At 40.3% G+C, this 71,274-nt stretch overlaps 3 protein-coding genes and 1 long non-coding RNA gene across 10 annotated transcripts; 2 read left to right on the top strand and 2 right to left on the bottom strand.

Moving 5' to 3' along the window:
* Positions 1-15,183: 15,183 nt before the first annotated feature.
* On the bottom strand, positions 15,184-19,220 carry LOC122721890. Of its 4 annotated transcripts, none has more exons than XM_043950910.1 (11): positions 18,771-19,220; positions 18,311-18,656; positions 17,441-17,512; positions 17,241-17,308; positions 17,008-17,155; positions 16,769-16,846; positions 16,595-16,684; positions 16,337-16,444; positions 16,003-16,243; positions 15,868-15,911; positions 15,184-15,718 (listed from the first exon to the last, which is right to left on the bottom strand). In XM_043950910.1, the coding sequence occupies exons 2-11, from the start codon at positions 18,554-18,556 to the stop codon at positions 15,479-15,481; spliced, it is 1,335 nt and encodes a 444-aa protein (XP_043806845.1). In that variant the 5' UTR covers positions 18,557-18,656; positions 18,771-19,220; the 3' UTR covers positions 15,184-15,478. The 4 variants fall into 4 exon arrangements, with proteins under 4 accessions (XP_043806845.1, XP_043806848.1, XP_043806847.1 ...); XM_043950913.1 differs by having other exon boundaries at positions 18,311-18,549; XM_043950912.1 differs by having other exon boundaries at positions 15,505-15,783.
* Positions 19,221-20,914: 1,694 nt separating this feature from the next.
* LOC110601170 (FACT complex subunit SSRP1) lies at positions 20,915-56,520 on the top strand. 4 transcript variants are annotated; one of them, XM_043951221.1, is made up of 17 exons: positions 20,915-21,315; positions 21,436-21,491; positions 22,602-22,787; positions 23,283-23,388; positions 23,580-23,716; positions 25,632-25,715; positions 25,917-26,011; positions 26,183-26,291; positions 26,499-26,585; positions 26,739-26,831; positions 26,982-27,179; positions 27,302-27,447; positions 27,564-27,708; positions 28,060-28,158; positions 28,255-28,434; positions 28,534-28,612; positions 29,869-30,080. In XM_043951221.1, the coding sequence occupies exons 2-17, from the start codon at positions 21,438-21,440 to the stop codon at positions 29,967-29,969; spliced, it is 1,899 nt and encodes a 632-aa protein (XP_043807156.1). In that variant the 5' UTR covers positions 20,915-21,315; positions 21,436-21,437; the 3' UTR covers positions 29,970-30,080. The 4 variants fall into 4 exon arrangements, with proteins under 4 accessions (XP_043807156.1, XP_043807158.1, XP_043807157.1 ...); XM_043951223.1 differs by lacking the exon at positions 29,869-30,080 and adding an exon at positions 56,291-56,520 and having other exon boundaries at positions 20,916-21,315; XM_043951222.1 differs by having other exon boundaries at positions 20,916-21,315; positions 22,602-22,712; positions 30,023-30,332.
* Positions 50,095-55,195, top strand: LOC122721934. The gene is made up of 2 exons (XR_006348761.1): positions 50,095-54,292; positions 54,476-55,195. It is a non-coding gene; the product is annotated as an uncharacterized LOC122721934 (long non-coding RNA).
* LOC110601172 (pectate lyase) lies at positions 56,139-58,264 on the bottom strand. The gene is made up of 4 exons (XM_021738214.2): positions 58,004-58,264; positions 57,022-57,832; positions 56,578-56,820; positions 56,139-56,482 (listed from the first exon to the last, which is right to left on the bottom strand). The coding sequence occupies exons 1-4, from the start codon at positions 58,198-58,200 to the stop codon at positions 56,261-56,263; spliced, it is 1,473 nt and encodes a 490-aa protein (XP_021593906.1). The 5' UTR covers positions 58,201-58,264; the 3' UTR covers positions 56,139-56,260.
* Between the last annotated feature and the right edge of the window lie 13,010 nt (positions 58,265-71,274).

The following is a 71,274-nucleotide window of genomic DNA, read 5'->3' as shown; positions in this document are numbered from 1 at the left end:
GGATCCTAGACACTCAGATAAAAAAGCTGAGGAACAAGGAAATCCCGATGGTGAAAGTCCTTTGGAACCACCACAATATTGAAGAATGCACCTGGGAGACACGGGAGTCCATGCTCCAGCAATACCCCCATCTGTTTTGAGGTGAGTGTTAGTTGTTCCATGTGTTGCATGTATGATATATTGTATGCTATGTTGTATGTTATGATTGATGCCATGCTTTGTATGTTAGTTGAGGAACATTCGGGGATAAATGTTCTTAAGGGGGGGAGAATGTAATACCCGGCTAGACTCCGGTATCGGAATCCCTACCGTTCGGTGGGACCTCGGATGTCGGAAACCTCTAGAAGGGTAAAACTATGATTTTATGAAATGTTTCCATGTATTTCATGTTTTTAAGTAAGAAATTAAATGAGTTTTTGCATGAAAAATCTTTGGAGGAAAACCCAGGTTCGGCCGCCGAACTCCGAAGTTCGGCCGCCGAACATGCATGCTTTCGGAGGGACTTTAGGCGCCCGAAAATTTTGAGTGAGGGAAATGCAGGTTCGGCCGCCGAACTCCAAGTTCGGCCGCCGAACCTTGCATGCATGCGGAGGCACTTTCGGCCCCCGAACGTGGCCTGGCCAGCCACCTATAAAAGGGGCACTTAGCCGAAATGGGAGAGTTTTCTCCCATTTTCAGCCACAGCAAGCTTCCGACCTCCCTCTCCCAAATCTTGTGTTTTTCCTTCAATCCCCACCATTTTCTTTGAGTTTTAAGGTTCCACAAAAGTTTTTGAGTGTTTTTAAGCAAGTTTGGAGCTTGGAAGTCTTGGAGCTAAATCCCTCCATTTTCCGAGCTAGGGTCGTTCTTCCTCTCGATCTTCAAGAGGTAAGCTTCGATCTATGCTTCTTTTATGTTTTATGAAAGTTTTATGCAAGTTGATGGGGTAGAATGCATGTTTAGGCTTGTTGTTAGGTTTATGGGTTTATGTTGTGATTTGAACAATGTATGTTGGAAATGTGTTGTTTGAAGTGTTGTAGTTGGGGTATATTATAGTTTGAGACCCCTAGGTGTGATGTATGATGTGTATGCATGTGTAGAAACAAGTTTATGCATGTTTTGAGGCGTTTTGGAGGCTGTGGACACAAGGGAGCCAAGTTTCTGTCCTTCGACAGAAACTCAGGTTCGGCCGCCGAAGTGACTTTCGGCTGCCGAACCCCCTTGTGGAGGCAGTTTCGGCTGCCGAAGCCTGCCCCCGAAACTCAAGTTTCGTTTCTGTCTGGGAGGTTCGGCCGCCGAAAGTGCCGCCGAACCTGCATGACTTTCGGCTGCAGAGGGACTTTCGGCCGCCGAACCTGCCGCCGAAAGTGCCCTGTTCAGCCATTTCTTGCATGTTTTCATGTGATGTTTTCAGGATGTTTTAGGGGGTTTTTGGGGAGTATTTTAGAGTCATGTTCATGTATGTTTGGTCCCTCATTTGAGTCCACCTGTGTAGGTTCGGACCCGAGGAACCGAGACCCCCAGCAGTGAGCCAGCTGCTTCAGAGTCTCTTCAGAGCTAGCCAGAGGTGAGTGGAATAAACTTTAAGTTTTAAAGCAAATTAATGAAATGTTTTAGCATGATTCACGCATCATGAATGCCATGAGATATATTAGGTTGTTTGCATTAGAATTCACGAATATGTTGCATTGCATACTTTGTTGTTGATGTGGATGAACGTTGAATGATCCATTAGCCCTTGTATGTCATGATAGCCTATGTGAGTCCAGGTGTGCCTGCTACGGCTCTACGCCCCCGGCATGTATAAGTAAGAAAGATAGGGGCTAAATGGTGACAATTTCATCCTTGTTGTGAAATGTTTGTGTTATGGCGCATACATGAAAGCATGATTTAAATTGATGTTTTATTATTCTGCTCACTGGGCTCTAGTAGCTCACCCCACTCCCTTTATCCCCAGAGTTGCAGGTACAGGATAGATCAGGAAGTCGGCTAGAGTGAAGTTAAGTCATGTATGTTGTAATAGATAGTAGTGGACATGAACATGATGTAATGAGTATTTATGGCCATGTAATGTAATGAATGATTTGATGATGTATTGAGGATTATAGTAGTGCTTGACCTAGAGGTGTGTGAATCCCCATTATGTACAGAGTGTTTAATGAGTAATGATGTTAATGACCATGATTATCCAAGCTGTTATGTATGATGATGATACCCCATTGGAGTATTTGATGAGGACTCCAGTGTGGGGTTTATGTATGATTTTGTGCATGCACAGGTTTTGCTTGGATAAGAGAAAAGAAAAATTTTTACAGATCATGTATATGTTGTTATGTATGGGATTCCACAGGTTTACAGGAGGTATGTAGGCTTGCTACGGGTCCCGGCGGCCTTAAGCCGATCTGGATCCTAGCGCCGGTAACGGGTCGGATTTCCGGGTCGTTACACTAGCCCTACAACGTTGAATAACCAAACGCCTATTCCTCTTAATCCCTCGCCAAGCTTGGCAGGGAATACTCCCACCATGACTCTGTCTAACCAGGACATTCAAACTATGGCTCTCCAGCTACAGACTACTGCTCACTGGTTGGGGCAGATAATGCAACAGAGGGGCCTTAGCACCCCAGTAAATGCACTCCCAGTAGTGGAGGAACCCAGAACCAATGAACCCTGACCTACCTCTGACCGCCTCCAAACTAACAGCCACGATGCCGAGGAAAAGGAAGAACCGGAGGCCCGAATCCATGGGAGAAGGGCAAGAGAGTTGATAGAAAATGAGGAGGCGGACAACTATTCTGCCGGAACAACCAGGGAAACGAGAATTGAAACAGAGGAGGAGGAATACAGCTGGGGCAAAGGATCCAGCCCGGAAGACGAGAAAATGGACCACAAGCTGAAAAGGTTGAAAGAGCAGCTCTTAGCCGAGCTAGGTAAGAAAGATCAGAGCCAAACCTCTTTGCCCACCTCTTCTCCTTTCTCAAAAATAGTGCAGCAGGAGACCGTTCCCAAGAAGTTTATGATGCCGCCAATGGCGGCCTATAATGGAGCTGGTAACCCGAGAGAGCATGTCATGAACTATAAGACCTTTATAGAGTTGCAAACCCTGTCAGATGCCTTAATGTGTAAGGTGTTCCCAACAACGCTCTCGGGATCGGCGCGGGCGTGGTTCAACAGCCTGGAGGCCGGAAGCATTAGAAGTTTTGGAGATCTTGCCACCCGCTTCATCAGCCGGTTCATAGCCGGGGTGCCAGCTGATAGGAAGACGAGCTATCTAGAAACAGTGAAACAGAAAGAAGGTGAATCACTCAGAGAGTATGTCTCCCGCTTCAATACGGAGGCCCTGCAGATTCCCGAGCTGGATGAAGGAAGGGCGGTGGAGGCCATGCAGAAGGGAACAACCTCTGCCGAGTTCTTTGGTTCTTTGAGCAGGAAACCTCCGACCTCACTGGCTGAGTTGATGAAGAGGGCGGAGAAGTATATAAGGCAGGATGATGCCTTGGTGACGAGTAGATTTGCTAAAGGGATGGCCGGAAAAGAAAAAGCCCCGGAGGAGAGAAGGCCGGAGAGACACGAGAAGAAACATGGAAAGAGGCCTGAGCCGTACAAACAGGCCTGGGAGAGAAGGGATCAAAGGCCTCCACCTCCTCCTCGTGCTCTTGAACCAAGAGTGCTCCCTCCTTGGGTTCCCGAGAAACCAACCCCCCTCAACGCTTCCAGAGCCGAAGTGCTCATGGCAGTCCAGGATAAGGAGTTCCTCCAGTGGCCCAAACCCATGAAGTCGGAAGCAGATCAAAGAAATCCTGACAAGTATTGTCAGTACCACTGGAGCCATGGGCACGATACGAATAACTATTTTCAGTTGATCGCGGAGATTGAGAGGCTAATAAAAAGGGGGCACCTCAAAAATTTTGTGAAGAAACCAGAGGGACAGAGGCCTCAGTCTGGTCCGAAAACTCAGACGCCTAGGAGAATAGGACCTGGACCAGTGAATGATGGGTCCAGTGGGACCATCCACATGATCGTTGGAGGAACGGGAGGACGGATGAGCCGTCGAGGAAAGAAGAGAAACCGGGAAGGAGAGACCAGCAATAGTGAAGTCATGCAGATCGTTGACCACTCTCCCATGATCATCACTTTCTCCTCAGAAGATGCTCAGGGTATTCAGATGCCCCATGATGACGCGCTTGTCATTGAAGCCGTCATTCATAATTATCGGGTAAAGAAGGTCTTAGTGGATGATGGGAGTAAAGTCAACTTGCTACCATACCGAGTGTTTCAGCAGATGGGAATTCCAGAGGAACAGCTGGTTCGGGACCAGTCACCAATCAAGGGGATCGGAGGAGCACCGGTACTTGTAGAGGGAAAGGTGAAGCTGGCTCTTACCTTGGGAGAAGCACCCAGAGCTCGCACCCATCATGAGGTGTTTTTGGTGATAAAACTCCCACTGAGCTACAATGCGATTTTGGGGAGACCGACGTTGTTTGACTTTGAAGCTGTCACTAGCATCAGGTATTTGGCACTCAAGTTCCCAACGGAAGAAGGAGTGGGAATGGTCCGGGGCAGCCAGGAAGAAGCAAGGGCGGTATACTTGGCCACAGTAACAGAGCCGAGCTCAGTTGGAGAAGGACTCGACTCGGAAGTTCTGGAGGTCAGGGATGAAACAAAAGAAGCCCGGACAGAGCCAGTTGAAGAGTTGGAAACCTTCCCCTTATCAGGAGCAGATGCAAACAAGGTCTTCAGTCTTAATGCCAGCCTCACCAAAGAACAAAAAGGTGAAGTCATGGCCCTGATCCGAAGTCACGCGCCGACCTTCGCATGGAAGCCTTCAGACATGCCGGGAATTGACCCCAAAGTGATGACACACCGATTGAATGTCCTCCCCGAGGCCAGACCAGTAAAGCAAAAGAAGAGAGTAGTGGGAAAAGAGAAGCAACAGGCCACCCGGGAAGAAGTGCAGAAGCTAGAAGAGGCAGGCTTTATTAGAAAAGTCATGTACCCACAGTGGTTGGCAAATCCTGTGTTAGTCAAAAAAGCCAATGGCAAATACAGGATGTGTATAGATTTTACCGACCTAAATAAGGCCTGCCCTAAAGATTGTTATCCCTTACCCGATATTAATAAAATGGTCGACTCAACGGCCGGTTTTGATTATATGTCTTCTTTGGATGCTATGTCGGGTTATCATCAAATCCCAATGGAAAGGTCGGATGAGGAAAAGACCTCATTTATAACTGAAGATGGAACTTATTGTTATAGGGCTATGCCCTTTGGATTTAGAAATGCCAGGGCAACGTATCAGAGGTTGATGAATAAAATCTTCAAAAACCAGATCGGTAGAAATCTGGAAGTGTATGTAGACGATATGGTGGTCAAAAGTCCCACTTTCCAACAACACATAGCAGATCTGAGGGAGGTATTTGGAGTGTTAGATCAATACAGAATGAAGTTGAACCCAGCAAAATGTGCCTTTTTCATTAGGGGAGGAAAATTTTTGGGGTACATGGTGAGTGGTAAAGGCATTGAGCCTAATCCGGAGAAAGTGGAAGCCATACTGAATATGCCAGAACTACCTGTGTAAGAGATGTTCAGAGACTAACCGGGAGAGTAGTAGCGCTTAACCGATTCATGTCGAGGTCGGCAGAGAAGTGCTTGCCATTCTTCAAAAAGTTGAGAAAAGTACCGAATTTCGAATGGACAGAAGATTGCCAAAAGGCCTTCATAGAGCTTAAAAAGTATCTTAGCTCGCCTCACGTGCTCAGCAGTCCCATAAAAGGAGAAGAACTTCTGATATATCTGGCGGCCTCAGAACAAGCAATCAGTGCAGTGCTAGTAAGGGTGGAAGAAGAAGAACAGAAGCCTGTTTTCTACGTTAGCAAGGTACTCAGAGACACTGAGGTCAGATATTCGAACATTGAAAAATTGGCTTACGCCTTATTGCTAGCAGTCCGGAAATTCAGAGTTTATCTAGAAGGCCACCAAGGAGTCGTGATGACAGACCAACCCTTAAAGAAAATTCTACATAGGCCGGAAACTTCAGGGCGGATGTTGGCATGGTCTGTAGAGATTAGCCCTTACTGTCTAGAGTACCGACCTCGAACAGCTATAAAATCCCAAGCTCTGGCTGACTTCATAGCAGAATGCGCATTCAATAAGGAGAAAGGAGGATCATCCTCAGAGTTATCAAGAACGGAGGAAGAGAGAGAGCTCCCCCAAGAATTTAGTTGGAAGCTGTACGTAGATGGAGCATCAGGTGCTGAGGGCAGTGGCGCTGGGATAATGCTTAAGGGGCCAGAAGGTTTTAAAGTATGTTATGCCTTGCGTCTAGAATTCACGGCTTCTAACAATATGGCCGAATATGAAGCCCTGGTAAATGGAATGTTGGTAGCTTCGGAGGTCGGGGTAACAGACCTCGAGGTGAATAGCGACTCTCAGTTGGTGATCAACCAGGTGACGGGAGTATATCAGGCTAGGGACCCCATCATGCAGAACTATCTTGATAAAGTAAAAACTATAGAAGCCGAACTCACGGGTCGGGGAGTTATCGTCAGATTTCAAAGAATACCTCGGGATGAAAATGAGGAAGCAGACCTGCTTAGTCGATTGACCAAAGAGGAGTTAGAACAGCTTCCCGACGAAGTATATATACAGCATGTCCGCACACCTGCTTTTAAAAAGACAAACACGGTACTACAGGTAGAACAGAGCCCAACTTGGATGACCCCATACCTGAGATACTTGGAGGAGGGTGAGCTCCCCGAAGATAAAGATGAAGCCAGAAAGATAGCAGCTCGTGCTGCCAACTACCAAGCAATAAGGGGAACCTTATACAGAAAAGGGAAGTCCAGCCCATGGCTTCGGTGTGTGAGTCCGGAAGAAGCTGCAAAGGTAATGGAGGAAATACATAGAGGCCTATGTGGGGCTCACGAGGGAGCAGGGACATTAGCCAACAAAATATTCAGGCAAGGGTACTACTGGCCCACTGTTAAAAAAGAAGCAGAAGAGTTTGTCCGGAGGTGCGACGTATGTCAGCGATTTGCTAATGCCATCAGAACCCCCGCCACTCCTCAAGCAAGCATATCCAGTCCATGGCCTTTCTCACAATGGGGAATCGACATCCTGGGACCTTTCCCCAAGACTACGGGCAAAGGAAATTTGTAGTGGTGGCTGTGGAATACTTCTCGAAATGGCCAGAGGCAGAAGCAATAGCCACAATCACAGCTCGCAAGATGATAGATTTCGTATGGGGGCATATCATCTGCAGATTTGGCATACCTAGAGTACTTATCTCAGACAACGGTAGACAATTTGACTGCAGTGTTTTCAGAGCCTTCACGACGAACATGGGCATATGGCATAAGTTCTCCTCCGTGGCTCATCCTCAGACTAATGGCCAAACAAAAGTCACCAACAGAGCTATCCTTCAAGGATTAAAGAAACGGCTGGATGGTGCAAAGGAGAATTGGGCAGAAGAACTCAATAGCATACTATGGGCACTCCGAACCACTCCCAGAGCGCCCACTAAAGAAATACCGTTTGCACTTGCTTATGGCACAGAAGCCGTAGTCCCAGTTGAACTGCAGATCCCCACTCATCGAGTCCAATTCGTTAATGAGAATACCAATGAGGATAAGTTAAGAAGCAACCTGGATGCTCTTGAGGAAGTCAGGGAAGAAGCCCAAGTCCGAACTGCCGCTTATCAACAACGAGCAACAAGATATTACAACCAAAAGGTCAGAGAAAGAAGCTTAAAAGTGGGAGACCTGACCCTAAGAAACCTGGAAGCTACAGGAAAAAAAGTGGCCGCGGGCAAGTTAGCACCGACCTGGGAAGGTCCTTTCAAGGTGACAAAAGTGGTCAAGCCAGGGGTATACCGAATCGAAGATATGCAAGGAAACCCCGAGCCCCACGCTTGGAACATCCAGCACCTAAAGAGGTATTTCTCTTGAAGTATTTGTAAAGAAAAACATTGTATTTTGATGAATATGAGTAAATAAAATTGTCTACACAACATGATTGTCTTTATGAATAATATTCTTCCATGAAAAAGAAAGAACAGGGCTCAGAGAGATCCCTTGAAAAAACAAGACCTCAGTTAGGTCCAAAACCAGCTGAGATGACGAAGCGACAGTAAGGCCAATGAGCCTGAATCTTGTGCAAAACCTCAAAGAGGTACAAAAAACATCCGGCGGGGCCCTGAGGTCACCCCGGAACAAAAGCAAACAGGATCCCGTAAGATCTCCTAAAAACAAAACAAAAAACAGCCGGCGGGGCCCCGAGGTCACTCCGGAACGGCCGGTGAGGATCATAAAGATGCCTCCCGGAGCATGAAGACCGGGATCCCTTAGAACTCCCGGGTAAACAAAGAAGACCGGGATCCCCCAGAACTCCCGGGAAAACAAAACAAAACAAAAAACAGCCGGCGGGGCCCCGAGGTCACCCCGGAACGGCCGGTGAGGATCATAAAGATGCCTCCCGGAGCATGAAGACCGGGATCCCCTAGAACTCCCGGGTAAACAAAGAAGACCGGGATCCCCCAGAACTCCCGGAAAAACAAAAAACTGCCGGAAGGGCCCTAAGGTCACCCCGGAACAAAAACAGCCAGGATCTCGTAAGATCTCCTGAAAACAAAAATGGTCGGTGAAGGGCTTAAAAGCCTCCCAAAATGAAAATTTTCCATGCAGGGACAAACTCATAAAAACACAGTTCCGACCTCAAAAAAGAAAGGAGCCCAGAGCTACCAAAGAAGAACCAGGTTCCGACCTCCTGAAGAGGCACGATTGCTAAAGAAGCGCCGACCTCAAAACAGATGCTAACGTTAAAAGTATGGCTATAAAACAAAAAGCCGAGCTCCTAGCTCGGACGGACCTGTATTCTCAAAAGCTCAAAGCCGGGCTCCCAGCTCGGATAGACTTATATCCTCAAAAGCTCAAAGATATGAAGGCCAAAGAAAAAGGCCGAGCTCCCTCTCTAAAAGGGCTCATAAATGAAGAAATCTTCAGAAGCATAAATAAGGGAGAAAAAGGGGCTATACTCAAAGCCCATATCAGTTTATCCGAAACAAACATCCAAATTTACAACCAAGAAGAAGGGGCTAAAAGCAAAAAGCAGACATGCTAGTCACCATTAAAAGGTATGAGATTTGATCTCTCAGACTATTAGCTGAGCTTACAACTCAAGAGCAATTCAGAGCTTATGAATGAAAATACATAGTGTACAAATATGAGAAAAAAGATATTAGAGTATTTTGAGGAAAAAGAAAACTGATATTTTATTACAAATAACTATTACAAATTATCCTTCTGACGCGGTGGGGGGATAAATAGTCCTTAAAGGACTTACATCAGTAAGAACACCCTCGCCTACATTATTTATACTTGCAGTCACATCTGAAGGAAGCTCGGAATCCCTTGGATCAGAGCCCTCAACGTTTACAACAGGAGCTATCTCTGACTCAAGGTGGAGATCCTCCTTCTCAGAGTTAGGGTCATCCTTCCCTGACTCAAGGACTTCCACGTCCTCCCCCTCTAGCTCGGACTCTTCCGAAGAAGACTCAGCTGGCCGGCATATGTTCCTCCGGCAATCTCCTCGGGGCATAGGAAAATCATCCTCCCCATACAACACTAGCTCGCCATCTGAGTCCGCTTCGTACTTGCGAAGCTCGGCCAAAGGAGTATCAGGAGCGTGTCTGGCTTCTCTTAAACCACGATTATAGCCGGTCACATACATGCGGAAGGCTTTCTTAAGAATAGCCGCTCCCATTTCACCAGAAGCTTTATACTCATTAAGATGTGCTTCGCAGGCCTCAGCCACAAATTCCTTAAGCTCGGAAGAGTCCTTATAGTCCTGGAGGTGAGCCTCACAGGCCTGCTCGATCTTCCTTTTCAGCTCATCAGACTCCTGATATTCCGCTATGCATTGCTCACGCACCAGCTGAGATTTGTCTTCAAAATGCTTTACTACCTTAAGCAGGGCTGAACACTTACGCTCCAAGATCCTGACTTCATGGTTGAGCTGCTGATGGCGAAGGTTGAACTCTTCAGCCGAAGAAGCCAGGTCTCTGATACGATCAGAGCTCGTACTCAACTCTTGCTCAAGGACCTCCATCCGAGCTAGGGCCTTTTCTTTCTGAGTTTTCACTTCATTGAGATGAGCCTGAAGTCCTTCAAAATCGGCCTTTAAAGCATCATATTGACGCTGGACCTCAGCTTTCTGGCTCACAGCCTCATTTCTTTCTTGAAGAGCCTGCGTCATAGAGGACAGTTGCTTCAAAACTTCTTCACAACGAACCTCCATCGCAGCTGCCCTCTCATCAGACACTTTGAGAACCTTACGAGTCTGAGACAGCTCTGCTTCTAAAGACTCGGTATGCTTTGCTGTCTCAGCCGCCTTCTCATCAGCCTTTTTAAGGGCCTCTAGCGCAGAGTGCAACTTCACCTGGAGGGACTGGATTTGCTCCCGAGCAGCTACCAGATTACCCCTCGCATCACTGGTTGCAGACAGATTTTCCTCCAGACGTGCCTCTTCAATCCGGCGGTCTATGGACTCCTGGAGGGAGCGATCACGAGCATCCACCTCCATAAAGAGGCCCGTCACCTAAAAAGGCAGAACAACTGTCAAGAAAAAGAAACGAAGCAAACCTAAAGAGAGGTGAAAAAAAAAAAACTTACCATCAGAAGCATTTCCCTAATTGAAGATCCGAGCTCCTCACGAGAGCGAGATCGGAAGGACACTTGCTCTTTGGTAGAACTGGCTAAGAGACCAGTCAGGGCAAGAAGACGAGGATCTGAAGCCTCTGTGATTCCGCTGAATATTCGTTCCTTGAGAAATTCGGCGACAACATTGGTCGGAGACTCGGAGGTAATGTCCGACGTGTTCAGAGCGTTGTCAGAGGAAGACAACGGAGGCTCGGCAGCAACACTTTTCCCTTTCCCAATGGAAGGAAGGGCTGGAGAAGCTCCTGCGGCAGCCCTGGATTTCTTCCGAGCAGGAGATAGGGCAGATGTTCTAGGAGGGGCTGGGCGCTTGCCCCCGGTCTTTGATGGAATGCCCTCAGAGCCCTCAGGTTCAGTCCTCACAGGGGCAGAGATATCCTGGGTAGAAACCTCTGGAATTGGGTCCCCTATAAGGACGATCTCCAGCCCTGTCCCAGAGGCCTCCTTGTCTTTAGTAACAGGGGACTTAGATTTTTCCCCTGACACCCCTCCAGGAGAATGGGTAATACCCTGCTCTACTTGTTCAACGGTAGGGGTCTGCTCCACAATAGGAAGAGAGGTTCCTCCCACGCCCTCTGAGGAAGCTGGGGCAGACCTAGACCCTTCGGCAGGCCTAAGAGTTGAGCTCGACCCACCACGGCTAGATGGCTTGGTGCTGCGGGAGCTCGGCTTCAAAGCTCTAGAAGAAGCTTTGGCGGGAGGTCGGCTAACCTTCTTGGAGGAAGCAGCTTGAACCATCTCCGCAGTAATCTCAGTCACTGAACGCCCATCCCCAAAAGCGTCAAAAATCGCATGCATATTGTCCCGAGATAGGACAAAGTTCTTGGGAAACTTGATGTCATCCATTTTTACTTCAGAAGCTACAAAAAACACGAAAGTACAAAGAGTCAGCATATCTCCTGATATTACGGGCAAAGAAGAAACAGAATAATTGGACAAGGCACTATACCCGTGTCCCGGATATCCCTAAGATTGGACACGAACATACACTTCTCAACGTCATACTTCTTCTCAACAGAAGTCAGTCGAAGCAGCCCCACCTGCTCAACAAGACTCAATTGGGGCAACTCGTTGCACCCCGGAAAGATCTCCCCCCAACTTAGATCCACCTCCCACGTTCTGGCGGACTCTAATTTCAGCTCCGCCACAAGGAAATTCTCTACCCATCCCTTTATAGAATCCTTGTAGCCTGTGAGAAAAGATAACCCCCTACGGGGGGAAAAGTAATAGAAGTTTTGAACCGCCTTAACCAGGCGGAAAAAAGTAACGAACAGACAGGCCGTGGGTGTAAAACCCCAACCCAGGCAGATAGACTCAAAACAGGACATGAACAAAATGGAGTTTGGGGATAACATCCGAGGAGTCACCCCGAAATATTCAAAAACCTCAATAAAGAAAGGGGTGAAAGGAAACGGTAGACCGAATTCTCTCTACTTCAAGAAAAACACTATACGACGACCCTCTTGGGGATCCACCAAACCCGAAGGGGGTGGGTAAGGAAGAACTATCCTTTCATTTGGAAGAGGCGCTTGAATAAGATACAGAGGAGTATCTAGGAGCCTCCGGGAAATGTACTTAGTTATGTTGGAAGGAGTTATATGCGACTCAATGTCAACAACATCAGGAAGCTCTGAAAGGGCCATGGAAGAACAAGGAAGCGTACCTGAAAATGCAATAAGGTGAGAAAAGCAGAAGGAGTTGCAGGGAGACAGAAAGCAGAAAAGAGCTAGTTTCTTCAGAAGACAGAAGGAATTCGAAATGAAAGGCAGTAATGAGATGAAACGTTGATCTGAACAGTTTTGTCTTGGAGCGGCGCGATCATTAATTACTCTTGAAGTTTACCCTCTCAACGGTTATATAATAACCAGCGAGAAGGTAAAGGGGCAAAAGGATGATCGCTGGGCTTCTCCACAAGGGCCAAGTCCACAGTGACAGCTCATCTACATAAGCCCATTTGCCATCTACATAATACAAGCCCAACTCGTCAGTCACAGTAACTCAACCTGCAAAAATTCACCACTTCACTACTTCCACGGTAAATACCAAGGAAATAGAGGGGCAAGTTATGAAAAGACTCAAAAGTACAAACAGGTGGGAGCATGATAAAGGTCAGACCTGCTTATCACTCAAAAAGTTATAAGATTTGATTTATCGTTATTGAACAGAGGCTGCGAGATCGAAAAGAGGCGACAAGAGCACCTCGGGATCATAAATTAACTCAAGGGTTAGAAGGCCGAGCTCACAGGTCGGATTAGTCCCGCTCGGAAAACATAACTTGAGAGCTCGGTCGGCTAAAGGAGGCTCAAAGCTCAATCCATCAAGTAAAGACCGAGCTCACAGGTCGGTTAGTCAAGCTCGGAAAAGTAAACCGCCCGTCCAGTTGGTTAAGTAGGCCTGAGGCTCGGCTCATCAACTAAAAGAAAGAGTTCGCGAAATACGGTCAATTCAGCCCGGAAAAAACGGAACAAAAGTTAGTTGGCTAAAGCTACGAAGAAAAGCAGTATCAGTACTTCATCCATGACAGAGAAAGAACAAGTATGTGTAAAAAACAAGAATTTCATTAAAAGAAAAGTACATTACAGCACGTTACAAAGGCCTACATTACAGAATGGAAGACTATCCTTAAAGGATTTACATATCCGGATACTTCATCATCTACGATTATCACCTACCCTACTATTCTAGTCTTCAGTTCGGAGGACTTCTCGCAGCTTGGAATGCGAGTTTTTCAGAAAAGGCCAAGATCTGTCTCGCTATTATAGGGGAACTGAACAAGTTGATTCCCATAAGTATTTCTCACTGTTCCCCTATAATAGGTCGACACCCTGATTGCCCAGATGTGATTCACGATACGTACGGACAGGATATAATATCCGAGCTTGTCCGTATGTACCATGAAAACACGGGCTTTCTAGTTACGGCTCCAAGGAGATCGCAGAGCATACATTCGAAGGCATCGCCAGAAGCTTGACTGAGTGCAGCAGATCTCAGTTTCGCATAATACTGGTACTTCACACCAAAGTCTTGCATAATACTGGTACTTCACATCAAAGGGAACAATAAGTTGATCATTCTCTCCACTTCCATTTATATCAAAAGAAGACGACGGGGGCATTAAGGAAATTTCCTTTTTCTTCTCGGAAGAAGGAGCAGACCTCTCATCAGCCCAGAACCTCTTCGGAGCTCGGACAGCAAACTGAGGAGGAGGCCGGCCAGACGACCTGGGTAAAACAGTCTCAATAGCTTGCCGAATAATCCCACCCATCGGCCGTCCTACCAGCAGGATCTCCAAAGCACCGTCCAGACTCCTTAGAGGTAACATCATATTTTCAAGAATTTTGAACTGACCCATTCTTATCTCAGGTACTGCAAAAAGTTTCAAAACAGAGACAAGTCAGAAATAATTCTCCATCAAGATGATAAAAGCAAGATTAACCTATAGGGCAACAAAGCAATGCAAACTCAAGCTCACCTCATTCCGTTTGAAGAAGGCATCAAATGGATCCTTTGCAGATAAAACAGAACCATCAGAACAATCTCGCTGAAGGAAAAAAGCAGACAGAGAAGCGGAAAGGAAGAACCTCTTGTTCCAGCAGAGGATTTGAGAATGAAGAAAAGTTAGCGTTGATATGTACCCGGAGCCTGAGGCCTTAGCACGGAGCAGAGCTATGCTAGACTCTAAGCTAACGGTGTCAGAATTTTAAAAGATAGTCATGGAAAAGGAAAGAAAGGACATGTCCAGATAATGACGACAGGAAAACGAAGACAGCAAAGAACACGAAGAATGAAGAAAAGCCAGAAAAGGGAAAGAGCAGATAGGATTCGGAAACTGCACAACGACAGAAAGATGAAAGGATGTTATTAAGGCACCTGAACACGAACAGGCGCGGTCATAATGGTTCTTGATATTCACCCCTCGGCAGTAGGAGCAATAACTACCGAGAAGGTGAAGGGGCAATTGATGACCGCTGGATTTCTCCATCCTGGCCCAGGGCCTTGATCATAGCCAAAAGCCCATCTTGCAGAGGCCCACACACTACAAAAAAACAGTGATTTAGCGACCAAAATTTTGGTCGCTAAAAGGCAGAATTTGGTCGCTAATATCAAATAGCGACCATTTAGCGACCAAAATGAAATGGTCGGTGTTTGGCCAGTCGCTAAATTTTTGGCGACAATCTGAAAATTGGTCGCTAAAATAGCGACCAATCAGCGACCATTTTTTGGTCGCTAATTTGGTGTCATGACAAATCATTCTTGGCGACAATCTGGAAATTGGTCGCTAAATAGCGACCAATCAGCAACCATTTTTTGATCGCTAATTTGGTGTCATAGCAAATAATTTTTGCGACAATCTGGAAATTGGTCGCTAAATTAGCGACCAATCAACGACCATTTTTTGGCTAATTTGGTCGCTGTTTTGGTCAATATTCTTTGTATTTTACAGCTTTTCAACGATATTTAAAATATTGCTTTTAAAAAGAACAAATTAAAATCTTTAAAGACCTAATTGCTTTTCTTTCTTCATTGCAAATGAATCAAATAAACATTGTCTACAAATTTCAAAAAAAAAAAAAATTCTCCTTTAGTTTTAGCTTTCTTCTATATACATCAATCATCTCTAATTAATTTAACACAAAAAGAACATAAAATCTTCATGATACTACTTCTAATTTAACCATTTCTCTATCCGGGTCTGGTTGATCAATGATCTTCCTGAGATAGCAGCTGCAAGTGCTGCTGTAAAATTTGGACCAAAATCTGCCCAACATCTTGAGCTTCAGTTTCTTTTATTGCCTTTTTAGCATTCTCCTGCAGCATTCTCCTGCAGCATTCTCCTGCAGCATTCCAGGTTTCATCAGGTCAAGAGTTACAGTAGTAGCAGGGTTCGCAGTGGGAACTGGACCTGCTATACTTGAACTGTGTTGGCTCGAGCCTAAAGAAAATTGTAGCTTTGAAAGGTGCAAGTGGTTGTGCTCTCCTTTGTAAGTTGCCACCAAAATTGAAGGATCTTCTGCACTTCTTTGGACCTGAATACCAAAAAAGAAGAGGACCCCATGAAAGCTGAAAAATTCAGAAGAGGACCCCATGAAAGCTGAAAAATTCAGACTTAGTCTCAAAAAATCAAGAAAAATTGCAGAACTTCAACTAGAATTCATTGCATTTTTGCTGGACTTACCACAAAATCTTCTGGGGAGATCCAAGTATCACCCAATATCACTCCTGAACATTGCAGAGAAATTTAGAATATGTATATATATAATCATGATCATATAGTAATTAAAGAGAATTCAATGAAAAGAAATTGAAGTACCTCCTAGTTTAGCCTTCAATTTGCCTGCTCCTATAGCTTTTAGAGCTGATAATCCAAGAGTTACTGCAAACTTGCCTCCATAAGACTCTGCTACTATATGAAGAGGACTTTGTTGCAGGCTCTCATTTCTGTTAAAAATTTCCTTCAACAATGTGGTTAAATCAGTTGCTGCCTCTTCATCAGTTTTCACAAATAAATTTGATTCCTCCACAAAACTGAATCCTGTACCAACTGGATTATCCTATTTCCAAGAAAATAATAATTAAAATAGAATGCAAAATTATGATAAGATCAGCTTCATAAGAATCAGTTAAAAAATTGGAAGAGTAATTACCACAAACAGGAGATCAGCCATTCTTAGCCATGTTGAATTTCTTGGCTTTAGATTAACATCCAGTGGCCCAATCTCTTCAAAATTCCCTAAACCAACACCTGATGCTCCCTTTTTAAATTCACCAACAAAAACAAATTAAATAAAAACTCAACACATTTAAGCAAGAACAATTAATAAAATTGCTAAATATTTATACATGTTCTATATTTCTTAAACTATAGAAAAGATTTAGAATCTCAAACTTTGGCAAGAATTTACCTGTTGATGGAGGCGACGCTGGAGAGCAGTTACTGCTCTCATGATAACATATACTGGAAGAAGAATCCCAGCAATTCGTAGAAATAACAACTGTCAGACAAGGCAAAGAGGGATAAATAAATACATTTATACTTACGAATTCCATCAATATCCTCTGGGAATATGTTCCCTTACCATAAGCAATGGGAAGGAAACTTCATTGGTCCTAAGGATGACTGGAAGAATATGCCGTAGAATCAAAAGAACCATAAACTGCAGAATTCACAATCAACAATGAGAATGTTGCGAGCGCTTCTGAACCATACATTATTCACCAAAAGTACAACTAACTTCATTTGTATGAATCAAGGTCTATCCCAAGTTAAAATTTTAAGCACAGAAAGACATGAAGGAAGAGAGAGTGAGAGATTTACAGCTATAGCAACTGAGCGACAGCAGTTTGAGTTTCTTGTTGAAGCTGAATATTCTTCATACTCAGGATTAAGGAAATTTCGGTCAGTTGAAACCATTGCTATAAACTGGGGACCATGCAAATCTCTTCCAGAAGTCTGCCAATTTCCCCTGAAAAAAACAACAAGCACATTGTTGAAGTTCCATTGAATTGAAAAATAATGAGGCACAGATAAGTAGCAGGTGGACAAATTACCTGAGGTTCATTGGAATACCTCCAATTTGAAACAGAGGCGGTGGAGCTGTGTAACCAGGTGTGAAGTGCTGGAAAAAAAAAATTACCATCAAGAAGCAGCTATAGTTCAGTTCGAAATTGATAAACACTAAGGATATGTACAAAGATCCCCAAAGAAAAATAATATATAATTAAGTAGAAATCAGAAAAATAAAGTCCACCTGATGGCATATCTCACATATGGTGTTACCCTTCTCATTACACCATCTCGGAACACATCTGCGATGAGCATACTGCATGTCCGAAGAATCAGTATTATTCGTAGCAACAGGACAAAAAATCAATTTAACTTATAGTAGTTTAATCTTTAGCAAGAGAATGAACACTGAAATGAAACAAATTAATGTAAGTTACTGCATAGAGACTGTAGAAGCAACATGGTTAAATCAACACCTTCGACTTTGAGTCGGAATGTGCACAACTTAGCTATCGATAATTTACAGAATCGCAGGATGTCCATGCTGTTAGCCTGGAATGCGCATGAAATATGTGATTATCCAGTGGTCTTCGTTGCAGTATCAGTGTATCATATATGACAGCAACAAGAACTCTATGTGCTTAACATGACAAGCAGAAGTCCACTTCCCATGTTGAAAAGTTGACAATGATGTCAAGATATTATCAAAACCTTTTATGTTTGGAAGACAATGATCACTGCAAGTTTCTGTAATTATTTCACGGTATAATAGAAGAAGCAAAATCCTTCTTCTTAAGCTCATCAAGCTTTATACAAGAAACTAGTTATATCAAGGGGAATGATTATGTTTTAGCCGTTGGAGGAAGAAAGGAAACCTCCAAAAGATAATGATAAGTGATAATCCTTCTCTTTACTAGTAAAACAAGCAAAATTTTAATTTGGCAGCTAAGTTGACAATAAAATCAGTTAAATGGAAAGTGATATGGATCAAGAGTTTCCCATATAACTCATCCAAAATTATTGGGTACATTATGAAAATTTTGCTTCTATGGCTTAAAACAAAAAAGCAAACCCAAAACTGGAAATTGTATTATCAAATAAGAGCCTTGCTAACCTTCAGGCTCCCACAACAAGAGCAAGGTGTCTCCATATTGCAATCTTCATCCTCGTCCTGGCATATCCTGCACTCCACCATTTTCTTGGGAGAGGAATCATCTCTAGAATCCACTTTCTGGGAAGATATAACAATTTTTGTTTCATTTGCTGTTGCCTGCATCAAGCGGTTTCTGCTCTCAATTGCAGCTTCCAATGTAGATTCCGTCAGCAATCGATCCACCAACAAGGCAAAATGATCTCCCATCAGCAAATTCACAGAAAACCAAGGATTAATTTGACTATCTCCAATTAGAATTCCAATAAATCAAAGCCAAAGACCAAGCCTTTGTTCTTCAGTAAAGCACCTGAAAACCAAAACTCACTATACTTGGAAACAAAAACAAGGTACAGTTGAATGTAAACACTACAAAGAGGGACTTAGATTGTTATGGAAGAAGTTAAAGCTACAAAGAATTTACCTTAACAGAAACTGCACAAATGGTTAGAGAGAGCTTGATATATGAGGAAGGGAAAACGCAAAAATCAGCAATTAGAGGCAACTTTATAAGAAAAAAAAAAGGGTCAACTCAAATTGCTTAACAATAACAAGAAATGGCAAAGACCCAATTGAGAAAAATACACCCAAGAGAGAAAGCGAAGGAGCGAGCCAGAGAGAGCGAGAGAGACCGAGCGAGAGCGAGCGAGAGCGAGCGAGAGAGAGAGAGCAAAACATGTGTGCAGAGAGGAGAAGAGGGAGAGAGAGCACAAGTGAGTTAGAGTAAGGGAGAGGGATGTCGGTCAATAGGAAGTGAGTAAGGGAAGAATTGTCGGTCGATCGGCACAATGAGTGAGGGAAAGGGCTGTCGGCAGTAAGGGTGAGTGAGGAAAGTGGTCGGCAGCAAAGAGAGTGAGTCAGGAATGCAATGTGATTTTAGAATTAGGGTTTCAATATAAATAATAATCTAAATTGAGTAGAATTAATAATAATAACTTAATTATAACTTAATTATAACTTAATTCAATATACATATACACTGATAAAGATATATAATAATAAAAAATAGTTTATAACTTAACTAAAAAATATATTTAAAAAAACTATTAGGACTTTTTATTTTAGAAATGTATTAGTTTTCAATTAAAAATTAAGTAATTTTTTAAGTTAATTTTTTAATTAAAAATTAATTATTTAATTTTTTAAGTTAAAATAAATTAATTATTTTTTAAGTTAAAATAAATTAATTAATTTTTTTAGTTAAAATAATTAAAGATTTAGTCGTGTTTTGTTCCTCTTTAATTATAATATTTAAATCTCACAAACCTCATAAAGCACACATTTGAAATCACAATTTCAAAATATCCAAACGTAAAATAAATTATACTAAAAATAAGAATATACGTAAAATTATAAAAAAATATTTTAACAGTATATTTAATCTTAATTTAAAATTTTAAATAAAATAAAATTTAATTAAAAATTAAATTAAAATTCTAAAAATAAAATGGTCGCTGATTAGTCGCTGATTGGTCGCTATTTAGCTACTAAACTAATTAGTCGCTAAATATAGTCGCAAATTACAACATTATATTTCCGCCCAAAATATTGTCGCAATTTCGTCGCAAATATGGTCGCTAATAATTCGCGCCATTAATTCCTGCTAGATTTAGCGACCATTTTATATTTGGTCGCTAAATAGCGACCAATTAACGATCAAATATTGGTCGTTAAGCTTTTTATTAAATAAAAATATTATTTCATTCATTTAGTAGCAGAATGGTCGCTGATTGGTTGCTATATAGCGACAAAAAAATTTGGTCGCTAATTTTGGTCGCAATTTCACAGTTTTTTTGTAGTGACACACCTGATACACGAGATAAGCCTGGTTCGTGCCACCTTCAAGGCCGGGCTCAACCAAGCTTCTTCACTTAGATCGGCCCAGTCCGTGACTAGCAGGCCCTCTCCTCTCAGACTCAGCGTCCGGCCCGACTCTCGGCCCAGCCCAGTATCCAGAGCCATACTAAGACAGCCTAGCAGATCCGCTCGAACGTACGCACGAGGAGAATCAGAGGCTGTTACGCATGGAGCAGGCTGCTGATACCCTCGTACGCCCGGATCTGTATGTCAGAGACGCGTGTCCCAATCATGAAAAGGTCTTTACACGTCACCAGCAAGCATAGCGAAATGGATAAAAGGGGAACCCCTCCCCAGAAAGTTTAAGTTTATTTTTCAATACCAAAACCCTTGTAAAACCCTATTCTATTGGATCTCAGATCATCATTAACTAACTAACCTGTACCTGAAAAATAAAATTATAATTTAAATAATTAATATTATTAATAATTTAGTTTATTAGTCAAGTTAAATTATTATTTTACTTTCATTTTTTTATAAGAAAGCACATAAAAATCCATTATTAGATATAAATATAATAATATTTTTATTTATTATTATAAAATTTTAATTAAAGTAAATATTTTATTTAAAGTTTTAAATTATTTTATAAAAATATTTAAATCTTAAAATTTGAAGTATAATTTTTTATTAATTATTTGTAAAAATATTAAAAACATTAATTATAATAAAAATATAATAGTTAAAAACAAAACCACCCAAACCCACCCTAATTCTTTTTCAATTTTTACTTCGATAGAGATACAGCTGCCCTCCATCTCTGATTCCCTTCCCACTTCCAGTCTACGCCTCTCTCCCCCACTTCACTGACGAGTGCCGAGACTGCCGGCAGCCCAGTCGAAGACAACCCTTCCCTCTCCCCAGTAGGCGCCGGCGGCATCTCCTTTTCTCTACTCTTCCCTCTCCCCAGTCGGCGACATCTCCTTTTCTCTCCCCAGTCGGCGACATCTCTTTTCCTCTCCCCAGTCAACGACATCTCTTTTCCTCTCCCAAGTCGGCGACAACTCGTTTCCCTCTTTCCCCAGTTGGCGTTTCTTTATTTCGTGGAATAGGTTATTCTAGTAATCATCGGTTGATTTTTATAATCAAGATTTGACTGGAACTCTCCTCAGGTTTGTAATCAGATTTTGATAATCAATAATTTTTACACATTTCTCAGCTTCCATATAAGCCTTCTGTTCCTTTGGGATTCCATTTCCACAAGCTCTCGCTGCTTTCGTTCTATCTCGCAGGAATGACTGACGGTCATCTCTTCAACAATATCTCTCTCGGAGGCCGTGGAGGCACGGTAAACTCTCTATCTTTCTCTCTTTTCTCAACTAACCAATATCATTGCTCTGTGCTTTTCGATGTTCGAAAGTAGTTCAATTTTGGAATCTTATTTTACTCAAAACATGATTATTACTTGTTTGTAGAAATTAATTTGGTTTTCGTTGGTTTGGTTGCTAGGAGTTACTATGGGCAATCGATGAATGATTAGAAATTTGTGTTTTGTGCATTAGGATTATGGTATTTTGAAACTCCGGTTTTCTTTTTTTCTTTTTTTATTTTTTATGCTTTGCTTAGGGTTTTTTGAGCGGGTTTTTGTCTGGAAACTTGTAGAGAATGATTTATGATTTTTTTTTGTCGAAGGTGATTTATGATTGTTGAACAATGATTTTTGCTTTTTGAAACCCTAATTATTTTCCATTTGTTGGCTTTTTTTGTGGTTTTTTTCTCCTTGGTTTGGTTGCTAAGTATTGGTGGGATAAATCATTGATTTGTAGTTCTTGTTTATCATTTTATGATTGTAAAAAAAAGAAAGAGGGAGAAATTAAGATTGTTGATCACTAAGAAAATCTAGAAGTAGTGTGAACTAGCAATAATATGGCTGTCCCTTTGTCTCATAAACCCTAATCTATCTATGGAATGTGACGCAATTTATCGATTTTACTTGTCCTGCAACATTCTCTTATTTAATTGTGATCAACATATACTTGTCCATTTCTGATTTTCCTTGTCATACAACATTTCTTGGGGGGATTGTGAGGGAACAAGTGACATTCTGTAAAGTGGTAACTGTGATAAAAATATATATTCAATCACATAATTGTCAGTTTTACCTTTTAACATGTTTAATTTCCTGATAAAATACTTCACTATGAATAACACAGTTGAATATAATATAAGTTTTCTGTTTACACCTACCTTGTCTACTTGTCTTCTTTCATACTGTAACCTAATTTATTGAATATGCTGAATATTTTCAATTGAAATTTGCTCTTTTTTGCTCCTTTCAATTTCGAAATTAAAGTACAGCCGCCCCCCCCCCCCCCCCCCAAAAAAAAAAAAAAAAAAAAAAGCTCACGTATGTGGTTTATTTGGTATGTGGTTTATTTGGTCAAATTATGAAATGCAGAACCCAGGGCAGCTAAAGTTACATTCAGGGGGAATTCAATGGAAGAAACAGGGTGGTGGTAAAGCAGTGGAAGTTGATAAAGCTGATATTACAGGAGTGACATGGATGAAGGTACCAAGGACAAATCAACTTGGTGTTCGGATCAAAGATGGCTTGTACTACAAATTCACTGGCTTCCGGGACCAGGTTATTCCTCTCCCTTTGGCACGTTGTTATTCTTGTCGTTGTTGAGTTGGAAATTGTAGCACATTCCTAAAATTTTTAGTCTTATTGTTACTAGATGCACATTCTATTGCATGGTAGCACATGCAATCCCCCCCCCCCCCCCCCCCCCTTTTCCTCCACAAAAAAAAAAAATTCATGTTTCATATAATGTTTCTTTGGAACATGCCTTAGCAAGCTGATGGTAATGTATTTATTGCTTCACATATTCATTAACTGCTTATCTTGTATAATTTCTTCATGTATTTTTCTTTTGGATTCTCTTAGACCCCTCTTTAAAACTAATCCTAAAAAATATGAAGGTTGTGTCCTATTGTCTTCGTCTCATCTCTCATGGACCTTTCACCTAATGCAGTTTTCAATTATCATTTTATGGGACCTTTTGGCGTTTCCTTTGACAAATCTTGCATGGGATGTTCATAACTTGCCTGTGCTAATTTTCTTTCCTCACCCTTGTAGGATATTGCGAACTTGACCAATTCTTTCCAGAGCAGTTGTGGAGTAACACTAGAAGAGAAGCATCTTTCAGTTACTGGACGTAATTGGGGAGAGGTTGATTTAAATGGTTGGTAGTTTGTGCCACATTAGCTTCCTTTGCTCATCTATTTAGATTTCCCCCCTGATCTTTGAGTTCCTTTGTAACCATTAAACTATATGACGGTTTGTAGTAGATCCTCCGATTTTAAAAATGGCTCTTACTTCTCATGCTTTGACACATGTAATCTTGTTGTGATACTTGTGTGCGGCTATTGATAGGAAATATGCTTACCTTTCTGGTTGGTTCAAAGCAAGCATTTGAGGTATCATTAGCAGATGTCTCACAAACTCAACTACAAGGAAAAAATGATTGTATCTTGGAGTTCCATGTGGATGATACAACTGGAGCTAATGAGGTTTGTGTGTACCATATATGCTGGTCATTCCCTTTGGAACAATTTTACTTTTGCTGCAACACTTTGTAAAGATTATTGCATGTTTACGTAGTGGGACCCCTACTATAATCCATTATACAAAGAGGAAGAGAAACAAATTACTAATTTATTAATTTTCAATTTAATGATCAGTCATAGGAAAAGGTCTGCCAAAATACATAGGCAACTTACATATGAATGGTACAGTTGTTCATCCTAGTACTATTAGGATTTGGAATCTCAAACCAGAAACTACTGAAGAAATTCTAATTTGGAATACAAAACCAACTTAAATCCCTAAATAAAATATAACACTACTCCCTAAATAATTAATAAAATCATAAATAATATGACATCCTAATTATTAGAAACCTAAATTTCCTAATTTTAGGAAGAAAAACTCATTCAAATAGCTATTGAAGTTTGATTTCCTTGACTGCATCATTTTCCTTTAGTTGTAGAAAACTCGATCTTGAGTTTTGTATTGCGGAAGAATCAAGAACTGAGCTGGGAAAACAAACAATTTGATTTTCTTTGTTGTTAGAAATAAAATTGAAACAAAGAACTCCATGCTTTCTTCACATCTCCTTGAACATTTTGAACTTCTTTTCACTAGGAACAAAAGAATTACATAAATGGAAGTTTTTTGCTTCAGTTTCTTCTCTCCCTAAAATAGATTTCTTCTGTTTTTCTTGCGTAGCTTCATCAACTTATTTCTCTAGAATGATTCCTCAAAGTTTCACACCGACTCTTATCGTCATGGATTTCAGCATTAATAGAAGTTTATAATTCTTCAAGCTCGGATTTTTCTATTTCATCTTTGAGCTGTGTCCATGTTGAAGTGAACACAATGGCTGAAGGGAAGAAAAAAATGGATTTGTGGACATAAACTAGAGGGAAAAGTGAGGAAGTGATGAAGTCAAGTGAAGACTGTGTTTGGAAGCAAGCAAGGAAAATTCATATTGGGCAGAAATTGCTCATATGTAATGGATCATATATAATACCAAATTGGTCTAGAACCAATAGCATAAAGGTGAGGAGAAACAAATTCGCTAGAGAAATAAATTATCAATTTAATAGTCAATAGGACTTGGTTATATTTAGTATAGTTGTTAATCCTATTACTACTGAGATTTATAATGTCAAACAAGAAAATACTAATCAAAACATAACTAGACGATCAAAACCTACTTAACTTCCTAGATAAAATATACTACTTCCCAATTAATAACATATTCTGAAATAATACAGACTTCTTAATTAATTGGAATCTAAAGATACTACTTATGCCATGAGAAATAAATTCATTAATAGTATTGTAGTAATAAAAGTTTGATTTCCTTGATTGTGTCCATCCCTTTACCAAATCTTTGTTTGACTCATTGCAAGTAAGATTGTCTCAGTAACAAGTTGGAAATAATTTAGGAATTTTAGTTTTCTTCATTTAATTATGAGGTAATTGTTTCCTATGACTATGTTTTTGTTGGAGGAAATAAGAGGGAAATTTAGAAGCGAAATAAAAATATTTTCTTCTCTTATTTTGTTTGGAATGGATGAAAATCGAGAAGGAAATAAAATGAGGGTGGAAAATAACAAATAGCAATAACTATTTATTTTCTCTTGTGGAGAGAGAGTGAGTAGAAAATAAATGATATTTACATGTTTAACCCCACAATTACTTATTTTAATTACAAATTAAAAGATAAAATGGATTACTATTGAAAGATCTACTTTTCCCTCTTATTTCCTCTCTAACATCCAACTAGAAGAGGAAAATAACTTTTTTCCCTCACTTGTATTTTTCACTTTTACTTTCTTTCCTTATTTCCCTCTATTTTCTTTCCTTGCCAACAAAGTTTCCAAACATAGGCTAAGTATATCGGTTCTGTGCCTGTAGAAAGATTCATTAATGGAGATAAGTTTTCACATACCTGGTAACAACACCCAATTTGTTGGTGATGAAAATCGACCTCCTGCTCAGGTGAGTTATTTAATTTTATTCTTCTTGTTATATATCCTCTCTCTCTCTCTCTTCCCTCCCCCTCCCCACCCCCCAAAAAAAAACCGAAAAAATAGTTGTTTTTCTTTTTTCCCGATTGGAAGAAATTTTTTTAAATTATCAGTTACAAGCATGTAATGCTCTGTCTATCCACTGATTTATTGACCATTGACTTTGTGCAAGGTTTTTCGAGAAAAGATTTTGTCAATGGCAGATGTTGATCCTGGTGGTGAAGAAGCTGTTGTTACATTTGATGGTGTTGCAATCCTGACACCAAGGTAGGAACTGTGGAAGATGCATGTACAAACATACGCTTGCCAATATAGCTACTTAGAAGACAAGCAAGAGACATCCATATGCCTTCAAATTTTGTTGCATTTCACATGCTGATTGGTTGAGATTACTTTCTGAATCTTTGTATGACTTGGAAAAGTATTTTCTTTATGCAGGGGCCGTTACAATGTTGAACTTCATCTGTCATTCTTGCGGCTCCAAGGACAGGCCAACGATTTCAAAATTCAATACAGCAGTGTTGTTCGCCTCTTTTTGCTTCCAAAGGTTAAATTTTCCCATTCATAGGGACACCTTTTTTTCCTCATTTGTGTATGAAACTGCTGATGACCATTTTCAATCACATCTGCCTGTTATGATGTATGTTGTGATTCTTTTGACTGTGTGTTGACTCATTTGCAATCCTGTTGTTGTACAACTTGTTTTCTATGAAATATCTCATGAGCTTCTTCTGATTTTCTTTTTGGGCAACAGTCTAACCAGCCGCATACTTTTGTCATTGTTACTCTGGACCCTCCTATACGTAAGGGGCAAACTTTGTATCCACACATTGTGTTGCAGGTATCATTTGTTGTGTTGGATTTGGCTTCTTATGATTATTTTTCTTTCATGCACTTATTATGTGTTGTTCTATTTCATTTGTTGTGTTGGATTTGGCTTCTTATGATTATTTTTCTTTCATGCACTTATTATGTGTTGTTCTATTTTCTAAAGTTTGATACTGACAATGTGGTCCAAAACACATTGTCAATCAATGAAGACCTTTTGAGCACAAAGTACAAAGACAAGTTAGAACCATCTTATAAGGTAATAATCGTACGTATATTTATGTTTCTTTTTTGGTCTAGATGGCTGCAAATACATTACTACTTAAATCTAAAATCTAAACCAAGAATCACTTGGGAACTTATTTACAAAATTGAAATGTCTTTTCTTGATGGATTCTTCATTAAACAGGGACTCATTCATGATGTGTTCACAACAGTATTGCGGGGCTTGTCTGGTGCTAAAGTAACTAAACCAGGAAAATTCCGTAGCTGTCAAGATGGTTATGCAGTGAAGTCATCACTGAAAGCTGAAGATGGTCTTCTTTATCCACTTGAGAAAAGCTTCTTCTTCTTACCAAAACCTCCTACCCTTATTCTTCATGAGGAGGTACACTTCTTATTAAGTTGTACATGCAAAGGTGTCTAATTTGGTGTTTTAATATGAATGTGTGGGTGCTTGTTTTATTTTGACGCGTGCCTAATGTTTCCCTTTTGGTTCTTATATACAAGATTGATTATGTTGAATTTGAGAGACACGCAGCTGGTGGCTCAAATATGCATTATTTTGATCTTCTTATAAGACTCAAAAGTGAGCAAGAACATCTGTTCCGAAACATCCAGAGAAATGAGTATCACAATCTTTTTGACTTCATCAGGTCTGTGGCTTTATCATCTATTCTATGATCTATGTGCATAGCATGGTTGTGCTTTAATTGTTCCATAGCTTTACCTTTCTTCCTTTCTTTTTAATTTTTCATAATTTTTGGTACAGTGGGAAGGGTCTGAAGATTATGAACCTAGGTGATATGCAAACAACAAATGGTGTGGCTGCTGTTCTCCAAAGTGATGATGATGATGCTGTTGACCCACATCTTGAGCGCATTAAGAATGAAGCTGGAGATGAGAGTGATGAAGAGGTGAAATTTTAATTGATAGTTGAAGTTACTGAATTATAGTCGTAGGGAAGCATTTTATTTTCGTATACTCCCTGTTTAGAATCAATAATTTCACAAGAATTCAATTCAATTAATTTCTTTTCTACCGATTCTCTTATTTGAAATGAAGGAATTTAATTCTTTTTAATGTAAAAAAATTCATTTTTAAAAGAAATTGGAATCATGCATGGTTTTGTAAGAAAATAATTCATTATAGTTCTAAACAGAGCCGTAATATGGATGTATGCATATCACTTTGTTTGCACATCACTTTGTATGGTTGCACTTGAGCAAGGGGCTTAGATGGTGATGGCTTGAATCTAATATTTACAGGATGAAGATTTTGTTGCGGACAAGGATGATGAAGGCTCTCCTACTGATGATTCTGGGGATGAAGAATCTGATGCTAGTGAAAGTGGAGATGAGAAAAAGGTTAGCCATTTTATATTGACCTCTATTGGTGCTGTATTAAAAGAAGTTGGATGATAATCTGTCGTAACTTAACATGAAATGAATTGCTAATTGTAGAAGCCTATGAAAAAGGAATCCACAAAGGAGCCCTCATCTTCAAAGGGTGTATCTAAGAAGAAAGTGAAAGATGGAAATGAGGATGGATCTAAGAAGAAAAAACAAAAGAAGAAGAAGGATCCAAATGCACCAAAGAAGGCAATGTCTGGTTTCATGTTCTTCTCACAAATGGAAAGGGAGGTTGGTCTAATACTCTCACTTCGGAGACAAATGGAAAAATATAATTTCATTGGACTTTCTTGGATATGCTGTTAACCTTGTCATGTTGCTTGATAACAGAATGTGAAGAAAAGTAATCCTGGCATTGCTTTTGGGGACGTAGGAAAAATTCTTGGAGACAGGTGGAAGCAACTGTCAGGTACATTTTCCGCTTCACTTTGCTATAGGATATCTTTTTTTACAAAGTATATGTTAAAAAAAACATATGGAAAGATAATTCATAGCATTTAGGGGTGAGCATTTGGTCGGTTTGGTTTAAAATCGAACCGACCCAAAAAAATAAAAAACCGAAATTTTGTTATTTATGAAAATGAACCAAAATGATTTTGGTAAGAAATCGAATCAAATCAAATTGGTCTGATTCAGTTCAATTCGGTTTGGTTTGAATTTTTAATAATTTTATTTTTATTTTTTACACCTTATTTTTATTATTTTAAAATTTAATTGAAATATTTTAACTTTGATTATGATCTAATATTTTTATATTAATAAAAATAATATACTATTATCACTAATCGATTCTGTTCGGTTTTTCTTATTTTTTTCTGACCAAAACCGAACTGAATCGAAATAACTGAAATTTTTTAAATTAATAACCGAACCGAACTGAAATGAATAAAAAAATTAAACTGAATTTTTGAATTAATTCGGTTCGGTTGGTTTTTCTGGTTTAAACCGAATACTGCTCACCCTAATAGCATCCATAAATTAAGGTTTTTCTTTACAATGAACTGTAATTAGAGATGACAAAATATATAGAAAATGGATTAACGAGAAAAGCATAAGAAAAGGAGAATGAACTCAATAATTAAAAAGTGCAAAATATATAGAGAATTGCAACAGATACAATCAATATTTTGGAAAGTGGAATAGCATTAAACAAGAAATAATTTGAGTTAACAATTTTAATAAAATCAACAGTAGCTCTCTAAATAAAATACAGATTCCTAAATTTCTTCCCAAAAAGTACATCTAAAATCCCTAATAGAAGGTCCTGCCTCTTATTCAATTGGTTACCTGCAAGCAATTATGCTGAAGAAATATACTCTGCAGCTTCAAGATTCAATCTATAGCTTCAAGATTCAAGGAGAGACAAAGGGGAGAGAAGAGTTGTTAAAGTGTAATTACTTATTGATTTGGTGGGTGATGGCTGTTTCGTATGAGGGAGAGGTTGTCAATGCGTGAGAGGCTCTCGTATTGTGAGAGAGAAGAGATAAGAGTGAAAAATTAAAGAAAATATGTTAAACTGTCATTTTAGTGAAAAATTAAATAAAATAGGTTAAATGGTGTCATTTTAATGATTGAAAAGTAAACGAAATCAGACCTGTCCAAACCGCAAAACCTGCGCTGTTTTGAACAGTTTACTGAGTGCCCGATCAGTTCAATGGGTTTCAGCTGGTTTTGACTTTCAGCGGTTCTTGAGAGTGAACCGAACTGCAAGGTATACCGGTTCATGGGTTTTACGGTCGGACTGCCCAGTTGGTTCATATTACTGAGATGTTTTAGCAGAGTTGCAAGTCATAATTTATTTTTATGTGGTCATATGCAGTGGAAGATAAAGAACCATACGAAGCAAAGGCTCGAGCAGATAAAAAGCGTTATAAAGATGAAGTCAGTGGCTACAAGAACCCTCAGCCTGTGAATTTGGGGTTGGGGAATGAATCTGACAGTGACTAGATGGTATGCTTCTTCCGGGCAATAACATCTCTGTAGAGACTACTATACTGTTGAATTATAAAGGTTTACTTAGAATAGAAATTGTTACTTTTCTTAATTATTAGAAAAAGAATATATGTATGTGGGATCTATAACAGGAAGTGTTCCTCTCCTATTACAACAGTAAAGAAGGTTAAATCTAAGATACGAAAACTAGGGGGGCTGGGATCTGGTAGATTTGAGACATTTGCAAGAAGTTTGATACCCAATCCCAAGTAAGAATGGTACCTAATTGGGCGTATAACGACAGTGTTACTGTGGGAGTATTAATTTGGAATTCTGTGCGGAATGGGTACCGTACCGTACTGCAGTTGCCCATCAAAACTCAAAAGGAACTTCAAGGCGCTACAACTAATCTGTTTGTTTTTATTTTTATTTTTATTTTTTTTTCTTTCTAGGAAATAACCTATTTATAATGTTTTGAAAGTCTAATCCTTGCTACACCTCATCTTATGCCAAACATACCTACAAATCATATATTTATATTTATAATTATAATGTCTGATCATTTAATCTGTTTCATAATTTTTATTATTTTAAAATTGTTGTCTATTTTTTTTTACATATGATTAATTAATTTTATCTTATTTTTAAAATAATCTCTTTTCAGTTGTTAAAATAAATTTTAGTATTTAATAAAAATTAATATTTTTGAGATGAATATAATTAAAAAGTTAATTAAAAAATATTTTTTAATAAATAAAATGAATAAAAATTATGGGATGGGTATAAATTACAATAAAAAATTTTAAGATAAAATTATTAAATAATATATCTCTTTCTATTATCAAGATTTAATAATCAACTTACATTGCTTCATAAGGAAATTCACCTACTAGTTTACTACTGATGCTAGTCCTGGTATTAAAATAAAAAAAAAATCAATTGAAGATATTTATGCACAAAGCATATCCATGTCTGAAGCATCAATATATCCATGTCTGAAGCATCAATTATTTTACAAAATGCAAATGAGAAGTTATTTGTGACTCTTAAGACTTCTAACAAATCCAAGAAATTTGATACCATGACTATCATGATGACCAATACAACTTCTCTAGAAGAGCAAATCATTAAAATAAGCAAAATTTTAAAGACACCGGTTGATTCAGTCAAAGAGAAAGATAATCAAATTGCTTATTTAATGAGTAAGGTGGATGAAATGTTTGAGAAAGCACCAATTTCCACCGAGAAATTTCAAACACAAAATCAATAAGAAGGTGTAAAGAGTTCCACCGTTGGTGCTGCAAAAAGCTTGCAAGTTGTTGGTGGTGGTTCGATTCCTGTGAACCAACTCAAGGATATCATTAAAGAGGCCATCAAGGATCAAGTTAAAAGTATTACTCAGCCTTCTTATATATATGCTAAGCTTTACACTCAAAGAATTAACCTCATGAAGATGCCCCAAAGTTTCAACAATTTGATGGTAAAGACAACATGTGGCTCATTTTGTCGAAACTTGTAATAATGTTGGTACTAAGGGAGATCTCATAGTCAAGTAGTTTGTTTGATCATTAAAAAGAAAATGCCTTTAATTAGTATACTGACTTGGAGCCATGCACCATTAACAGTTGGGAATAACTTGAACGAGAATTTCTCAACTATTTCTATAGTACTTGTCGAATAGTGAGCATGATTGAACTTACAAACACTTGTCAATGGATAGAAGAACCTATGATTGACTACATTCATAGATGGAGAAACTTAAGTCTAAACTACAAAGATTGCCTCTTAGAAATGTTTACTTTGGATATGTGTATATAGGGCATACATTGAGGGTTGAGGTACATTTTTTAAGGCATCAAGCCCAAGACTTTAAAAAAATTAGCTACTCATGCTCATGATATAGAGTATAGAATTGCTACAGTAGGAAGTCAAGGATTTTCAATGTAAGAACCCAAGAAAGCTAAGGACAAGCATGAATTTCGTAAAAGGGGCAAAGCTCCTGCAAAAGTTGATTTTCTGCAAATTAATTTCATTGAATTGCCAGAAATGAAATGTCTAGAAGAGGCTGACCGTGTGAATGATCCAAACTACTATTCTTTTTCACGAATAGCACTGGCGCACCCTATGGTGAAACACTAGGTCGAATAAAGCCCTTATCAAGTAATTATTGTAATTGTATTTTCAACTCTTTCAATTCTATAGGAGCCATTCTGTAAAGAGTAATTGAAATAGGTGCAGTTCTTGGCACAACTTCTATAGAAAAATCCACTTCCCTTTCTGGAGGTAACCCTAATCCTTGCTTAAAGTGTTTACATCTTTCTTCCTCTGTAGGAACTATCTTTGTGGCATACTTACTAAGTCTGACAAATTCTCGCTCATACTCAGTTACTGTAACTGTAACGACCCGGAAACCAAACTGCTACCGGTGCTAGGATTCAGATCGACTTAAGGTCGTCGGAACCCGTAGCAAGCTTACTATACCTCTTGTGTACCTGATGAAATCCCATACATGATCAAACATCATCACAAAAATTTAAACATTTCATAGAACCAAGCTCAACCTGTACATGTATTATACTGAAAACATAAAACCCATACTAGAGCCCTCATCAAATGCTCTAGTATGGTTAACATCACATGCCTCAAGCTTGGTTCAAACATAACTCAAAATTAAAATTTTTACATAAGGATCATGTTAACATCTTAAGAGATTTGAAGGAAAAACAACAAAGCATCAAAGGGAGGCAAGGACTCACCTCTGCCCGAAAATGGAGAGAAAACCCTCACATTTTCGGGCTGAAGGCCTCTTATAGGTGGCTGGACAGACCACCTTCGGGGGCCGAAAGGGGAGGTCCCGCGGCAGCACCACCTTCGGCGGCCGAATCTGGTTTTTCCTTTCAAAACTATTTTCTTTCCTTTTTAACTTAAAATCTTAAAATCATTTTAAGAAAACCTTGTTTTACCCTTCTAGAGAGATTCCAACCTCGAGATTCCGGGTTCCAACGGGGATTCCATCGGAAGATTGGAATTCCGATGCCGGAGTCTAGTCAGGTATTACATTTTTTCCCATCGCGATTTCCTTATTCCTCAGCTTTCTGATTTGCATGTCTATGATCTGCACTGGTTGCTCAACATAGGTGAGATCTCCTATGATCTCTACATCGGGTTCATAAGAACTTTACCCGGATCTGACACAAATTTTCGTAACATGGAAACATGAAAAACCGGATGGATCCTCTCCATTGAAGCAGGTAAATCTAACTTGTAAGATACATTCCCAATCTTTTGCAAAATTTCAAAGGGTCCAATGTATCTTAGAGCTAGATTGCCTTTCTTTCCAAAACGAATCACCCCCTTCATAGGAGACACCTTAAGCAACACCATATCCCCCTCCTGGAACACAACATGCTTTCTGCGGACGTCTGCATAGCTCTTTTGTCTGCTCACTGCCGTTCTGATCCTCTCTTTAATGATAGGCACTACCCTGCTGGTGATCTCTACTAACTCTGGCCCTGCCAAAGCCCTTTCTCCTACTTCTTCCCAGCATACAGGTGACCTGCACTTCCTCCCATATAGAGCTTCATAAGGAGCCATCCCTATGCTAGCATGGTAACTGTTATTGTAGGCAAACTCCACCAATGGTAGATGTTGCCTCCAAGAACCGCCAAAGTCTAGCACACACATCCTCAGCATGTCTTCTATGGTTTGGATGGTTCTCTCTGACTGTCCGTCAGTCTGTGGATGGAAGGCAGTGCTAAAGTCTAGCCTTGTGCCCATAGCATTCTGCAGACTCCGCCAAAACCTGGAGGCAAGCTGGGGTCCCCTATCCGACATGATTGAAACTGGAGCCCCATGCAGCCTGACAATCTCTTCCACATATACCTGCGGCAGCTTGTCCACGGAGTAACCACTCCTGACAGGAATGAAGTGAGCGGATTTGGTCAATTTGTCCACTATTATCCATATAAAATCTAGTCTGTTGGACGTTGCTGGTAACCCCACCACGAAATCCATCGCTACATTTTCCCATTTTCATTCTGGAATTGGTAGTGGGTTGAGCATCCCAGCTGGCTTCTGATACTCTAGCTTCACCCTCTGACATATTTCACAAGCGGACACAAATTGCGCCACTTCCTTCTTCATAGCTGGCCACCAATAAACTCTCTTCAGATCCTGATACATTTTGGTGGCCCCAGGGTGAACACTGTACCTAGCATTATGAGCCTCTCTCATAATGTCTCCCTTCAGACTTACGTCATCTGGTACACATAATCTGTTTCCGTAATGGAGGATCCCTTTATTATTGAATCTAAACTCACCATTCTTGCTTGTCTGAACAGTTCTCGCTATTTTCACCAACTTTGGGTTCTCGTGCTGTTTCTGTGCGACTTGCTCCAAAAACACGGGTGTCACTCTCATCTGAGCCACTAGTGCACCTATACCAAACAACTCTAGCTGCAAACCCTAATTGACTGTGCGGTTGTTGAAGCTGGTCAAAAAATAACATTTTTGGTTATCCACAATTTTACAACTGTAGATAGTGGTAAAAGGATCGAATCCACAGGGAATTGATACTTACTTATTTTCCTAATCAAGACCAAGTAAATAAATAGACAATAAAAATAAATTGGGGGGTTTTGAGGTTTGACGACTAAACTAGAATTAAAAATAGCAAAGTAAAGCAAGTAATTAAGTAAAGAGAATTCAATATGAGAAAAGATCTAGTTGAAGAATTGGATCCACTTTAGTTGTTGGGATTGATCATTGATGCTTATATTCTTTTATTTGGCTCAATAAATTAGTTATGGAGGTGGAAGACGCTTCTCACCTCCATATCTCCCCTTAAGCATAGGTTAATTAGGGAACGTCCTCTAATTAACCACTAATCAACAAGTTGCTAAGGAACGTCCTTGGGCCTTTGGCATCTAACAACTGTTAATTGCATTAAGAAATAGAGAGACCTAATTCTAGCTACCCAAACGTATGGTGATGTTGCTAGATCATACAATTTCCTAGACAACTAAAGTTTCACCTAATCTTCAACTAGAAATAAGGGTTTTAGCCACTCATGACTGAAACAAACATAAAAGAAAAGAAAGAAAGCAAGAAAAAAGAAGAGGAAAGGCCGGCTAGGGGCGCGCGGCTGCTGGAGAAGTTCCTGCCGAAGATGTTGATCAGATCTAAAGATGATAGGTGCTGGTTTGCTGTCTTCTATTTATAGATGAAGGGCTGCCCTAATTTCCTTGTTTGGATTGGATTTCTTTTCCCAATTGGAGTTGAATTCTTGGAAGGTAATTGTATCTTGATGAGATTTGGCTTCCTAAATATGTGGGATTTAGCATTGAAGTCCCTTGAAGGGTTGCTGAGCTATCCTCACGTGTTTGGTGTGAAGAGGACTTCTTGAAGATTCAAAATTTGAATTTCCCGCAATCTGCTGTCTGTTGTCGCAGGTGTTGTTTGCCCGGGTTGTTTGGGCAAACAGCTTGGGCAAATAGTCTATCTCCCTTCTGTCTGTGCACTGCTTCTGTCCTGTTTGCCCAGTCTGTTTGGGCAAACAGTCTGGTAAAACAACATATTATTCTTCTCCCATTTCAGCTTCAATTTGGATTTGGGCAAACGGACTTGGGCAAATCAGCTTGTTCTCTTTTGCTCTCTTTTGGGCAGTTTTAAGGCCATTTTTACCAAATTGCCCTTTTACACCATTTTCTGCAAAATAAGATCAAAACCATAAAATTAGGCAGAAAATGTGTAAATTAACATAAATAACAATATAGAAAATGGGTCTAAATTTGGCTCTATCAAATACTCCCACACCTAGCCTTTTGCTTGTTCTCAAGCAAATAGACTTAGTCAAACAAGCTCTCTTTGCTTCTTGATCCTTTATTTCCACTTAAGCTCTTACCCTAGACCCCTACTTTGAAGCATTGCAGTGAAGAGTGCATTCACCCAAGGTTATTTTCCTATTTTCCTTGTCTCCCTTTACCTACCATGGTTACTATTTGTTTTCTTCAAGAGAGAGATTATACATGCACATATTCTTGTTTAGTTTAGACTCTTTCTAGCTTTCGGAGTGACTTGCCCTTTACTTGAAGCACTTTACTTTTTATTCAGCTTTTTGCACTTTTATCTTTGCCTGAAAAAGTCACCAACCTTTTGACGTGAAGGTACATATTGGTGATACCCACTCCCAATTACTCAGTTGGTCACTTGTCCAAGTGGCTACTAGCACTGTTCATAGTCTTTGACCATTGGAACAGTTTTTATTTTGTGCTTTTGAGGTCTTTGCCTTTACTGAATTTTCTTTTTTCTTTTTCAATGATTTGGGCAAATCAACATCAATTGCTAAAATAAGTCATGTTTAGTTTTTTACACATCTTTATTATGCTCTCTAATGAGTAATGTCATATATTTTTCACCATGGCAAGCTCCAAGATTCAATTTAAAAGGAAATTCCCAAAAATGAATACAACTCACTACAATTGATTCAACTTAGGTTTAAAGAGTCATTACATCAATGGGGTCATGGAAAGAAAGCTCATTCAAGATAGCCTATATGTTTGAGTAGAGCAAATCAAAACAGAAAAAGGAAAAACTGTGGCTATATGTGTGTGAATTGAAAACAAAAATAGCAAAATGAAAAAATCCAATGAAAAAAAATTCACCTAATGTGTGCTAATTAAAAATTAAAGCCTAATGGATCTAAAAGAAATAAAAAAGAATGCATGAAGCATCAAAATTCAGAGATATGCACCCCCACACCTAAATCATGCATTGTCCTCAATGTATGGAAAAATTAAAGCTTAAGTGAAAAATAGATTACTCCCCTGGTGTGGTTGTTTGCCCAAGCTGTTTGGGCAAACAGCTGGCTGCTTCAGGTGTTGTTGCGTGCAGGTGGGGCTGCCTGCTGATAGGCCTGCCGGGCTGGTGCTGCGTGCTGGGCTGTTTGCCGAAGGTTTTCCTGAGTTGTTTGCGCTGTTTTCCTAGTTTGTTTGGGCAAAAAGTTTGGTCAAATAGCTTTCCACCTGCAAAAAAAAAATAATTAAAACCTGGAAGTGGGTTATGGCACTGGTTTCTGCACATCTGGTTTGCCCTGCTCATTTGGGCAAGCAAACACATATCTCTGTTTTTTTTTTTTTAATAGAACCTATCTCTCATGGAGGATGATTTAGTGGAACCTCCTCTGCCACTTCCATCATAGGGGGGTTTTAGCCTCCTTTGGGCATGGAATGAATGTTCATGGAGGTGGCTTTCATTTTCTGCACATTCTAGAAGTTGCTGTATGGGGATCTGCTGCTCGGACAAACAAGTTTTTGCCTTTTTCTGCTGTTTGGGCATACAGGATTCTTCCAGTTTTGCTTCTGCTGTTTGTTTGGTCGAAGAGCAGCTCACTTGTGCAAGCAATCTGGTCGTGCTGGATTCTGCCTTTTCATGCTGTTTGGGCAAACAGCAGCCTGCTTGTTGCTTCTCTACCGGCTGTTTGGGCGGACAACAGTCTGCCTGCTGTTTCTGTGTACAACAGACCATTGTTGTCCGTTTCAGCTCTCCTTGGCTTCCTTTATCTTCCTGGCTGTCCTCCCTATAAAAATCAGTGTTTAGCATATCATTTTGATCCATATCAAAAATTTCTTGGCTCAAACAATCAATGATATCTAAACTATAAACAGGGGATATGTCATGGGGATATTTCATAGCATCATAAACATTGAATTTTATTACTTCCCCTTCAAATTCCATAGTCAATGTGCCATCATGCACATCAATCTTAGTTCTGGCCGTGCTCAAGAAGGGTCGTCCAAGCAATGTGTCTGAAGTGGTGTAGGTATTGTCTTCCTCCATATCAATCACATAAAAATCAGCTGGAAAGACAAGTTGGTCTACTTGGACTAGGACATCTTCAAGAATGCCTTTGGGATATACCAGGGATCTGTCAGCCAATTGGATCACCACCCTAGTGTCCTTAAGTGCACCTGCATTCAAAGAGTTATAAATAGAAAGAGGCATAACATTAATTGATGCACCTAAGTCACACATGGCCTTCTTTATGCCAACATTGTCAATTTTGCAAGAAACGACAAACATCCCTCGATCTTTGCACTTCGCTGGTATTTTTCTCTTTATGACAGCAGTAACTACTTCTCCCACGCTCACTTTTTCTTTTTCAGCAAGCTTCCTTCGGTTGGTACACAACTCTTTTAAGAATTTTGCATACCTTGGTATTTGTTTAACCACATCAAGCAAAGGTATGTTGATTTCCACCTTCCTAAAGGTTTCAAGGATTTCTTTTTCTTCTTTTTCTTTTTGTGATTTTTCAAACCTTTTTGGAAAGGGGGGAGGAATCTTGAAGCTTGGTTGCTGGTTTGCACTCTGCTGCTGGTATGCTGGTGTTGTTTGCCCAGTCTGTTTGGGCAAACAATGCTTTGTCTGCTGGGGCAAACTGTCCCTTTCTGCATTCTGTCTGCTTGTATGCCCAGTCTGTTTGGGCAAACAGCAGTCTGTCTCAGTTTCTGGCAGTTTTTCTTCAGCTAGATGTCTTTGCAATTCTGAACCTCTATCATCAGCCTTGACATCTTGAAGTTCTTTTCCACTTCTTAACATTATGGCGCTCACATTTTGCTTGGGATTGGCCTCGGTTTGGGATGGCAACTTTCCTTGAGTTTCAAGTTTGCTCACGGAGGTGGCAATTTGACCCATTTGCTGTTGGAGACTTTGCACAGTGTTCGCCAATGACTTCATCATCTCCTCAAGGTGCATGTTGGAGCTTTGAGGTGCTGCTTGGGCTGGATTCCTTTGATAATTTTGGTAGTTGTTAGCCCTAGCATAGCTGAAGTTTGGATGGTCCTTCCAACCTGGATTGTAAGTATTGGAGTATGGATTATGTCTTGGCCGCCCATTAAATCCTCCAATGGCATTTACTTGCTGGTCATCCTCTTGAAGAGTGGGACATTGATCAGTTGGGTGTCCCACATGTGCACATATCCCTCATGGCCTGATTTGCTGAATTTGTTGAGCTTGTTAGGATTGACCTATAACAAGACTTCCCACAGCAGAGGTTAGTTCAGAAATTTGAGATGTGAGAGAATATGTACTTACCTCATTAATTCTCCTTGACAGCTGCCTTTCATCTCCATATTGTCTAGATGCGGCTGCAAGTGTTGAAATCAAATCTCTAATTGCTTGAGGCATTCTATCTTCAATTGAACCTCCACATGCTACATCAATGAATTTTCTTTCGGATGGTAGCAAACCACCATAGAAGTATTCTATGAGTGATTTATCTGAAATGTCATGTTGTGGACAGCTTGTGCATAGTCTCTTGAATCTTTCCCAATAGTCATACAAATCCTCAGTGTCTTTTTGCTTTATGCCACTAATCTCCCTTCTTATGCCTATGGCCTTAGAGGCTGGAAAATATTTATTCAAAAAGGCTCTAACCATACCATCCCATGAAGTGATTGATTCGGGTGGTAGGTAAAATAGCCAATCTTTGGCATAATTGTCAAGTGAGAAGGGGAATGCTCTTAATTTCACATGTTCTTCAGATATGCTTTGCGGCCTCATGGTAGAACATACTATGTGAAATTCCTTCAAGTGTTTATGGGGTTCTTCATTCTCCAAACCTCTGAATTTAGGTAGGAGGTGTATCAAACCTGTTTTGAGTTCAAAAGGTGTTGTCAATGATGGATAGGTGATGCAAAGAGGTGCTTGGTCACCTACAGGGGCTGCTAACTCTCTTAGAGTTCTTTCCCTTGGAATTGGTGCCCTTAATGCTTGATTTTCTGGTTGAATTTCAGCATATACAGCAGGTTCTGCTGGTCTTGGTTGAGGGGCAGCATATTGCATGTTGTATTCTGCCATATTAGCAGCTGTTTGGCAAACACAGCAGTGGGTGTTGTTTTTGCAGTTGGTGATTCTGTTTCAGCAGGGGGCTGTGCTGGTTCATCAATTTCAGCAGGTTCTGGTTCAGTTGGGGCAATTTCAGCAGTTTCTGGTTTTTGGACAGCAGCAGGGGATGCAAGCATCTGCCGTCTTGCGGACAGCAGTGATTGGGGCAGGTGGACAGCAGTTGCTGTCTTTATTTTCTACAGTTTAGACAGCAGGTACAAAAGTTGTTTCAACAACAATTTCTGAATCTCTGATAGTAGTTGCTGTCTCTTGGACAGCAGCAGCTTCAACAAGTGTTGTTTGGGCAGCAGTTGTTGATGAGGATGGCCTTGAGGCTTGGTTCCTCGGATTGGCTTGCTTCCTTAATTGCTTGGCTGTACACTCTATTTCTGGATCGTAAAGTAGAGTATCTTTGCTTCCAGACCTGGTCATGAAAAATAAATTAGCTAAATCAATTCCTCGGCAACGGCGCCAATTTTTGACTGTGCGGTTGTCGAAGCCGGTCAAAAATAACCTTTTTGGTTATCCATAATTTTACAACTGTAGATAGTGGTAAAAGGATCGAATCCATAGGGAATTGATACTTACTTATTTTTCTAATCAAGACCAAGTAAATAAATAGACAATAAAAGTAAATTGGGGGTTTTTGAGGTTTGACGACTAAACTAGAATTATAAATAGCAAAGTAAAGCAAGTAATTAAGTAAAGAGAATTCAATATGAGAAAAGCTCTAGTTGAAGAATTGGAACCACTTTAGTTGTTGGAATTGATCATTGATGCTTATATCCTTTTATTTGGCTCAATAAATTAGTTATGGAGGTGGAAGACGCTTCTCACCTCCATATCCCTTCTTAAGCATAGGTTAATTAGGGAACGTCCTCTAATTAACCACTAATCAACAAGTTGCCAAGGAACGTCCTTGGGCCTTTGGTATCTAACGACTGTTAATTACATTAAGAAATAGAGAGATCTAATTCTAGCTACCCAAACGTATGGTGATATTGTTAGATTATGCAATTTCCTAGGTTTTTACACCAAGGGTTACTGGTGTTTGAATAATTCAAGCAATTACGGACTTCAAACTATCCAAACTAACAAATTATCACTTTGCAATCAAGAATCAATGGGCCCTATTGATCTAAATAACAAAGCAATAATAGAATTCAACATCAAATTGCATAAATATTGATAAATAAAATATTAACAAAATATGTTTAGATCTCCCAATCCATAAACAACTAAAGTTTCATCTAATTTTCAACTAGAAATAAGGGTTTCAGCCACTTATGGTTGAAACAAACATAAAAGAAAAGAAAGAAAGCAAGAAAAAAGAAGAGGAAGGGCCGGCTAGGGGGCGCGGCTGCCGGAGAAGTTCCTGCCGAAGATGTTGATTAGATCTAAAGATGATAGGTGCTAGTTTGCTGTCTTCTATTTATAGATGAAGGGCTGCCCTAATTTCCTTGTTTGGATTGGATTTCTTTTCCCAATTGGAGTTGAATTCTTGGAAGGTAATTATATTTTAATGAGATTTGGCTTCCTAAATATGTGGGATTAAGCATTGAAGTGCCTTGAAGGGTTGTTGAGCTGTCCTCACGTGTTTGGTGTGAAGAGGACTTCTTGAAGATTCAAAATTTGAATTTCCCGCAATCTGCTGTCTGCTGTCGCAAGTGTTGTTTGCCCGGGTTGTTTGGACAAACAGCTTGGACAAACAGTCTGTCTTCCCTTCTGTTTGTGCACTGCTTCTGTCCTGTTTGCCCAGTCTTTTTGGGCAAACAGTCTGGTAAAATAGCAGGTTATTCTTCTCCCATTTCAGCTTCAACTTGGATTTGGGCAAATCAGCTTGTCCTCTTTTGCTCTCTTTTGGGCAGTTTTAAGGTCATTTTTATCGAATTGCCCTTTTACACTATTTTCTGCAAAATAAGATCAAAACCATAAAATTAGGCAGAAAATGTATAAATTAACATAAATAACAATATAAAAAATGGGTCTAAATTTGACTCTATCACTCATTAATGAGCCTATAAAATTTCCTCACCACCGGTCTCTCTACTGAGATATGGGATAAACTGCCAAGTGATTTCCGGCTGAGAGCATCTGCTACTACATTTGCCTTTAACTGGATGATACTGGATCTTGCAATCATAATCACTAAGCAGTTCTACCCATTTTCTCTGCCTCAGGTTCAACTCTTTTTGACTCAAGATGTGTTGCAAACTTTTATGATCTGTAAAGATCTCACATTTTACCCCATACAGGTAATGCCTCCACATCTTGAGTGCAAAGATCACAGCTGCCATCTCTAGATCGTGTGTAGGATAATTTAACTCGTGCTTCTTCAGCTGTCTAGAAGTATAAGCAACTACCTTTCATTCTGCATCAACACACAACCTAGTCCCACTCGGGATGCATCACAAAACATTGTGAAATCTTCATTACTGGTAGGCAGAGCTATCACCGTTGCTGACGTTAGTCTTCTCTTTAGCTCTTTAAAACTTTCCTCACACTGTTCTGACCAAACAAACCTCTGATTCTTTTTGGTCAACCTGGTCATAGGAGCGGCAATTTTTGAGAAATCCTGGACAAACCTCCTGTAATAACCTGCCAAACCCAAAAAGTTTTTAATCTCAGTTACTGTAGTGGGTCTGGACCAGTTAGCTACAACTTCTACTTTCTTGGGGTCTACCTCGATTCCCTTTTCTGACACTAGATGCCCCAAGAAAGAGATACTCCTCAACCAGAACTCACATTTAGAGAACTTGGCGTACAAGCCATGTTCCCTCAAGGTTTGCAATACAATCCTCAGATGATGGGCATGCTCCTCTGTGTTTCTGGAATACACTAAGATATCGTCAATGAAAACAATAACAAAGTGATCCAGAAACTGGCTAAAAACTCTGTTCATGAGATTCATGAATGCTGCAGGGGCATTGGTTAACCCGAATGACATCACTAGGAACTCATAATGCCCATATCTAGTCTTGAAAGCTGTTTTAGGCACATCTTCATCTCTGACCCTCAGCTGATGATACCCGGATCTCAAATCTATTTTGGAAAAACAATCGGCTCCTGCTAGCTGGTCAAACATATCATCGATCCTGGGTAACAGATACTTGTTCTTGGTAGTGACTTTGTTCAACTGTTTGTAGTCGATATAAAGTCTAAGGGATTCATCATTCTTTTTCACAAATAAAACCGGAGCACCCCAGGGCGAGGTACTAGGTCGAATGAAACCCTTATCTACCAATTCTTGCAACTGTTTTTTCAACTCCTTTAACTCTGCAGGTACCATCCTGCAAGGAGGAATAGAGATGGCTCTGGTCCCGGGCATTACTTAAATTTCGAACTCTATCTCTCTAGCAAGTGGTAAACCTGGTAGCTCGTTCCGGAAAATGTCAAGAAACTCTTTGACTACTGGCACTGAAGCTGGTTGCCTAACCTGACCATTAACCTCTCTGACATGAGCAAAAAACCCCTGACAACCCCTCCTAAGCAACCTATGAGCCTGCAGGGCAGATATCAAACCTCTAGGCATCCCTATCTTGTCTCCTCTGAAGACGACCTCCGATCCATCTTGTTCTCTGAAACTGACTACCTTGTCTCTGTAGTCCAAGGTAGCACCATGAGTAGAGAGCCAATCCATCCCTAGAATGACGTCAAAATCAGTCAAATCTAAAACCACAAGGTCAGCTGGAAGGCACTTATCCTCAACAAAGACTAGACTGAACCGACAGACTGACTCTGCCATAGATGGATCACACTTGGACTCACTGACCCAAAGAGAACACTCTAGCCCAGAAGCTATCAAACCCAAACTGTCTACGGCTCTCAGAGAAACAAAAGAATGAGAGGCACCAGGGTCCATAAGAGCATACACATCAGAACACCCAATAGTGAGTTTACCTGACACCACTGTGTTCGATGTGTTGGCCTCTTGCTGTGTCATGGTAAAGATCCGTGCTGGAGCTGAAGGACCTTCTCCTTGGGAACCTGCTGAAGAAGAGGCTGTCCCTCTCCCTCGACCTCGCCCTTTGCCCTGAGATGTGGCTAAAGCTGTTGGCTGAGCCACGCTGCCAGAAACTGTCTGCTGGGACTGTACCATTATAGCTGCATTAGGACACTCACGTACCATGTGCCCCTCCTGTCCGCATCTGAAACAAGCTGTAGTCCCAAACTGACAAAGCCCTTTGTGCGGCTTACCGCACCTCACACATCCAGAGCTATCCGAATCAGAGCTTGAACCACTACCCATTCCCAGACCGGACTTCAATCTGCTCCAATACTTGTTCTTCTTCAGCTTCTTAGTGGATCTATTCCACTTTTTACTTCCTGTGGCGGCTGCACTCAGAGAGAAGAGATCAAATTTCCCCATACTCGGGGTTTTGGAATCCGAGGACTGTGCCACCTGTTGTTTCACTGTCCATTTTCCTAGTTGCATCCACTATAGTGTGGAAGCTTTCTCTCTCTGCTGCTTAGATCGATGTGAGCCTCACATCCTGTCTTTTGAAAAACAACATGTATCACATAAACATTAGCATCATATGGTTCATGTGGACACACATGAACCCACATCATGTACATAACATATCATCAATGCACATGCATACTATCATGGCATTACGCATCATCATACATTCTATCCTAGTGGACATGATTTTTCCTAATGTGCTTGCTCTTCTATAACATCTATGAGGGCCAAAACTTTAGGTCCGACCATATGAACCTAGGGCTCTGATACCACTCTGTAACAACCCGGAAACCGGACCGCTACCGACGCTAGGATTTAGATCGACTTAAGATCGCCGGAACCCGTAGCAAGCCTACTATACCTCCTATGTACCTGATGAAATCCCATACATGATCATACATCATCCAAAAACTTAAACATTTCGTGGAACCAAGCTCAACCTGTACATGTATCATACTGAAAACATAAAACCCATACTAGAGCTCTCATCAAATGCTCTAGTATGGTTAACATCACATGCCTCAAGTTTGGCTCAAACATAACTCAAAATTAAAACTTTTACATAAGGATCATGTTAACGGGGATTACAAGGATAAAAACTAAGGCAAAGCACAATTCTAATCTATTATACAATACATGTTCACAACTATTCTATTACATATGTCTATACCAGCTACTATGCCGACTTCCCGAGCTATCTTCGACCCTACAAGCCTGGGGTTAGGGGAAAGGGATAAGCTACAAGAGCCTAGTGAGCAGAATATAAAAACAGTTAAATAAACATATGCTCGTATGAAATGCATTACAGCACAAACAATTCACATCAAGATGGACTTGTCATCAGTAACCCTCTACATATTCCAATGTGTCCGGTCCTCGATGGAACTCCTCAGGACTTTTGCTTAAACATAACATAACATATCCATAATGCCAGGGGCATAGAATGGGCAAGCCCTGATCTTTCCCTTACATAGTGTCAGGGGCATAGAATGGGCAAGCCTTGGTCTTTCCGTATCATATCATATCATAACATCTCGAGGGCTAGTGGGTCATCTAACATCCATCCACAACAACAGAATTATACAATACATCATATTCGTGAGTTCTAATGTAAACAGCCTAATACATAAATATGGCATTCGTGATGTGTGAACATGCTTAAAAAGTTTGATTACTTTAAAACAATAGATTAGTTTAGTTCTACTCACCTTTGGCTGATATTCGCCTAAAACGGATGCAGTTATCTCACTGTAGACCTCTACAGTCTTCCAGGTCCGATCCTACATAGATGGACTTAAATGAGGGACCAAACATAACTATTACATGACTCTAAACAACTCCCCAAAAACCCCCTAAAACATAACAAAACATGCATATAAAACAAGCAAAGGAAGGCTAGGCAGGGGACTTTCAGTGGCAGGTTCGGCGGCCGAAGGTCCCTTACAGAACCGAAAGTCAGGGACTTTAGGGGGCAGGTTCGGCGGCCTAAACTCCACACAGATCCGAAAGTCAGCAACCTTCGGGGGCAGGTTTGGTGGCTTAAACCCCTTCACAAATCCGAAAGTCTATGCTTTCGGGGGCAGGTTGGGCGGCCAAAAGGCTGCCTCCTCAAGCAGGTTCGCGCGGCTGAACCTGGGTTCTCTAGCAAGGCAGAACCTGATTCTGCCCTATGCATACAACCACCCAACTCTCCAATCCTCACACCCAACTCCTCAAAAACATACATACTCACTCATCGTGCATAAGGGGCTTAAAAACTAGCCTAATCCCCAACAAGCAACAACAAAAACAACACAAGAGCAAAGATTCATCAATAACCCAACTCAAACCCTATAACTTTAGATCTAACCATTTCATGCATTTTTAACCCTTTACCCCTTCTTAAAACTTGATTAAAACATAAGAAAACCAGAGATTTGGGCTTACCCCTTGGAGATCTAAGGGTAACAGCAACCCAAACTTGGAGATGAGAGGAAAATGATCTACGGAGGTCTCCAAGGTTTAAAAATTTAGATTCAACTCAAATCTTCAAAAAGAAGGCAAAACTCATGAATTTCTTAAGAGATTTGAAGGAAAAACAATAAAGCATCAAAGGGTGGCAATGACTCACCTCTGCCCGAAAATAGAGAGAAAACCCTCACATTTTTGGGCTGAAGGTCTCTTATAGGTGGTTGGACAGACCACCTTTGGGGGCCGAAAGGGGAAGTCCCGCGGCGGCACCACCTTCGGCGGCCGAACCTGGTTTTTCCTTCCAAAACTATTTTCTTTCCTTTTTAACTTAAAGCCTTAAAATCATTTTAAGAAAAACTTGTTTTACCATTCTAGAGAGATTCCAGCCTCGAGATTCCAGGCTCCAACGGGGATTCCGTCGGAAGATTGGAATTCCGACGCCGGAGTCTAGCCGGGTATTACAGTAAGCCTGCCCTGTCTGAGGTATAAGAACTCCCTCCTTCTTTCCTCGATATATAAGGTCCCAATATATTTCTTCTTAAACTCTATCAAAAAGAATTCCCAAGTCTGTCACTCTGGTCGAACTATCTATATTAATATTGTCCACCATCTATAGACTTCATCTTTTAGTAATGATATTGCACACATTAAACTCTCTACTGGTGAACACTGTTGTTGTTGTAAAACCCTTTCTATACTTTCTAACTAGAATTTTGCAGCTGAAGGATCATCTTCCTTTTTATCTCTAAACTCTATAGCACCATACTTCTTGAGTTTTTCTATTGAGGGCCTAGATTGTGCCTGGGTTACAACAGGTGGGGGAACCTAGACTGCTACAGATGGTGGTGGTGGTACCTCTGGCACATTTTGTGAAATCCTCCTAAGCAACTCAACTATTTGCTAAAATAATGAATCTTGCCCTAGTCCACCAGCAGTAGCAAGTGGAGGAGCAGCAGTAGGTGCAACTGCCTCAGAGGGATCATGACTCTCTACCTCTTCATCTAATGCTCTCTGTGACTCAAATGACATCTTCTATTATACGTAAAGACACAAAGAAAAGATCTACATTAGAACCATATTATAGCTGTAACTGATTTTGGCATGTACCTATACTACATATATACACATACATACTATCACCTAGAATCGCCTAAATCTTTGCTCTGACACCACTAATTGTAACACCCCCTACCCTATCAAAGTGTAGGCAGAACAAGGACTGTCACAAACTATACATTTTTATATATATCAAAACTAAACAATTTTCTTTATCTATAATTACTAAGTTATTAAGTAGTTCAAATAAATTTCATAAAGTGATTAAAGTAAATGTGAGATTTTAAACCAAAATTTTGGCAGAGTTTCCTCTGTTTCATCAGTATTTTAATCTATAGTACATTTGAAAGTCACACTTATAATTATACTATCAGCTGTCATTTGATATCTTACTATTCTTTAATTTAGCACACATTTCATAACAACATCACCCCTTATTTTTCCATGAATATCATCACATGCAAACGCTTAGCTCTTTTTCTTTATCTATACATAATTACATTATTTGATTTACATAACCTCCATAACCCACTCTATTTAATATGTACATACCAAAATATAACTGTACTATGACGCAGAGACTCAAACTACCGGCTATGGTAATGGTCTTGAAGTCTGATGTAGATATCTGACGACCTCCCCTGTGCCTACTTTATCTATAACATGCATGAGATAAAAATTAACATACTAAGTTAATGCTATGCTCAATGGGTGATTGCAAACAAATAATAAAATAAAACAAGCGTATTTATATATATAGATAATTAACTAAATAATTACAAACTTGTCAAATGTAGTTAACATGATACAAAGCATACTTGTCAAACTTCTTGGTATAAAATATGAGTGCCACATGTATCCTTGTGCACGACAATAATTTCCTTCACATTCAATAAAAAAAAAAAAGCATATTCTTTTGCCACTATTGCACATTTTATATTTATAACAAATCTCCATAGCTTAGTGTATGCAATAGATGCAGGCATGTTAACATTCTCTGATAATTTCACAAAATCGAGTATCAATCTTAATTAGGTTCTCAACCCTTATAAACACATAGTAGGATCGACTAGGTAGATAAGGAGTTACAACGGTAGGCACAGGGTGCCAAACAGTAGGCTTAGAGGCCAAAACTGTGATACTAGAGCTTTGTGGCCATGCTTATGAGGTACCTTGTATGTAACCTCAAATATAGATTATGTATTGATAGCAGTACTGCGAACTCTGTATGTTTATATGGCATGCCATACCCTTAAGCTAACCTCAACTCCTATTAAGTTTACCAGGACTAAGTATCATTAATTCAAGTATCAATTGTTCAACCAAAATGCATGTCATTTGAAACTATTTGAATTCATTTCCAAAGTACATATATCATATGCCAAGATTAACAAGATGAGAAACTCATGGCAAAATAGTACAAAACTTTATTGACTTAGCATTCCAATATTACGTCAAGTCAATTCACTTGCATTTCGTTGTATTAATAAGTAAAGAATGACAAGTTTTACTCAAATCATCATGCACAAATAGGTGTTATTATCAAGCAAGCACGTGCAAAAATCAAATACGATAAGCATGCACGTGCGTAATTCTTACCGATTAAGCAAGCATGTCAATTTTTATACATTCCAATTTAAGAGAACTGCATTCTGCCATGTATTGCATTAACTTTTCAAGCAGTTTAAAGTTACAATTTGACTTAAGTTTCTTCATAACAAATGTGTATTTATGTCTTATCTTTCCAACAAGTTATAATTCATACAAATCTGATCACTCTAAATTAAGTTATAAATTTTTCATTATAAGCTGCTCAATAAGGTCTTAACCAGTCCAGTATTAGTACTTGTTTATAGTATCACAAAATATATCCGCTTCATATATTTTCATACAAATTCAAGCTTAAGTGTCTTCTACAAAGTTTTAGGTATACGTCTTAAGATTACTTTGGCACTGGCCTTAACTAATTTTATTGAGTATATAATTAGTTATGGTATAATTAATACACTCTGTTTTGGATGCTCTATCACTGTGTCCAGTTTAGGTACACTTGCAATTTACATCATCTCACCTACAGATTCATAATTTTCTCAACCACTGAAAGTCTTAGCTCTTTGTCTCAGCTTTCATTTGGTATATTTTAGACCTAATTTTAATAACTACAAAATAAGTTATGAAGTTGTTAACACAAGCTGCTCTGTTAAAATCTATCATGCCAGGTTTGCACTTTTAGTTTTCATGTTAAATTTCTTTACTTTAAGCCTTTCAAAAACTATTTTAACATTCATATAACATATTTACACAATCAAAGCAACATTTCCATTAAGTAAAATCAATCTCTAATTTCGTATATTTATGATAAAATCAAAGGAAAACAGAAAATCATACAAACACCAAACCTTTATTGAATTTCTCTTTCTTTTCCACTTCTACTCTCTAGCTATCTCCTTTCCCTTTGATGTTCCTTTTCCTTTGATGTTCCTTCACCTAGGTCAATTTATATCTTAGAAAAGGATTGAAAAAATTGAAAATTAAAGCTTTATAATTCAATTTCATGCATGAAGAAGTGAGAAGATGTTATTTCCTACACATTTCAAAGTTCACCTTTGATTTTCAAGCTTGGTGTATGTGGAACCTTAAACTTTTCTTCTTCAATTCTTGCAATATATGGCTCTTCCTTTAGCTCTTGGTCTTAGGGTGAATTTTAATTAAAGTAAGAAGTTGATTTGGTGAGAGTTTGGTTTGGATTTGGTGGAAGAACGAAAAAGCAAAATCTTCACTTTTCAATAGCATAAGGTGCGACAATAAGATGGGTGGAGAAGACAACCCATTTTTCATTTTTCTTTGTCATTTCTTTCATGCTTAGTTAGGTGACACATGGAGGTTTTAGGTGAAGTGGTGAAAAATATGAAGGACTAAACTGAATTTTATCTTTAAACTTTCCATATTCACACTTTAACCTACTAAACTCTTTACCATGTTTCAATTTAGTTTTTGAACTTTCAATATTCATAGATAACCTACTAAATTATGCTTTTAGCTTTTAGAAGTCTTTTTCACTTAAGTAAACATGTCAGATTTTAACAAGCACTTGAAACAAGCATGTCGGGAAACCGTAAGCACCTCCCAAAAGTGACTCGTTTCCAACTCGCTAATCATACTGTCTACTTTATTTCTGGATATGCCCGTTTCTTTATTTGAGTTTTCTATGATTCAGTTATTAGCAATTTAGAGTTATGTTAGCACCTCCCCTAAGTAGCTCAGGATAAGCTAACACCTCCCCTAATATCATTTGCTCTAATAGTGAAATAGTCTAACCCATACCTAGTCATGTCACTATTCGTAACTATGGGTTTCATGATGTTACACTATTATAATCTAATATCCCCATGCAAGCTGGAGAATGTATGTTAATCATTTCCAGCTTGGAGATAAAGTAGTGGAAAGAAGACACTGCTAGAGGTTTTGTGTAAATGTCAGCAAGCTGTGATGTGGAGGATATAGGTAGTAGATGGATGAGACTTGAAGCTGCACTTTTCCGGACAATGTGACAGTCAAGTTCAATATGTTTTGTTCTTTCATGAAAGGTGGGATTAGCTGCAATGTGTAATGCAGACTGTTTGTCACAGCGGAGGCTAACAGGAAGTTTGTGAGAGATCTGTATATCACCCATGAGATAAACTAGCCATTGGATTTCACAAGTAACGGCTGCAAGGGCCCTATATTCTGCTTTAGAAAATGATCTGCTGATAGTGCTTTGCTTCTTAGATTTCTAGCTGATGAGTGATTCTCCTAGGTATATGCTAAACCCAATAATGGATCTTCTAGTGTCAATGCATCCTGCCCAATCAACATCACTAAATGCTTTAAAATGCATGGTAGAGGATGATGGAAAGAAAAGCCCTTCGCCAGGAGCTGACTTAATGTATCTGAGCAGTCTATGCAATGCTTTCTGATGTATGTCAGTAGGTTTAGAAAGAAACTGGCTAAGTTGCTGAGTGGAGAAAGCAATGTCCGACCTTGTATTATTGAGGTATATTAGTCTGCCAATCATTTTCCTGTAAGATACAGCTTCTTCCAATGAGAGTGGGGTGCCTGAGTCATTCCTAAGTTTTAAATGGAGTCCATTTGAGTGGAGGTAGGTTTTGAAGCTAAATAACTCGTATTAGATAAGATTTCCAAGGCATATTTCCTTTGACAGATGGAAATGCCTTTATTACTTCTTACTATCTCTAATCCAAGGAAGAACTTCAAATTCCCCAAATCTTTAATTTTGAAAGATATGCCCATAAATTGTTTAATCCTTAAAATCTCTGAGCTATCATTCCCTGCCAAGATCACATCATCAACATATACCAGAATAACAATAAAAGAAACATTATTCTTTCTTAGAAATAGTGAATAATCTGATTTGGATTGAGAGTAACCACAGTAAGAAGATCTTCAGATAATTTGGAGAACCATTGCATACTTGCCTGTTTTAATCCATATAGAGATTTTTGCAATTTGCAAAATTGATTAGGCTTGAAAGACTGAAATCCAGGGGGAGTAGCATATAAACTTCTTCATTGAGATCCCAATGATGGAATGCATTATTGACATCAAGTTGTTCTAAAAACCAATTATTTATGTCTGCTAAGGCTAGGATAAGTCTAATGGTAGTCATTTTTGCAACTGGGAAGAAAGTTTCAATGTAATCCAGTCCTTCTGTTTGTGTATAGCCCTTTGCTACAAGTCTTGCTTTAAACCTTTCAATACTGCCATCAGATTTATGCTTGATTTTATAAATACACTTACATCCGACAAGGATTTTATTTGGTGGTAAATCAATAGGAGACCAAGTGTGATTCTGTTCTAAGGCTTTAATTTCAGCATCCATTGCTTATCTCCATTATGGATATTTGATAGCTTGAGTGTAAGATTTTGGTTCAACAGAAGCAAACACAGATAAAATAAAATTTGAATAAGAAGGAGAAAGTTTCTGATAAGATAGGACTGAAGATAAAGGATATTTGACTGAGGAAAGATGACTTGCAACAACATGATTGCAGTGAAAGTCCTGTAAGTAGGATGATGGCTTCCTTTGTCTTGTAGAAGTCCTTGGTACTAAAATATTTGTAGTTGATGCTTCTTGAGATGAAATATATTGATATTGATAATGAATAGAAGAAGTGTCTTGTAGTTGAGGAAATTCTAGAAAGTCATAAATATTAGTTTCAAAAGGAAAATAAAACTGAACATTTCTTGATAAAATATTTCTCTAGAATGAAGATCCATGAGAATGAAGCCTTTGACTTCGGATTTGTATCCCAAAAAGATACATCTTCTAGCCCTTGAATCAAATTTATTTCTGTTGACAGCTGAGGTAGATGTAAATGAGAGACAACCAAACACTTTAAGATCTGCATAGTCAGGCTGTGATTGATACAAATTCTCAAAAGGTGATTTGTCTTTGAGAAGAGGTGTAGGTATTCTATTAATGAGAAATACAGAATGAATAACAACATAAGACGAAAAAATTTTAGGCAAGTGAGATTGAAATAGTAAAGCTCTAGCAATATTTAATATGTGTTGATGTTTTTTCTCAACAATGCCATTTTCTTGAGGTGTTTCTACACAAGTTGTTTGATGAATAATTCCTTTTGTATTAAAGAATTCTGTCATGAGAAATTCAGGACTATTATCTGTCCTTATGATTTTTAAAGTTGTGTTAAATTGATTTTCTATGAGATGAACAAAAGACTGTAAAATAGTCCTTGTTTCACCTTTTGATTTCATTAAGTAAACCCATGTGTGTCTAGATTATCTACAATAGTTAAAAAAATACTTATGACCATGAATTGAAGGTATAGAAAAGGCTCCCAATATGTCAGTATGAACAAGTTGAAACATTGCAGAACTAATAGAAGTGCTAAAACAGAAGGGAAGTTTCTTTTGTTTTGCATAATGACAGATGTCACAAGGATGATGTAAAGAATCAATAGGAATCAAAGAACATTTTTTATTTAAAACCATTAACCTAGAAATAGATGTCCAAGTCTATAGTGCCACAAAGTATTTCTAGAAAAAGAATGCGAAGAAACATTAATAGCTTTTACAGTAGCAGCGAAAGGAGAAAGTGGTGTGTGAGAATTTTGTAAGTATAAAGTCCTTCAACTACTTTAGCTGAACCAATCATCTTCAATGTAGTGAGATCCTGTATAAAGCATGAAGTACTCTTAAAAATAATGCAACACTGTAAGACAGCAGTTAATTTGGTATTAGATATGAGATTAAACGTAAATTCAGGAACATAAAGAACATCTGTCAAGAATAAAAATCTGGAGAAATGAACTGTTCCAAAAATGTATGCATGGACCTGAGTATCCATTTGGCAACTTTATTGAAATAGGTTTAATTTTCCTATGAGTTGAGAATATTGATAGAGGAACAGATGCGATCTGTTGCTCTTGTGTCCAAGATCCAAGTCTCAGAATTTGTATTTATCATGAATGAGTGATTACCTGAAGCTTCATTCTGAATAGAGGCTGAATTAGGAGCAGTAGGTGTGTCTGTAATGACTTGATTTACTAAAGAGGTAGCAATTGATACTGCTTAAGGTTGATGATCTATTAAAGATAATAATTTCTAGAATTGATCTTGGGTGAAACTCTTCTGATTCATTTGAATTTTTTCATTGATATCTTGGCTACTTTCAATAGCAATGACATTGTTAGCAGCATGTACAGGATGCTTGAACTTAAAACCTGGTAGAAACCTATGATTCTTATAGCAGGTATCTACTGTATGCCTTTGTTTGCCACGGTAAGTACAATATTTTACTAATCCTCCTCTCCCCTACCATACGAATTATGGTTATTGAACCCAGTTTGTTGAACTCTATTATACGAGTTTTAATTGCCAGAAATGTCATTTTTGACAGATTTAGTAGCAAAAGCCTTCACTTCTGATTGAACACCTGTTAACATTTGTCTTTCTCATTGCAAGACTAGGGAGAAAACCTTATGATGGAGGGAAGGGGTTCCATCATCAAGATTTGAGACTTTACATTGGCATATATTGCTCAGTAAGATCTTTCAAGAACCTTATCACATAATCATTGTTCATATACTGTTGTGCAATTTGAATAGCTCCACAATTACATGGATTATCACAAGTGCATGCAGGATAAGGTCTAAAATTGATCAATTCATCCCAGAGAATCTTTAATTGCGTAAAATAATCAGTCACAGAGAGCTCACCTTGCTTGAAATGGTATATTTCTTCTTGAAGATCAGAAATACGTATCATATTCCCTTATGAAAACCTATCTTTTAGATCATTCCAGACATCCACAGATTTGTCAATACAAATTACACTTTGTGCAATTGATGGAGAAAGAGATCGAGTGAGCCAAGAAACCACCATTGTGTTGCAACGTTCCCAAGTAGAGTATATTAGATCTGTTTTGCAAGAGGAGTTAAAGCCCCATCTATAAATTTGATCTTGTTTTTGGAGGCTAGAGCCATTTTCATCGCTCTTGCCTAAGAATGATAATTGCAACCCGTGAGCAGTAGAGATACCAATGCTAATACAGGATTCTCATTGGGGTGCAAGAAGTATGGATTAGATGGATTTTGTAAGTGATCATTAGCTGCATTGCAATTTGGTTGGTTGCCGAGAAGGATCTTGAAGAGAAATATTCTTAAGAAGAAACAAAAGGAAAGAGGAAAAAAAATCAAGAAAATAGCAACTCTCTTTGAATGAAGAGAATATAGTGGTCTGATACCATATTACAAAAAATTTGGAGAGAAAAGATGAAAGATTATCTTATTATTTTTTGATTCTGATATTATTATTTAATACTAACTATTTTAAAGATTTTTAAAGTTTATAAACGATGCTTATAAAAGGTAAAGGGAGAGGGAGAGATTTTCATTTTGGATTTATAAGCTAGTTTGATAAAAAAAAAAAATACATTTATTATATTATCCATACTAAATTATAAAATTTCACTAAATTTTTATTTTTCTTCATTATTTTAAAAAATTAACAAGAACTTTTATAAATTTAAAAATTATTTCTATTAATTTTAATAAAATTTATGTCTACACATTATTTATTATTATTTAAAATTAAGTTATATAATTTTTTCTCAATAAATTATATGATGTAATATGACTGAATGCTAATAAGTCTAAATTAGATTATAAGCACCTAGCGCTTATATTTGATGTATACAATTTACTTATGTCAAATGGTTTTTCTAATTTTTTTTTTTCATATTTGTGTTGCAAGAGAGATTTTTGCCTAAACAAATATACACATAGTCAATTTAATATTAATATGATGAATATAAACAAAAGATAAGTTTAATAAAATTTTTTTTCAAAAGAAAAAAAGTTAATTGAACACATAATAAAATCATAAATTCAATGATAAACTTCTAATCCTTAAAAACTTGAAGAAAAATCTTTTAATTGATTGCATCACATTGAGAAAATTTTCTTCCTTTGCCTATGATGATACAAAACCAGACATTATACTTCGACAATGAACAGAAAAATAAAATAGAAAATAAAAAGGAAAAGAAATTAGGTAAACAAATAATATATGCATAATAAATTTTTTAAAAAATCCACCACTTCCCAGCTCTCTCTCCCGTCTCTCCTTTTTTTTTTTTTTTTTTTTTCTGAAACCTTTCAGGCTCCATTAAATTTATGAAAAAACATGTCCTGTTCATCACTTCAGCATCAGTCTCCTCAATTTCAAGATGATTAGACAGAGACTAATCTAACATTTCTTGCCACGCTTGCAATCCAGTGCCCCTGCAAAGCGAGTAATCTTCGAAGCATATACTCCAGGCTTGGCTTTTATCAAATATTTTTTGCTTGGTGTGGTCGACAATTTTTGCCCGGATTCAACAAAGTAGGCCCCGTTCATGAATAGATCACCTTCTGATCTCCATATCCACTTCTTCCATTCAGCTTCTGTGGCATAGTCTCTCTTGGTCACCTGGATACATCAAAATTAACAACAAGGATTAGAAATTTTAAAAAAAAAAAATGAAGGAAGATTCCAATTATTTTGGATTTAGCTTCTGTTTTTACCTGTTTAAGATAAATGTTATTTGGTGCAATAAACTTATTTCCCTGGCTAATAATGGTAGGATGCATGCTTCCTCCAATGGCATACAGCTGCCAGTGGGTGTAGTCATTGTTAACCACATGGAAGAAACCCCATCTGCATCTTGGCATTCTCTGTACTAATCCCTGTCCAAAATGGTTGAATGCGACTGTTACTTGCATAAACTGATCGCCTGAGAAGCTGTCGCTTGCACCCAACAAGATCACCTGTAGATAAATTCATTACCCAGTTCAAGATTTGGACAACATTTTAATATACGATGTTTCAAGATTCAATGAACAAATCATAACCCAGTTCAACGTGAATCTTTCACTGCAGGCTTAACCTGGGGGAGATAGTAATTAATATCTTAATCGATGGGTCATGACCCAGTTAACGGATACAAAGCATGAGATCGAAGAGCTTACGTCGTTGTGGTGAGTGAAATGGGAATTTGAAATGGTGATTCCAGTGGATCCCTGAATTGCATCAATGAGACCATCGTGGCATCTTGACATAGAAACATGATCAATCCAAATGTTTGAGGATCCAAAGATGGAAATGCCATCTCCATCGCTCTGAGTCCTGAGTCCACAATGATCGGGTGCGTCCCTAATCATACCACCACTAGCAGGACCAATGTGATGGATACGGATTCCATGAATGATCACATTACTAACAAATTGTATGGTAATCCCAGCACCATAAGCAATATGCACATTAGCTCCTCTTCCATCAATGGTCTTATTGTCATTCACGATAAGCTCTTTCGACAACTTAATGTTCATATCTCTCGCAAATATGATCCACAATGGTTCCTTTTGGATCACTGCATGGCGCAAAGTTCCTGGTATAGGCTCCGCCACATTGTCGTCACGATTATTTGTGACCTCGTAGATTTTTCCAGCCTTTCCTCCGACGGCTCTACGTCCGAAACCAAGTCCACATTCTGCAAGACGTTTACGTTGATTGGACCAGTTGTCTTTGCACCTCCAGCAACGATCAATCGGGTTGGTTGCGTGGCATGGACCTTTATACAGGGTCTTTCCTTGTCTCAGGTTCCTCCTGGACTCGTTCATCTCTTTCTCCGTACCAGAGTCCCGAGTTCCATTTTTCGAGGAGTCCCAGGTTTCATTTTTCCACTTGTCATCAGAATCCCAAGTTCCATTGTTCGAGGAGTCCCCAATTCCAATTTCCCACTTTTCATCAGAATCCCAAGTTCCATTTTTCTCCTTGTCCCTGCATGAAGCAATTAAAATATTAGAGTTGTTTATGATACTGTTGTGAAAGTCTTGGAAATCAGCTTCAGGATTTCCATTAAAGCCGCATTAATAAAAAAAAAAATAATAAAAAAAAAAGGGGGAAAACAAATATATGTTGAAGAGAATGTAGATAGTTTGGATTAATTACTGGTTAAATTGAGAATCGAATTCTTGCGTGACTTCTAAAGGGTTTGGAATATAGGTGATCATCATATTTTTCTTAGCTTCCTGGGCTCGTCGTTTCCAGACATCATCGTACTGGACCATGTCTGCTGCTTCTAGGTATGGAATAATGATGACAAAAGAAACCACAAAGATCAATACTAACTTATTAGCCACTTCCATTTTTTGTTTTTTGTCACCTGCAATCTTTCTGGGTTTTTCTTTTCTTTTTTCTTTTTTTTTTTATTTTTTTGTCTCGCTTTGCTCCCAAATATAATAATAACAATAATAATAAAGAAAAAGAAAGAATACAAGACTTTCTATTGCCCTCTACTTTCTTTTTCTTTTTTTTTTTTTTTTTTTTTTATTTATGATCTGAAATAAACAAAAATAAGATAAAATAAAATAAAAATACCAAGGTAATAGATGGTCTAGGGTTGAACCCTGACACTAATTGGTGCAAAAGAAGATGTGGGTTCAGACCACTTCAGACCAAAATGAACTGGTCCTACGTAAGTTGTTGGAGCTAGCTACACAAGAACATAGCCAATGCCCTGATGATTTTTAAGATGGTAGTTGTGTTTAAATATTGTCCTGACAAAAACAATTCATCTAATATTAGAAGCGTAGAAAGTGGATAACCATGTAATTCTTGGTTCTATAGTCTAAATCAAACCCTAATGCCACCACAATCTATTATTCTTCTTTCTTTAGTGTTTACTTGTATACTATTTTCTTTTTGTTTTAACAAATGTTGATATGGTGGCCCTTGAGATCCAAAATTAACCGTACAATTTGTAGTGCTTATATGATTCTATTCTATTCAACAGTTGTAACAAGCCAGCACCTGTGATTTGTTTCAATTAATAAAATTATGCCACTTAATAAGTTAATTATTAAATAATTAAATTTAACTTTTTATTTATAAAAAAAATTTTATTTTTATTTAAATGAAATATTTTTTATTTTTTATATTATTCAAATGGCACCTTTCGTATACTTTACTTATCAATTTAATAATATATTTATTTTTTTTTTGAAATGGGGGATGGGGGATTCGAACCTGAGATCTATCAGGTTTAACCAGATGCACTTACCATCAGGCTAAGCCTGGAAGTGCCAATTTAATAATATATTTAATTCTTTACTTTATTATTTAATTTTATCAAAAAATTTTACTTTTATTTTTTTTAAAAAAAGAAAAATTTATTTAATAATGAAAAAATCATCAAATTAAATTGAAACTGAATTGATTTAGAATCTGTATTTAATTGGAAGCGAAATTAAAATTTAAAAAAACTTCCTCATTTTCCACACTATACTTTGCTTCCTCCATATAAAGTTTATTCAAACAAAGGCTAAAATCAAACCAAACCAGTCAAAAAACTGAAAACGTTTTCTAATCATTAAAATTGGACGATCAGATCGAACCACAATTCCAACTTGAGATCCGCCCTTGGCCAAACCTAAATGGGATCAGATCGAACCACAATTCCAACTTGAGAACGAACCACAATTCCAACGTTTTCTTACTCACTTTGTAAAGGATAAGACAGATTTATTTATTTAATATTTTATTTTATAATTTAATAAAAATAATTTAATTTAATAAATTTTGAAAATATATGTTTAATTAAAAGTAAAATAAAATTTGATTTAAATGTAACATTGCAGAATTGCTCCCTTTTCCAGTATTCCTGGCAACAAGATGAAAAAGATAATATTGTTTTTTCACTTTAATTTATTAAACTTAAATTTTATTTTTTAATTTTTAATTTTTATTTGATTATTTATATATATAATTTTAAAATGTATTTATAAAAATACAATATTCAGCATTCCGCTTTAAAAAAAATAGTCACTAACGCATTATAGTTATTTTATATTATTAATTTTATTTGACGTGTGTTTTATTTTTTTATATTCATTCCATTTTTTTCAACTAGAATATAAAATTATATTATAAAACTATTTTAATTTTTATAATATTATTATAAATATCATAATATATGATGACCGCTGGATTTCTTTGCCCCAGATCAGGGGCTTGACCACAGCCAAAGGCCCATAACGTAGAGGCCCACACACCTGATATGCACAACAAGCTTGGCTTATTCAATCTGCAAGGCCGGGCTTAACCAAGCTTCTTCATTCGGATCGGCCCAGTCCGTGACCAACAGGCCCTCTCCACTCAGGTTCAGCGTCCGGCCCGACTCTCGGCCCAGCCCAGTTTCCAGAGCCATATTCAGACAACCTAGCAGATCCGTTCGAGCGTACGCACGAGGAGAATCAGAGGCTGTTACGCATGGAGCAGGCGGCTGATACCCTCGTACGCCCGAATCTGTATGTCAGAGACGCGTGTCCCAATCATGGAAAGGCCTTTACAGGTCACCAATAAGCATAGCGAAATGGATAAAAGGGGAACCTCCTCCTCAGAAAGTTTAAGTTTTATTTTCTCAATACCAAAACCCTTGTAAAACCCTATTCTATTGGATCTCAGATTATCAATTGGTGCCGTCTGTGGGAAACGAAGGAGATCTTTTCATCACCGGAGTTTTCACTTTCAAAACCCACTGAGATCCACGATGGCAAACCACCAAGAAAGTAACCTTAACATTCCAAATGACCTGAGCTCTGCCCAAGATGGGCAGCAGTTCTCCTTTTCTAGCCCTACAACGTTGAATAACCAAACGCCTATTCCTCTTAATCCCTCGCCAAGCTTGGCAGGGAATACTCCCACCATGACCCTGTCTAACCAGGACATTCAAACCATGGCTCTCCAGCTACAGACTACTGCTCACTGGTTGGGGCAGATAATGCAACAGAGGGGCCTTAGCACCCCAGTGAATGCACTCCCAGTGGTGGAGGAACCTAGAACCAATGAACCTCGACCTACCTTTGACCGCCCCCAAACTAACAGCCGTGATACCGGGGAAGAGGAAGAACCGGAGGCCCGAATCCATGGGAGGAGGGCAAGAGAGATGATAGAAAATGAAGGGGTGGACAACTATTCTGCCGAAACAACGGGGACTGCAACAGAAGAAGAGGAATGCAGCTTGGAGGGAAGATCCGGTTCGGCAGACGAGAAAATGGACCAAAAGTTGAAAAAGTTGAAGGAGCAGCTCTTAGCCGAGCTAGGTAAGAAAGACCAGAGCCAAACCTCTTTGCCCACTTCTTCCCCTTTCTCAAAGATAGTACAGCAGGAGACCGTTCCCAAGAAGTTTATGATGCCGCCGATGGCGGCCTATAATGGAGCTGGTAACCCGAGAGAGCATGTCATGAACTATAAGACCTTCATGGAGTTGCAAACCCTGTCAGATGCCTTAATGTGTAAGGTGTTCCCAATAACGCTCTCGGGACCAGCGCGGGCGTGGTTCAACAGCCTAGAGGCCGGAAGCATTAAAAGTTTTGGAGATCTTGCCACCCGCTTCATCAGCCGGTTCATAGCCGGGGTGCCAGCAGATAGGAAGACGAGCTATCTGGAAACAGTGAAACAGAAAGAAGGTGAATCACTCAGGGAGTATGTTGCCCGCTTCAATACGGAGGCCCTATAGATTCCCGAGCTGGATGAAGGAAGGGCGGTAGAGGCCATGCAAAAGGGGACAACCTCTGCCGAGTTCTTTGGTTCTTTGAGCAGAAAACCCCCGACCTCACTGGCCGAGTTGATGAAGAGGGCGGAGAAGTATATAAGGCAGGATGACGCCTTAGTGACGAGTAGATTTGCTAAAGGAATGGCAGGAAAAGAGAAAGTCCCGGAGGAGAGGAGGCCAGAGAGACACGAGAAGAAACACGGAAAGAGGCCTGAGCCGTACAAGCAGGCCTGGGAGAGAAGGGATCAAAGGCCTCCTCCTCCTCCTCGGGCTCTTGAACCAAGAATGCTCCCTCCTTGGGTTCCCGAGAAACCAACCCCCCTCAACGCTTCCAGAGCCGAAGTGCTCATGGCAGTCCAGGATAAGGAGTTCCTCCAGTGGCCCAAACCCATGAAGTCGGAAGCAGATCAAAGAAATCCTGACAAGTATTGTCAGTATCACCGGAGCCATGGGCACGATACGAATAACTGTTTTCAGTTAATCGCGGAGATTGAGAGGCTGATCAAAAGGGGGCACCTCAAAAATTTTGTAAAGAAACCAGAGGGACAGAGGCCTCAGCCTGGTCCGACAACTCAGACGCCTAGGAGAATAGGAGCTGGACCAGTGAATGATGGGTCCAGCGGGACCATCAACATGATTGTTGGAGGAACAGGAGGACGGATGAGCCGTCGAGGAAAGAAGAGAAACCGGGAAGGGGAGACCAGCAATAGTGAAGTCATGCAGATCGTTGAGCACTCCCCCATGACTATCGCTTTCTCCCCGGAAGATGCACAAGGCATTCAGATGCCCCATGATGATGCGCTCGTCATTGAGGCTGTCATTAATAATTTTCGAGTAAAGAAGGTTCTAGTAGATGACGGGAGTAAGGTCAACTTGCTGCCCTATCGGGTTTTCCAGCAGATGAGAATCCCAGAGGAACAGCTGGTTCGGGACCAGTCGCCAATCAAGGGGATCGGAGGAGCACCAGTAATCGTAGAAGGAAAGGTGAAGCTGGCTCTTACCCTGGGAGAAGCACCCTGAGCTCGCACCCATCATGAGGTGTTTTTGGTAGTCAAGCTCCCACTGAGCTACAATGCGATTTTGGGGAGACCGGCGTTGTTCGACTTTGAAACTGTCACTAGCATCAGGTATTTGGCACTCAAGTTCCCAACGGAAGAAGGAGTGGGAATGGTCCGCGGCAGCCAGGAAGAAGCAAGGGCGGTATACTTGGCCACAGTAACAGAGCCGAGCTCAACTGGAGAAGCACTCGACTCGGAAGTTCTAGAGGTCAGGGATGAAGCAAAAGAAGCCCGGACAGAGCCAGTTGGAGAGTTGGAAACCTTCCCCTTGTCAGAAGCAGATGCAAACAAGGTCTTCAGCCTTAATGCCGGCCTCACCAAAGAACAAAAAGGTGAAGTCATGGCCCTGATCCGAAGTCACGCGCCGACCTTTGCATGGAAGCCTTCAGACATCCCGGGAATTGACCCCAAAGTAATGACACACCGATTGAATGTTCTCCCCGAGGCCAGACCGGTGAAGCAAAAGAAGAGAGTAGTGGGAAAAGAGAAGCAGCAGGCCACCCGGGAAGAAGTGCAGAAGCTAGAAGAGGCAGGCTTTATTAGGGAAGTCATGTACCCACAATGGTTGGCAAATCCGGTGTTAGTCAAAAAAGCCAATGGCAAATACAGGATGTGTATAGATTTTACCGACCTAAATAAAGCCTGCCCTAAAGATTGTTACCCCCTCCCCGATATTAATAAAATGGTCGACTCAACGGCCGGTTTTGATTACATGTCTTCTTTGGATGCTATGTCGGGTTATCACCAAATCCCAATGGAAAGGTCGGATGAGGAAAAGACCTCATTTATAACTGAAGATGGAACTTACTGTTATAGCGCTATGCCCTTTGGATTGAGAAATGCAGGGGCAACTTATCAGAGGTTGATGAATAAAATCTTCAAAAACCAGATCGGTCGAAATCTGGAGGTGTATGTGGACGATATGGTGGTCAAAAGTTCAAATTTCCAACAACACATAGCAGATTTGAGAGAAATATTTGGAGTGTTAGATCAATACAGAATGAAGCTGAACCCAGCAAAATGTGCTTTCTTCATTAGGGGAGGAAAATTCTTGGGGTACATGGTGAGTGGTAAAGGCATTGAGCCCAATCCGGAGAAAGTGGAAGCCATACTAAATATGCCAGAACCAACCTGTGTAAGAGATGTCCAGAGACTAACCGGGAGAGTAGTAGCGCTTAACCGATTCATGTCGAGAGCGGCAGAGAAGTGCTTGCCATTCTTCAAAAAGTTGCGAAAAGTACCGAATTTCGAATGGACAGAAGATTGCCAAAAGGCCTTCCTAGAGCTTAAGAAGTATCTTAGCTCGCCCCATGTGCTCAGCAGTCCCATAAAAGGAGAAGAACTTCTGATATATCTGGCGGCCGCGGAACAAGCAGTTAGCGCAGTGCTAGTAAGGGTGGAAGAAGGAGAACAGAAACCTGTTTTCTACGTGAGCAAGGTACTCAGAGACACCGAGGTCAGATATTCGAGCATTGAAAAATTGGCTTACGCCTTATTGCTGGCAGTCCGGAAATTCAGAGTTTACCTAGAAAGCCATCAAGGAGTCGTGATGACAGACCAACCTTTAAAGAAAATTCTACGTAGGCCGGAAACTTCAGGGCGGATGTTGGCATGGTCTGTAGAAATTAGCCCCTACTGTCTAGAGTACCGACCTCGAACAGCTATAAAATCCCAAGCTCTGGCTGACTTCATAGCAGAATGCGCATTCAATGAGGAGAAGGGAGGATCATCCTCGGAAATATCAAGCAAAGGGGGAGGGAGAGAGCCCCCCCAAGAATTTAGCTGGAAGCTGTATGTAGACGGAGCATCAGGTGCTGAGGGTAGTGGCGCGGGGATAATGCTTAAAGGGCCAGAAGGTTTTAAAATATGTTACGCCTTGCGTTTAGAATTTACAGCTTCTAACAATATGGCCGAATATGAAGCCTTGGTAAATGGAATGTTGGTAGCTTCGGAGGTAGGGGTAACCGACCTCGAGGTGAATAGCGACTCTCAGTTGGTGATCAACCAGGTTACGGGAGTATATCAGGCTAGGGACCCCATCATGCAGAACTACCTTGATAAAGTAAAAACTATAGAAGCCGAGCTCACGGGTCGGGGAGTTATCGTCAGATTCCAAAGAATACCTCGGGAAGAAAATGAGGAAGCAGACCTGCTTAGTCGGTTGACCAAAGAAGAGTTAGAACAGCTCCCCGATGAGGTATATATACAGCATGTCCGCACACCTGCTTTTAAAAAGACAAACACGGTACTGCAGGTAGAACAGAGCTCAACTTGGATGACCCCATACCTGAGATACCTGGAGGAGGGCAAGCTCCCCGAAGATAAAGATGAAGCCAGAAAGATAGCAGCTCGTGCTGCCAACTACCAAGCAATAAGGGGAACCTTATACAGAAAAGGGAAGTCCAGCCCATGGCTCCAGTGTGTGAGTCCGGAAGAAGCTGCAAAGGTAATGGAGGAAATACATAGAGGCCTATGTGGGGCTCACGAGGGAGCAGGGACATTAGCCAACAAAATATTCAGGCAAGGGTACTACTGGCCCACTGTTAAAAAAGAAGCAGAAGAATTCGTCCGGAGATGCGACGGATGTCAGAGATTTGCTAACGCCATCAGAACCCCCGCCACTGGACCTGTGCAATCGGTCGGTTCGGTTCCGAACCGAACCGAACCGAAAAAACCGAAAATCGAATTGTAAAAATATTAAAAACCGAAAAAACCGATTATAAAAATATAACCGAACCGAACCGAACCGATAAAAATCGGTTCGGTTCGGTTCGGTTCGATTCAAACCGAAATCTGTATTTTTTTAAATTTTTTTCTTCTAATTTCAGTAAAATAATTCAATAAATGGCACCGACGCGTAAACCAAGCAATGGCAGATCGGTTCGGTTGAAGGAGGCGGTTGCAGGCGTTGAAGCAAATGGCGATGCAGATGGAGAGGGAGTTTGGCCAATGACTAAGAGCGTTTTTTTCATTTTGGATTGTAGAGGAGAAGGAGTGGAATGGAAGGGCTACTAGGGCTTGGAGGTTTAGGGTTAGGGTTAAGTTTGGGGGACTGTCCTTTGGAGAGAGTGGAGGCAGGGAGTGGAGAAGGAGAAGATGCTTTCGAGAAGAAAGAAGTGATTTGGCGCTGTGGATTGACCAGCGGCGATCTGCCATTGCTTGGTTTACGCGTCGGTGCCATTTCCGTGGTTCGAGAGAAAGGCAGCAGCCAGGAGGGGAGTGACTGAGTGAGGTTTAAGTGAAAAGGTCTACAGAAGGACAGACGGTTTTTTCGGTTCGGTTCATCCTCAAACCAGTGTTTTAAATAATAAAAATATATTAAAAATCGGTTTTTTCGGTTTTTCGGTTATTTAACACGTTTAAACCGAACCGAACCGAAAACCGAATAAGTTGAAAAATATTAACCGAACCGAACCGAACTTTCCGATTAACCGAACCATTAAACCGAAATCGATCGGTTCGGTTCGGTTTTTCGGTTTAAACCGATTTACGCTCAGCCCTACCCGCCACTCCTCAAGCAAGCATATCCAGTCCATGGCCTTTCTCACAATGGGGAATTGACATCCTGGGACCTTTCCCCAAGACTACGGGGCAAAGGAAATTTGTAGTGGTGGCTGTGGAATACTTCTCGAAATGGCCAGAGGCAGAAGCAATAGCCACAATCACGGCCCGCAAGATGATAGATTTCGTATGGGGACATATCATCTGCAGATTCGGCATACCTAGAGTACTTATCTCAGACAACGGTAGACAATTTGACTGCAGCATTTTCAGAGCCTTCACGACGAACATGGGCATATGGCATAAGTTCTCCTCCGTGGCTCATCCTCAGACTAATGGCCAAACAGAAGTGACTAATAGAGCTATCCTTCAAGGATTAAAGAAACGGCTGGATGGTGCAAAGGAGAATTGGATAGAAGAACTCAATAGCATACTATGGGCACTCCGAACCACTCCCAGAGCTCCCACTAAAGAAACACCGTTTGCACTTGCTTATGGCACAGAAGCCGTAGTCCCAGTTGAATTGCAGATCCCCACTCATCGAGTTCAATTCGTTAGTGAAAATACCAATGATGATAAGTTAAGAAGCAACCTGGATGCTCTTGAGGAAGTCAGGGAAGAAGCCCAAGTCCGAACTGCCGCTTATCAACAACGAGCAGCAAGATATTACAACCAAAAAGTCAGAGAAAGAAGCTTAAAAGTGGGAGACCTGACCTTAAGAAACCTGGAGGCTACAGGAAAAAGAGTGGCCGCGGGTAAGTTAGCACCAACCTGGGAAGGTCCTTTCAAGGTGACAAAAGTGGTCAAGCCAGGGGTATACCGAATTGAAGATATGCAAGGAAACCCCGAGCCCCACGCTTGGAACATCCAGCACCTAAAAAGGTATTTCCCTTGAAATATTTGTAAAGAAAGACGTTATATTTTGACGAATATGAGTAAATAAAAATTATTTATACAAATATGAATTATCTAAAAGCATAATATTCCTCCATGAAAAAGAAAGAGCAGGACTCAGAAAGATCCCTTGAAACAAGACCTCAGTTAGGCACAAAAAACAGCTGAGATGACGAAGCGACAGTAAGGCCAATGAGCCTGAATCTTGTGCAAAAACCTCAAGAAGGCACAAAAAACTGCCGGCGGGCCCCGAGGTCACCCCGGAACGGCCGGCGAGGATCTTAAACGATGCCTCCCGGAGCATGAAGACCGGGATCCCCTAGAACTCCCGGGAAAACAAACCAAAAACTGCCGGCGGGGCCCCGAGGTCACCCCGGAACGGCCGGCGAGGATCTTAAAAGATGCCTCCCGGAGCATGAAGACCGGGATCCCCTAGAACTCCTGGGAAAACAAACCAAAAACTGCCGGCGGGGCCCCGAGGTCACCCCGGAACGGCCGGAGAGGATCTTAAAGATGCCTCCCGGAGCATGAAGACCGGGATCCCCTAGAACTCCCGGGAAAACAAAACAAAAAACTACCGGCGGGGCCCCGAGGTCACCCCGGAACGGCCGGAGAGGATCTTAAAGATGCCTCCCGGAGCATGAAGACCGGGATCCCCTAGAACTCCCGGGAAAACAAAACAAAAAACTACCGGCGGGCCCCGAGGTCACCCCGGAACAAAAACAACCAGGGTCTCATAAGGATCCTCTGAAAACAAAAATGGTCGGAGAAGGACTTAAGAGCCCCCCAAAAGGAAAAATTTCCATAACATATGCAGGGACAACCTAACACACAGTTCCGACCTCAAAAAAAAAAAAAAAAAGGCCGGGCTACCAAGGCAAAATCAGGTTCCGACCTCCTAAAGAGGCACAATAGCCAAGAAGCGCCGACCTTGAAACAGACACTAACGCTAAAAGATGGGCCATCGGGCAAACTGCCGAGCTCCCAGCTCGGATAGACCTATATTAAGCTCAAGATCAAGCTCCCAGCTCGGATAAACTTGCCTTCTCAAAAGCCCAAGGTATGAAGGCCAAAACAAAAGGCCGGGCTCCCTCTTTCCAAAGGCTCATAAACGAAGAAACCTGTAAAAGGAAAAATGAAGGAGGACAAGGCTGTACTCCAAAATCAGTTTATCGGAAATAGACATCCAAATTCACAACCAAGAAGGAAAGGCTAAAAAAAAATATATATATATTTGATCTCTCAGACTATTAGCTAAAAACTAAGCTTGCAACTCAAGAGTAATCCAGAGCTTATGAATGAGAACATAGTTTACAAATATGAGAAAAAGATAGAGTACTTTGAGGAAAAAGAAAACTGACATTTCATTACAAATAACTATTACAAATTATCCTTCTGACGAGGTGGGGGGATAAATAGTCCTTAAATGACTTACATCAGTAAGAACACCCTCGCCTACACTATTTCTACTTGCAGTCTCATCTGCAGGAAGCTCAGGAAGCTCAGAATCCCTTGGATCAGAGCCCTCAACGTTTACAACAGGAGCTATCTCTGACTCAAGATGGAGATCTTCCTTCCCAGAGTTAGGGTCATCCTTCCCTGACTCAGGGACTTCCACGTCCTCCCTCTCCAGCTCAGACTCTTCCGAAGAAGACTCAGATGGCCGGCATATGTCCCTCCGGCAATCTCCTCGGGGCATAGGGAAATCATCCTCCCCATACAGCACTGGCTCGCCATCTGAGTCCACTTCGTACCTGCGAAGCTTGGCCAAAGGAGTATCAGGAGCGTGTCTGGCCTCTCTTAAGCCACGATTGTAGCCGGTCACATACATACAGAAGGCTTTCTTAAGAACCGCCGATTTCATTTCACCAGAAGCCTTATATTCATCGAGATGTTCCTCGCAGGCCTCAGCTACAAATTCCTTAAACTCAGAAGAGTCTTTGTAGTCCTGAAGATAAGCCTCACAGGCCTGCTCGATCTTCTTTTTCAGCTCATCAGACTCCTGATACTCTGCAATACATTGCTCGCGCACTAATTGAGCCTTACCTTCAACATGCTTTACTACCCCAAGCAGGGCTGAACACTTGCGCTCTAAGGTCCTGACTTCATGGTTGAGTTGCTGGTGGCGAAGGTTGAACTCCTCAGCCGATGAAGCCAGGTCTCTGATACGATCAGAGCTCGTGCTCAACTCCTGCTCAAGGACCTCCACCCGAGCTAGGGCTGCTTCCTTCTGAGCCTTCGCTTCCTCCAGCTGAGCTTGAAGCTCTTCAAAATCAGCCTTTAAGGCCCCATATTGTTGCTGGACCTCAGCTTTTTGCCTCACGGCCTCATCCCTTTCGCTAAGGGCCTCTGTCATAGAAGACAGCTGCTTTAAAACTCCTTCGCAGCGAACCTCCAAGGCAGCTGCCCTCTCATCAGACACTTTGAGAACCTCGCGAGTCTGAGACAGCTCTGCTTCTAAGGACTTGGTATGCCCTGCTGTCTCAGCCGCCTTCTCATCAGCCTTTTTAAGGGCCTCTAGCGCCGAATGTAGCTTCACTTGGAGGGACTGGATTTGCTCTCGAGCAGCTACCAGATTACTCCTGGCGTCACTGGTTGCAGATAAGTTCTCTTCCAGACGCGCCTCCTCGATCCGGCGGTCTACAGACTCCTGGAGGGAGCGATCACGAGCATCCACCTCCATAAAGAGGCCCGTCGCCTAAAATGAAAGAACAACTGTCAGAAAAAGAAGAGAAGCAAAACCTAAAGAGAGGTGAAAAAACAACTTACCATTAGGAGCATTTCTCTAATTGAAGATCCAAGCTCCTCACGAGAGCGAGATCGGAAGGACACTTGCTCCTTGGTAGAACTGGCTAAAAGACCAGTCAGGGCAAGAAGACGAGGATCCGAAGCCTCTGTAATTCCATCGAACATCCGCTCCCTGAGTAGTTCGGCGACAGCACTGGCCGGAGACTCGGGGGTAATGTCCGACGCATTCAGAACGTTGCCGGAAGGAGACAATGAAGGCACAGCAGGAACACCTTTCTTTTTCCCAAGGGGAGGAAGAGCTGGAGAAGGTCCTGTGGCAGCCCTGGATTTCTTCCGAGCTGGAGATGGAGCAGATGTTTCGGATGGGGCTGGGCGTTTATCCCTAGTCTTTGGTAGAACGCCCTCAGATCCAGTCCTCACAGAGGCAGGGGCATCTTGAGCAGAAACCTCTGAGACTTGGTCATCTAGGAGGATGATCTCCATTCCTGTCCCAGAGGCCTCTTTGTCTTCAGTAGCAGGGGACTTAGATTTTCCCCCTGGCACCACTTCAGGAGAATGGGCAATACCCTGCTCCACTTGATCAGAACTTTGGGTCTGCTCCACAATAGCTAGGGAAGCTTCCCTCACGACCTCTGAGGAAGCTGGAGCAGATCTAGGCCCTTCAGCAGGCCTCGAAGTTGAGCTCGATCCACCTTGGCTAGGCAGCCGAGATGACTTGGTGCTGCGAGAGCCCGGCTTCGAAGCTCTAGAAGAAGCCTTGGCGGGAGGTCGGCTAACCTTCTTGGACGAAGCAGCTTGAACCATCTCCGCGGCAATCTCAGTCACCGAACGCCCATCCCCAAAGGCGTCGAAAATGGCATGCATATTATCCCGAGACAGGACAAAGTTCTTGGGGAACTTGATGTCATCCATTTTTACCTCAGAAGCTGCAAAAGAAACGAAATTATAAAGAATCAGCATACTTCCAGATATTATGAGCAAAGAAGCAGCAAAATAGTCGGACAAGGCATTATACCCGTGTCCCGGATATCCCTAAGATTGGACGCGAACATACACTTCTCGACGTCATACTTCCTATCAACGAAAGTCAGTCGAAGCAGCCCGACCTGCTCAATAAGACTCAATTGGGGCAGATCGTTGCAACCCGGAAAGATCTCCCCCCAACTTAGATCCACCTCCCACATTCGGGCGGACCCTAATTTTAACTCCACCACAAGAAAGTTCTCCACCCACCCCTTTATGGAGTCCTTGTACCCCGTGAAAAGAGATAACCCAGTACGGGGGGAAAAATAATAGAACTTTTGGGCCGCCCTAACCAGACGGAAAAAAGTGACAAACAGACAAGCCGTGGGCGTAAAACCCCAACTCAGGCAGATAGACTCAAAACAGGACATGAACAAAATGGAATTTGGGGATAACATCCGAGGAGTTACCCCGAAGTATTCAAAGACCTCAATAAAGAAAGG

The sequence above is a fragment of the Manihot esculenta genome, chromosome 15 (genome assembly GCF_001659605.2).
Source record: "Manihot esculenta cultivar AM560-2 chromosome 15, M.esculenta_v8, whole genome shotgun sequence".
Lineage (NCBI taxonomy): Eukaryota > Viridiplantae > Streptophyta > Magnoliopsida > Malpighiales > Euphorbiaceae > Manihot > Manihot esculenta.
The sequence above is the reverse complement of the archived record's forward strand: the minus strand, read 5'-3'. Positions and strand labels throughout refer to the sequence as shown.

Bases quoted from the DNA above. Each gene is read 5' to 3' on its own strand.
- LOC122721890 (XM_043950910.1), bottom strand. From the start codon at position 18,556: ATGGGAGATCATTTTGCCTTGTTGGTGGATCGATTGCTGACGGAATCT. The intron at 16,445-16,594 runs GTAAATTCTTGC...GAATTTAAAAAG, and splicing joins AGCGTCGCCTCCATCAACAG to GGAGCATCAGGTGTTGGTTT. The intron at 15,719-15,867 runs GTAAGTCCAGCA...TTTGGTATTCAG, and splicing joins TCTCCCCAGAAGATTTTGTG to GTCCAAAGAAGTGCAGAAGA.
- LOC110601170 (XM_043951220.1), top strand. From the start codon at position 21,438: ATGACTGACGGTCATCTCTTCAACAATATCTCTCTCGGAGGCCGTGGA. The intron at 27,448-27,563 runs GTCTGTGGCTTT...TTTTTGGTACAG, and splicing joins AATCTTTTTGACTTCATCAG to TGGGAAGGGTCTGAAGATTA. The intron at 28,159-28,254 runs GTTAGCCATTTT...TGCTAATTGTAG, and splicing joins AAAGTGGAGATGAGAAAAAG to AAGCCTATGAAAAAGGAATC.
- LOC110601172 (XM_021738214.2), bottom strand. From the start codon at position 58,200: ATGGAAGTGGCTAATAAGTTAGTATTGATCTTTGTGGTTTCTTTTGTC. The intron at 57,833-58,003 runs GTAATTAATCCA...TGCTTCATGCAG, and splicing joins TTCGATTCTCAATTTAACCA to GGACAAGGAGAAAAATGGAA. The intron at 56,821-57,021 runs GTAAGCTCTTCG...ATTTATCTACAG, and splicing joins ATTTCACTCACCACAACGAC to GTGATCTTGTTGGGTGCAAG.